Genomic DNA, 72,089 nt, shown 5'->3' with positions numbered 1-72,089 from the left:
TAAAACTTGTTAATGACCATAAACATGGATGATCAAGTGTTACATTTAAAGTGAAACTTCATGAACAAAATATGGCACTGAACTTCTACTTGTTTTATTTTTGTTTTTATTTTTATTGCAAAACTGACAGAGTGCCATTTTAGAGAGTCGTTTGTACAACTGTCAATGCTTCGATGTTAAGTATGCTTAAATAAATACTTGTTCAGAATACTGTCGTTGTTGTGACTATATTCATCTGAGAGGGGTCCCATAGCAAATTTTATCTGGCCCAGCTCCGGCCCACACAACCCGCTTTTGCTTGGCCCACATACCGCAATGAATTACGGTCCTAGTGTGGACCAGGTCTGGTTTCCAGACAAGGGCCACACATGGGCCATAACTGGCCCAAGTCTCAGCCAAGTTAATTACCAGATGATCTGGCCCAACTTAGGGCCAGTTATGGGTAATTAACTTGGCTGAGACTTGGGCCAGTTATGGCCCATGTGTGGCCCTTGTCTGGAAAACAGACCTGGTCCACACTAGGACCGTAATTCATTGCGGTATGTGGGCCAAGCAAAATCGGGTTGTGTGGGCCGGAGCTGGGCCAGATAAAATTTGCTATGGGGGAAGATGCCTGTTGTCTCATGTACATTTAAGGTTCAGATGAATTGAAGAGTAACTTTAAGAGCTTACATGCTATGATGCCTCCAATAAACATTGTTGTTTCAACTCTACATTGAAATATAATAATCTGAAAGTATTTATTGTCTTTACTTGGCCTTGCCTTTGAAGATGTCTGTAAAATATGCATTGGATATGTAATTCGATTCTTAGTGTTAGTGTAGCAACAATGCTAACCTGTGCACCACCATGCAGAGTTACCATGCACAAATTTATGAATCATATAAATCAGTCTTAATATCTTCTATAATCTCTAAATTCGATAAATGTATACAGTGACCTATGTACTATTAAAATTTAGTCAAATTTACCAGGTTTTTTTTTTTATCAATAACCATTTACAGTTTTATTGTATCTGTCTGTAACAGGGTGACAGGTAGCCCATACCAGGTTTAAAATATTGGGGGGGGGGGGGCAGCAAAAGGTACCACCTGAGATGGAAAATATTGTCTTTTACTATTGTCTTTTTTTTTCTAAAATAAAAAAGAAAGTATCAAAAAACAAAAAAATGAAAGGGAACTTGTTCCATAGAATCACCCACTGAAACTGATGTAACTGTAGAATGTTAGTAAACAAGGAGGGAAATTCCCATACACGCATACATCAGTTATGTGTATTTTTCTATGACCGGCACACACACTTAAGCCCAATTCTCAATGTAACCTTTTTCTCCCACTGCGCTTCTCGTTCATCCCAACGGTGTTTAATGGGTTTGAGGTCAGTGTTCTCTTCAGGCCACTCAAGTACTTCCACACCAAACTCACACACCCATGTCTTTAAGGATCTTGTTTTGTACACAGGGGCAGAGTCAAGCTGGAACAGAAAAGGGCCTGTCAAAAACTGTTCCAACAAATTTGGAAGCATAGAATTGCCCAAAATGTCTTGGTATGCTGGAGCAGTAAGAGTTCCTTTTACTGGAACTGAAGTCCAGTCCAACCCATGATAAACAACCACACACCATATTCCTCCTCCACCCAATTTTACACTTGGCACAACACAGTCAGGCAGGTAATATTCTCCTGGCAACTGCCAAACCCTGACTTGTCCATCAGACTGCTAGACGGAGAAGACACAGATGTTTGTGTCTACTGTACATATATTTTGTTAAATATAAAAGGTCGGGCATGATAGTGTTGTATTTTCCAATCTGGTCACATTTAAAACATGAAATGATAGTTTATAATAAAGTCTTCAGAAGTATCATATTCCACTGATTTCCAATGATTAATGCTGGTAAGCACATCTAAGCTGAGCACATGCTCTCAGACACACAGTTCAACAATAGCTGTAGCACTGATATATGTGTGTAGGGCTCTGCACTTCAGTGTACAGATAATGTGCTATTTCGTGATTTGTGTTATCGGGATGTGAGATTTACAGAGTGCGGCTTTATTGGGGCGCAAGGTAATCTCATAGTCAAACAGTTCAGATCCCAGCCAGAGAGCCAAAACGGAGGGCAAAGTCATAGTCAAGGGGCAGACGAAGGTCGGGCGATGATCGGAGACGATTGGAGGAGCAGGACGGGTATCGGGAGTCAGTGGACCGGCGATAATCAGGCGATAGTAAGCATGGGGGCAGGATGGATCTCGTGGTCTAAGGACAGAAATTAGGTCAAAATATCGGCAAGCAGGCAGACAGATACAGGAATGCTGGAACTCAAGGGTAAACCAAGAAGATCTCGCATCTGGCCAGCATGCCGAACGTGCAGAAATAGCCAAGTGAATTAGAAAGACTAAGAACCACCTGCGTGAAGAGCCTTAGACCGGACGGGTTTATGCAATCAGCCGGTTTAAGCAGACCGGGATTCCCCTGAAGGCGCGTGCAAAGTAACTGAGATCACCCGTGTGACATGTGACGTCACCGCGGATCTCCCCCGGGCTGACGCACGACAATTATCAGCACAGAGCATGTCAGGAGATGTATAAATAGCCATTTGTTTGTGTTATTGTAAGTCCTTCTTGTGCTCGCAGTTGTCGTATGTGAATCCTGTCCAATCCTCGCGTGTCTTTATACAGTGGATATAAAAAGTGTACACACCAGGGGCGTAGATTTAGGGTGGACGGAGGGGATGTGTCCCCACCAATATCCTCCGACCATTGAAATGTCCCCACCAATAATTTAATCCACTTAAAAAAAAAAAAAAAACAATCGTGCTGTCAACATTAACCTAGACGCGCAGAAAGGGATAAATCACGTTCTCTCCTTGAGTCCTCCCGCCCCCAAAACACATATGAACATTTTGATTGGCTGTGCATTTCCCTGCTATCACGTGAGAGGCTGTGGCTGCGTTCAGATACAAGCAGCGCCAAATGCAGTGGATTTTTTTCCCCGTGCAAGAAGGTGTGTTGGGTGACACATGTGAGGATGGCGGCAGCAAAAAAAAAGAAGCTGGACATAAGGAGCTTTTTTTCAAAGAAAAGTGTAAGTCACTTCAAGTTCGCTAGTGAATCCATCAAAGTCCATCAAAGTAACGACAACAGTTAACGCTAATGCTAGTGGGGTTTTGACATTACACTATTCCTTAATTTAACTTAATGAATTGCATTTCGAGTGGATTAATATCAATCGAAGCATTGCTAGTATTAATGTAAAGTGATTTTGCATTTTGCAGCATATTAAAAAAACATGCATTCCGTGGACGGAGTTGGGGTGGCGGGGTTGGTGGGTGGGGCAGGAGTCATAGGTCCCCACCAATGTCCAGAGCAAATCTACGCCCTTGGTACACACCCCTTAAAACTGCTGGTTATCAGGTTTATTAAAAAATGACATCATGATAAATCATTTCAAAACTTTCACACCTTTAATGTAACCTGATAACCTGAACAATTCAACTGAAAAACAAACAAATCTGTTTTGGGGAAAAATATATGAAAAAAAAAAGATACAATAAGCTGGTTGCATAAGTGTGCACATCCTTAAACTGATACTTTTTTGAAGCACCTTTTGATTTAAATACTTATTGGGCAGGAGTCTATCAGCATGACACATCTTCACTTGCCAATATTTGCCCTCTCTTCCTTGCAAAAGTGCTTCAAATCTGTCATATTGTGAGGGCACCTCTTGTGCACAGCCCTCTTCAGGTCACCCCACCGATTTTCTATTGGATTTAAGTTGCTAGTGGGACAACAACCACCTGTAAACACAAAGGAAGGAGTTCAGGCCCAGGAGTGGAGGGCTGGACTTTAGGTCACACTGTAGCATACACTGAAATATGTTTATCTCATTTATTTAGAACTCATTTAGAATTGGGTTCTCATCATCTAATTTGAGGACTTGTGTGAAAATCTGATGAAATTTCAGGTCACATTTATGCAGAAATGAAAACAATTCTATGGAGTTCACAAACTTTCAAGCACCATTTTATTTAGGTGCAGCAGCGTCCTCCAGGCCAAAGTCACTGGATCATCTCAGTTTGTGTTGGGGGCTCCAAGATGATCAAAAATATCACTGGCAGTAGGATTTGTTTTTTTATTGGTGATGGACAGGCAGCCCTCCAGGGTATACCCCAGCCACGTGACGGACAGGCAGCCCTCCAGGGTGTACCCCAGCCAGGTGACGGACAGGCAGCACTCCAGGGTATACCCCAGCCACGTGACGGACAGGCAGCCCTCCAGGGTGTACCCCAGCCAGGTGACGGACAGGTAGCCCTCCAGGGTGTACCCCAGCCAGGTGATGGACAAGCAGCCCTCCAGGGTGTACCCCAGCCACGTGACGGACAGGCAGCCCTCCAGGGTGTACCCCAGCCAGGTGATGGACAGGCAGCCCTCCAGGGTGTACCCCAGCCACGTGACGGACAGGCAGCCCTCCAGGGTGTACCCCAGCCACGTGACGGACAGGCAGCCCTCCAGGGTGTACCCCAGCCAGGTGATGGACAGGCAGCCCTCCAGGGTGTACCCCAGCCACGTGATGGACAGGCACCCCTCCAGGGTGTACCCCAGTCACGTGATGGACAGGCAGCCCTCCAGGGTGTACCCCAGCCAGGTGATGGACAGGCAGCCCTCCAGGGTGTACCCCAGCCAGGTGATGGACAGGCAGCTCTCCAGGGTGTACCCCAGTCACGTGATGGACAGGCAGCCCTCCAGGGTGTACCCCAGCCACGTGACGGACAGGCATCCCTCCAGGGTGTACCCCAGCCACGTGACAGACAGGCATCCCTCCAGGGTGTACCCCAGCCACGTTCCCTATGCCACCCTGTGACCCTGACTGGGACAAGCATGTAGAGGTTTATATAATCAGTTTTTCTTTGGTACATGGAGGAATCTGATAAGTCACTGAAAGGCAGATTAGGGTATGACTGGATGGGTTGAACCAGAATGAAGTGCAGATTTACTAAGGCTCAGTTTGGCTTCAACACAGGCTATGGTAGAATCTGCCAAGTATAGCTTAGTTAGAAGGTTAGTTACCCCTGATTCAGTCAGGTGGCTTCATGTGGTTTGAAAAACAGCCAATAGCAAACATGCAATGCGGCCAATGTTAATATCTGCTGTTCTGTATAGGAAACACCCAGAATGCATGTGATGTCAGTCCCAGAAAATTCTGCCCCATCGTCTTGTTTGTAGTCAGTCTATTTTTGGTGCTTTAAATGCTAAATGTTTCTTCTTTAATCTTCCATCCACCCAGTCACACAACCCCTATAAAAGGTCGTGGTTCAACTCTGCTGGCCTCAGTTTAGCTGCAGAAGCGACGCTGATCTTGACAAACGTCCAGTGGAATCATGAAGTCCCATCAGATCTCTGCCTTCTTCCTCCTGGTGACAGTGCTGCTGTCCTCCACTCTGGCTCACAGTAAGTCTGCAGCATCTCACAGCTTTTATCAGGACTTAAGATTCATTAAATTTCTTTTATATAAGAACCAGGTTACAGACCAAATTGTGAGTTTTTTTGGTGTGCATAATTTTTTATGTATATATTCAGAGCGGCTGTATATATTTTGTATGTAGCCTGTTATACATTTTCTGTTCTTCATATCTCTCCAGCTGGCAGTGGACTAGAGAAGTGCTGTTTTACATACTTTCCTGGAAGACTGAGGATGGAGCTGATAGCTGGATATGAGGAGACCAGAGGAGACTGTCCTAAACCTGGAATTATGTAAATATTTGCTTTATTCATGTATTGTTTTGAACTATTACTGCTTTGGAATTTAATGTTTGTTGTGGACAAAATGTCTTTAATAGAACTGACTTGCATTTCGGGATCAGATGTATATGGAGAAGGATTCTAACAAGTGACAAACAGACTCATGTTATTTTATTTTTCATTTTCAGACTTTACACCAAAAAGGGCAAAGAAGTGTGTGTCGATCCCGGAGCTCACTGGGTTCAGGAGGTGAAGAAAAGGCTGGACCAGCGCCTCTTTCAGTAATGCCTCCTTCCTGCCTGGCAAAATATGAAGAACAATTTTATGAAATTACATTTCAGCCACTTTTTTATTCTCCTATAATATTTTTTCCTGTCATCTCTTGCTGCATAATATATGTCAGTATCTTTAATTTGTTATTTTTTTTAAACAGTAGCTTAAAATATTCTCCTGAAACTTTATTTCCTATCTTCCAAATCGTATACATTTTAACTGCATATTATTGTTTAATATCTAAAGTTTTATTTAGCCAGTAGTTAAATTTGAGTTGCACATATACTGCTTTGCAAGCATGTTACTAAATAAAGACTATTGAAAGGTTATGGTTCAGGTTTTTCATTTAAATTGTTTAATTTGCAAAAAATAACATTCTTCTGGTTGGGAAACATATGGAAAATACAGTAAGAGATATATACAATGTAAGAATGAATAATGTAAATGTATGCATGGAAAACAGACACATAAACCAGTGTCCATGCTAACCTCATTCAGAGGGTCCATGCTAACCCCATTCAGAGGGTCCATGCTAACCCCATTCAGAGGGTCCATGCTAACCCCATTCAGAGCTCCATGCTAACCCCATTCAGAGGGTCCATGCTAACCCCATTCAGAGCTCCATGCTAACCCCATTCAGAGGGTCCATGCTAACACCATTCAGAGGGTCCATGCTAACCCCATTCAGAGGGTCCATGCTAACCCCATTCAGAGCTCCATGCTAACCCCATTCAGAGGGTCCATGCTAACCCCATTCAGAGCTCCATGCTAACCCCATTCAGAGCTCCATGCTAACCCCATTCAGAGGGTCCATGCTAACCCCATTCAGAGGGTCCATGCTAACCCCATTCAGAGCTCCATGCTAACCCCATTCAGAGGGTCCATGCTAACCCCATTCAGAGGGTTCATGCTAACCCCATTCAGAGGGTCCATGCTAACCCCATTCAGAGGGTCCATTCTAACCCCATTCAGAGGGTCCATGCTAACCCCAGTCCACTGTCGACAGAGCCTACAATGGCCATACAAATGGATAATAATAAATACTTTATTGATCCCTGTGGGGAAATTGTCTTTATGTTACCCTCAACTTGCACTTTGTAAATTAAGTTGTCCACAAAGGGCAGCCACCCATAGCAGTACCTCAGGAGCTGAGGTTTAAGGGCCTTGAGGTTAAGGGTTTGAACCAGCAACCTTGTGATGCAAGACATACAGGCTTAGCCCACTGAGCCACACACAGCTCCAGTTATGCTTTGAGGAATGACTTCTACTCACTTGTAACACAACATAATGACAGTATGATGAGCTGCTTAGCAGCCAGTGGTTTGATCACAGGCTCAGTCTGCTGTTTATCACACCTGAATCAGGCACCTGAGACAGGAACCAGGGTAGCCACGTGTGACTCAGCATGGAAAGATTAAGCACTCAGAGCCATTTCTGTTAGCTGCATATTTACAGGGTTTTATTTAATAAAACAGTATTTACACATCTACCGGCATATTTCCCTTTGGAAATAGTATAATTACACACAGACCCAAAGGGAATGCAGAGCACACAGAAGTACGACACAAAAACAGACACTCAGACAATACCAGTGTTATAGGTTGGCACCTCATCCTGGGTTATTCCCTGCCTTCTTTCCTTGTGCATTTTTAATTATATATATGAGGGAGTTAATTAGTAAAGTGATGGATGGGTTAAACCCTGCTGAAAATAGCAGGAATGAACAACAGATGACGGCAGAAGAAGGTCCAGAAGAGACACAAATTGCAGAGAAGTTTGATGATAAATCACCAGGCAGCAGTGGCAGTGATGACAGAATAGAAAGTGCACTTGGCTACTGTAAGGAACCTTCCTTACAACAGGCAGCTGACAAGTGACTGTCCTGTCCTGACTGTCCCCCTGAACACTCTGCGGACCGGGTTGAGTAACTGTAGCTCCATCTGCTATTTCTGACACCAATGATTCTATGAGGATCCGCAGAGAGTCTGTTACTCCTTGTATTAATCCATTCATACTCGTCATTTTATTGTTATATTTTACACACAGGCTCCCCAGTGTGTTGTATCTGAACTATCGGGGACAGTATTATTCAGGGGAAAGTGGCTTAGCCTACAACAGGAGGGAATCAATGAGATCTATCAGAGTTATTTCTATTTTTAACCCATTAATATGCAAGTTAAATTTAAATACATGGTGTCTGTAAAATCAAAGCCGGTGTTCTGTCGAAAAATACTACCTATCGAGATGTGCTATCGAGCCTTTCTGCGCATGTGCAGTTCCACCGTTTTGGGATTAGGGTTAGGTTTTAGGGGTTAGGGTTAAGGTAAGGGTTTTAGGGGTTTTTGGGGGTTAGGGTTAGGGTAAGAGTTAGGGTTAGGGCTATCTATTAGCACTACGGTAGCATTTTTCGACAAGGCAGTATATATCGACAGAACACCAGCACTCCACCTTCTAGTCATTGGAAGGTCCTGCTCCCCCCACAGCTGTGCGCCTTTTACATATGTCTCGTGACTCAGCAAAAGAGGAAAGGCATTTTGTGGTATCTTTCGTGATTAAGCAAAAGACGAAATGCATTTCATGATTCCACAGAATCAGTTTCATCCATGAAATGTAGGCATGTAAAAATGAATCGCGAATTGGTTGAAAATCGAGGTAAATGTATGATTTAAACCGGCTGATATGGAAATTGAATCGCTTCTTTAGGAGTACTTCACGGTAGTTTACTTTACAGGAAAAACTGGTGTAATATTACATTTGATTTCGTGATGTCAGTTCGATATCAGATGTCACTGCGTATTCACGTTGACGTCGTACGTTAGTTTGTGGTTTCGACCGAACGCGAGATGGCGAGTGAATTTGAAACTGAGGACATCCGCCCCATCTTAAATCGGCTGTGTGGCAGCATTTTAGCTTTCCAGTAATCACAAACGAAAACGGTGAGAAAAGCACAGACAAGATAAAAACTGTGTGCAAATATTGTAAAAGATTGATAACATACACAAACAGCACAGCGAACATGCCAGTGTTCTGTCGATTTACGCTGCCTTGTCGAAAAATGCTACCGTAGTGCTAATCGATAGCCCTAACCCTAACTCTTACCCTAATCCTAACCCCCTCCCCCAAAACCACTAAAACCCTTACCTTAACCCTAACCCTAACTCTTACCCTAACCCTAACCCCCAAAAACCCCTAAAACCCTTACCTTAACCCTAACCCCTAAAACCTAACCCTAATCCCAAGACGGTGGAACTGCATATGCGCGGAAAGGCTCGATAGCACGTCTCGATAGGTAGGATTTTATGACAGAACACCGGCACCACAGTGAGCTCAATTCACCACCGCAAGAGCGAAGGTTATTAAAAGGGCAAACTATGCTAAAAAGCTGCACATGCAAGCCTTAGTTTACTTGGTAACGCTTTATATTAAGTGCTCCTTCATAATGCATTCATAGAACATTCAGGGCACCTTCATAATGCATTCATAGAACATTCAGGGCACCTTCATAATATATTCATAGAACATTAAGTGCACCTTCATAATGCATTCATGGAACATTAAGTGCACCTTCATAATGCATTCATGGAACATTAAGTGCACCTTCATAATGCATTCATGGAACATTCATAAGCAGCATGCAAGTACACTTCAACATCCTAACATCCCTTAACAGCTATAATATACATAAATAACAAACATTATATAATAATAACAAACATTATAATTGTATAATCATGTAATGTTTGTTATTAATGTATATTAAAGCTGTTAAGGGATGTTAGGATGTAAAGCATGTATACATGCATGATGTTTATGAATGATTTCTGAATACTTAATGAATACATTATGAAGGTGTACTGAACGTTCTATGAATGTAATATAAAATAATTATGAAGGTGCAATTAATGTAAAGCGTTACTGTTTATTTATTTGAAGATTTTCTTATTATTATTATTTTGATTTTTTTTAAAGTATTTTATTCAATTTCAGTTGCACTGTTAAGAAGAGGACACGTTTTGCACAGTTTAGAAAGAAAAATAAAGGAATATTTTTAAATAAATTTGTCTGCAGCTAATTTTGTTAAAAAATCGGGTGAAAATCGTATCGTATCATGGCTATCAGTCTCAAACTCACAGAGGGCCATGTCGTCTGGTCAGGGGGGGGGGGTGGATGCTGGGGGAGGACAGAGAGCCATGGCTCCCAGCACACCTAGATCCACATTAGAGGAACGGTCTCATTGTGACGGGGCGCTGCAGCATCCATACTAAAACTTTAAGCTTTTAAGATTTAAACCCAACACATTAGCAAGATAAAAAGTAAGTCAGACTCCAACAGTAAATACTCTTTCTGTATTTGGTTGTTATTGATTGGGGGCGGGGGGTTACGATGTGAGAACGTCGAGACCATAACTTCATGGGACATCGTGGAAAAACTATCATGCAATGCACTTCCTGTACAGCGTAAATGGACAAAAAGAGGGAAAACAAGCCAAAAGTGATGTGGAGTGTTACTGTGCTGGCAGGCTGATTTCCTTACATTACCCAATCAGAATGGGGGTGTATAAAACGTCTGTAACTGGAGGGGCAGTGAAAGCCCGTCGGGAAGGATCAGCCCCCACAGGTTAGGAGGCCACTTCCTAATATAATCTGGAGCTGCTAATAATTCCTGTTTCCTGGCTCTCACTTTCCACTGCTCTCACTGGGGGATGCAGTCGGGACTCTAGGGGTTTAGTGCACAGATTTTTCTAATACCCCAACCCCCCAGTACGTATCATATTTTCCATACTTGGCCAGATGTCCCAACTAATCATTTAATAAAAGTTCATCTATTCATCACACATGGCCAACAGCCAAGCAAACGTTTTTCATTTTGTCATTATGGGGTATTGTGTGTAGAATTTTGAGGTAAAAATTTAATCTAACCCATTTTGGGAAAAGGCTATAACAAAATGTGGAAATAGTGAAACCCTGTGAGTACTATCTGGATGAACTGAAAACTGTGAAAAGCAATGGAAATGATGCGATAAGCTTAAGGCATGTATCTGATCTTTCAAAATCTATGAACCAGCAACCATGTGGTTACCATGTCCAAGAGAGGGACCGAAGTCTCTTCACTTCTGGGGTTGTGTAGTTCAGCAGTGAAGTAGGTGGGGGTCGCTGCTCATGCTTCAGGGAAGGTCTCGGAAACCACAGGGGCACCATGGCTGTAGACTTGGTGTGCAGAGAGGCGTGGGCTGCTCAGAAGGACAAGGACTGGGCTGCTGACCATTCACACGGGGTCTGCTCCTCAGGGTTTGCACCTGTGGTGTTTTCCTAGCAAAGTGTATTTAGGTGATGATGCCCTCTTGATGGTAATACTTTTCTCAAAGACCTCATATGTTTCAGCATGTTTATAGATCTGTGTCAAGATTGCAAAACCCTGAGGACCAGGCCTGCCTCAACACCTGATTTGATGTTTGCTAAGGCATGAGATTTTTTTGAAGGTGCCAAACTGGCATTTAGCTGGCCGTTCTGTCTTGGATTCACTCAAGCCCCTTTCAGTCATTGTACTTTTGTGCTTCTGGATCAAGACACAACATTGGGTTCTTTCACAGATATGAAGATGCTTCTGGTCTCGTGCTGGAGCAGTGCTGTGATAATTATGATCAACTTAATGTCTTGATGGCTCCACTTGGGTCATGTGACCCATGTTTCAGAAGTGAGGTTTGAAACCATTGGACCCCATGGTGATGATGACGAGGTTCTGTTTAACTTCCTGCCCAAATTAATATGCTGAATCCACCTGTGAGGGCTGTGGTACTCTCATGCGAGTCCATGGGCTGAGAACCACTGGGGCGCCATGATCTTCTCTGGCAGTAACAGAAATGAGTTTCTCCTGACTGATTGGACTGTGGATGTCTTTCTGCGGCATGGATTAAATTCAAGATCTGACCAGACTGCGTGTTTTTGCCATGGTCTGCCTGTCCCCTCTCGATCTGTGGCCTGCGTGTTTTCCCCCTGATTGCCAAACCCCAAACACCCCCCGCCCAATATGTGGCCTGCATGTTTTTGTCTCGGTTTGACTCTGCCTGCCCCCCCGATCAGTCGCCTGCGTGTTTTTGCTCCGTCTGACTTCCTCCCCCTCGCAGGTAAAAGCCACCACCTGCAGCAATGGTGGTACCTGCTACAAGCATGAAAACGCTTCCTGCTGCGCCTGCCACCTGCAGGGTTAAAGGTCATGTCCACCAGGGGGCCAGATATTTCGTCATAGTAATTTGTAATTCGGCTGCATGACACTTGAAAATATCAATTTCTGCAATAAGAATTGCAGTATTTATAATGAAAAAAGTTGAAAATAAAGCAATTTTCAAACATGTCTATTCATGAGTGATTTAACAAGCAAGGATGAAAATGATGAGGAATGGCCTGAAGAGCCATGCAGAGCTCATGCAAAAGTCGTGGCGGTGAACTTAAAATGCTAAACATGCCAGATAATCCCAAAAAGGAGCGTCATTAAAGTTGCACGGCTTGCTAAGTTTTGTTTCTTATAACAATAAAAATGTTCTAGCGAAACGTAAACCCCACGCTCTAGGTGAATTTTGTAACCAAGATTTATAAATAGCGGAACTGTTTTGAAAAATAACATTGCTTATGAAAGCAGGCAAGTCAGAATTTCAAGTTAGAATTTCATTGTACCTCATACACATAATGCCGCTTTCTTACAATCTTAACCTGCCATTAAATTTTGAAGACGCTGTACACAGAGGGACACAATAGTGCTCTCAATTTTCTCTTGGCTCTGAAAATATACAGCTCTACCGGCCATTCATTCTTAAACAATCAGATGTTACTTTAATACTAACTGCCGTATATAAACAGATAATCCCATGACAAAAGGTGACCGTAATGCCACCCCAGTTTTTGGTGGGATTGCATCTCGTGTACATGCATCTATGACGTGTGGAATGAACACAGAAAACATGTGGCAGCCATGATGCATAGGCGTATGTGTTGTGAGAGTAAAGTATAAATCAGCCCTTATGCTCCCTTCCAGACCCTACTGCAGGATTCCAGCCAATCAGCTGCAGTGGCATGTAGTGAGATTGGGGGGTTGGGGGTCACAAGACATGAGCTGCAGAGGTGACATTACTTCTTGTCCAGAAGATGGTTCCCTGGTAGATGCAGAGTAGATGCAGAGGGCCCTCCCATCTGCTGTATGTGTCCATGTTTTGGGGCTACTGAGAGACATCACTGTCCCCTTTTAGCCTGAATCTGCACTTTATTAACATCTGAAAGCCCCGTGTGTGTCTGACTCTAGTCTGGAGTTGTATCACTGAAGCGCTTGAACCGGCGATTTCCAAAAACAGCAAAGCAGAAATCCAGGCTACGCTGATGATGTCAGCATAGCCCACACTAGCAGAGCTGTAATGGACTGACTGCCGTCAGTGTATTCCGGCATCCTGACCCACAGCTCCGATGTCCTGCCACCTGCTTGTGTTTCCTGTGTACGGGGAAGGGTGTAGTAACATCTTGTTTTCCATTTCCCCCCACAAACACAAACCCTCATTCCTGGTAAGTAAAGCTCTCATCAGTGGCGTCTCTGACCACCCTGCCCATAGTAGCCTTTCCTTTTGGTGGGATGGTGACCACAAGCTGCCTGATATTTCTGAATATTTCTCTCTTTGATATTTCAAAGTAAACTTTAATCACTTGGGGGGGGGGGGGGGGGGTAGTGCCTGAGTTAATAGGAGTCTGTCAGGCTTTAATGGGGTCTGTTTATGAGTGGGGGTATTTTTGAAAAAGTCTGGATGTTGGGGCAGGTATGAGCATGTGAAAGGTGCTTAATCATTATCCATGTCTAAGTGTACTAGCAGGATTGAGTCTGTGGAGGGCACTATGAAGAAAGGTCTTTGTTTTGTCCCACAGTTACAACAGCGGCATCCGTGTGGACGGGGTGAACTGGTTCCACTGTAAATGCACCCTGGGATTTGCTAACCCAGACTGTCATATCAGTGAGTACTACACTTTTGACCTTTGACCCCTGCACCCCAGCAATTGCTGGCCTTAGGAACCTGCAGATGACGTGGATGAGTTACTACCTGTTTAAGCGATAAGCATAGTCAGATCCAGCAGTCTTTGTCCTCGACAGACATGCATGGTCATGTGAGGCTTGCAGATGGGTCATATGACGACTTTGGCTTGGCTGTCAAACTCACCCATGAGAATGGAGTACGGCTTTCACTGTCAGTATAACAGTAGTCTGAGCCTCTCAGCCTCAGGATAGCCCCATTCCGTCACCTTACGATTCAACTATCTTGAGAGTAGGAATAATCATTGACCTTTTTGGCTGGGAAGGTGCCACCTGCACGGTGAGTAAGGCGGCCTTCCAGACCCTACTGCAGGATTCCAGCCAATCAGCTGCAGCGACATGTAATGAGATTGGGGGGGGGGGAGGGGGTCACGAGATGCAGAGACTCCATCTATAATTTTTCAGCAGCAGATACCAGGTGGCCGTATTTCTTGTCCAGAAGATGGTTCCCTGGTAGATGCAGAGTAGATGCAGGGGGCCCTCCCATCTGCTGAATGTGTCCAGGTTTTGGGGCTCCTGAGAGACATTACTTTGTCCCCTTTTAGCCTGAATCTGCACTTTATTAACATCTGAAAGCCCCGTGTGTGTCTGACTCTAGTGTGGAGTTGTATCACTGAAGGGCTTGAACCGGCGACTTCCAAAAACAGCAAAGCAGAAATCCAGGCTACGCTGATGATGTCAGCATAGCCCACACTAGCAGAGCTGTAATGGACTGACTGCCGTCAGTGTATTCCGGCATCCTGACCCACAGCTCCGATGTCCTGCCACCTGCTTGTGTTTCCTGTGTGTGGGGGGAGGCTGTAATAACATTTTGATTTCTATTTCCCCCCACAGACATGACCAATTGTAACCTTCACCCCTGGCAAGTAAATCTCTTGGTCAGTGGCTTCCCTGAACACCCTCCAAGCTGCCTGATGTTTCTGAATCAAATTTAAGTCGTCTGGTTTGGGAAGTAAACTTTAATCACCTAGGGGGGGTAGTGTCTGAGTTAATAGGAGTCTGTCAGGCTTAAATGGGGTCTGTTTATGTGTGGGGGGTATATTTGAAAAAGCCTGGATGTTGGGGCGGGTATGAGCATGTGAAAGGTCATTAATCATTATCCATGTCTAAGTGTACTAGCAGGATTGAGTCTGTAGAGGGCACTATGAAGAGCTTTGTCCTCGGCGGGCATGCATGTTAATGTGAGGCTTGCAGATGAGTCCCACAGCAGACTGTGGCTTGGCTGTCAAACTCGCCCGTGATAATGGAGCACGGCTTTCACTGCCACCATAACTGGTCTGAGCCTCCCTGCCTCAGGATAGCTCCATTCCATCACCTTAGGTTTCAGCAGGTGGGATGTGGTCTCATGCTGAGGGGCCTCACAGTCAGGATAGCCCCATCTGCTGTCCAAACATCACAACAGCAGCCTCATGCTGGCCGTTATCGAGGTCAACGTTGAGACATAAACTCATGTCCTCCTCTAACAGGGCTTCCAAGGGGAGGAGGAAGAGGAAAAGGGTGATGGACCAGACACCACAGAGGTGGACAAGAACTCCAGGCAGCACACGTACCCCTGGTGTGCACCATGCGCAGCTTTGCCCGTAAGCAGGCCTACGGGACACTCAGCCCCAAAGACAACCACAGGAAGAACATCAACCGCATCAGCGAGAACCTCAAAGAATAGAGTGACACTGCCCGGCCAAAAAAAAAAGTTGCCATTTGAATTTTTCATTGGACCTCCTTTAGCTGTGATTCTGGTGCACATTTATCATGGCATTGTTTCCACAGGCTTATGCAACATCTCACCTTTTATTTTCATCCAGATTTGCATTCATTTCTCACCGATAGCCTGTATACACCATCGGGGGAGGTGTGGTGGTGCGGGTCCAGGGTTTGAGCCTCTTCCTCAGCTCCACTTGTGTGGAGGTCCTGTGTTCTTCCTGTGTCATCATGGTGTTTCTTCTGGTCTCCCCCCCAGTCAAAACACATACCAAAGTGAACTAAAGCCAAAATATCCAAGTATGGGTGCCCATGCCCATGGCCTCTGGGATAGGCTCCGTCGCCCCCCCCCCCCCCCCCCCACACACACACACACACACACAATAGGACCTTTTGTGAGATACCAAAACTTTTTGTAATGAAAAGTAAAAAGGGAAACCTTGTTCTGGGGGCCAAATAAGTTTCTAGATGGGCTGGATCTGGCCATTTGCTGACCTTTAATAGAGGGCATGCAGGTTTAGAAGATGGATGGAAAGGCATACAGCTACAGTTTAACCTTTTCCTAAAGCAGAGTATAAATTCCAAAAACAAGAAGGAAGAGGTGGTTCCACTATTTTGTGGAAAGAACACCATACAACACTGGTAATGCATATAATCAGAGATCCCCAGTCAGATGCTTTCCAGTATTTCCGTTCTTTTACTGAACATCGGACTCCTGTTAACTCTACTGGAGGTTGGACCATACATAGTTAGGTTTTATACACAAATGTAACTGAAAAATGCGTTATGATTGGCTCTTTAAGTGTTTTCATAAACCACGTTACTGTACACACAAACACACACACACACACACACACACCAGACAAACAATAATAAATAGACAATAATAAATATTAAAATCCCTCTGGGTTAAGAATAAAAAGCCAATAGACAATAGCCACAGTAAAATCACACTGATTTATTTGAGACACATATGAACATTTAAATTTGCTTGTCCAGCATAGACTGAAGAAGTGTCCATGTGAAAAATTTGCCCAGAAAGACATTCTTGACTTTGCTTATGATGCGATGCTCGGCTGCCTGTTGTCAACCTGGGCAACCACATGTAAGCTGGCATTTGGTTCCACAAACTGAGCTTCACTATAGACCAGGGGTGTCCAAACTACGGCCCGCTGCCTATTTCTCATTGGCCCACTTCAAATTCCAAAAACATATTGGAATATGGCCCACGCGTGAAAATTGACTGATATACTTCTATATTTTAACACTAGATGGTGCTGTTTTAATCAAGACAGCTTATACACCGGGGGTCTCAAACTGCAGTCCTGGGGGGCCTGGAGCCCTACACATTTTTGAATTACCCCTCATTTAACACACCGGATTCAACTCCTTGTGCTAATTACCACACAGCTCTTGATCTGAATCATTTGTGGTGGAAGGAGGAAAGATCTAAGCTACATGGTGCTCGGGCCCCCCAGATCCAGAGTTTGAGATGCCTATTGTACACCAAACGAGCGAAGAAAAATTTGGACAATCCCACATTACCTGATTCCACGGTTCCCTGCGCGTTGCGTGACAGAATGGGGAAACAAGAGCAGGGAGCCGTGCAGTCTGTAATGTGGGATTTATTCGGGTTGAACACACTCAGAGACATGAAACGACGCCACACAACGTTAATGACCGGACTGGGGAAAACATACCTAAAGCAGAATTAAACACATTGGACTAATTAACCACGGTGAGAAATAGCTGGTAATCATGGGGATTAATCACGAGGGGGCGTGGCACACGGGAGGAGCGGACGAGCGGGGCATGATATAAACACATTAAATTATTAAGCATAATTATGATTTTTTGACCAGATTTGATTGATTGAACTTAAATACAAAAGACATGAGCCCATATACCTGACATCTAGCAAGTTTGCCCAGCCCTCGGAATATTTTTCGGTATGTGGCCCTCACTAAAAAAAGTTAGGACACCCCTGCTATAGACGAAAGGGCCGCTGTTCACTCTGCTGGTTTTCATTTTCAATTCACAGCGGGGCATATCTGCAAGAACACATGGGAAAATCAGGTATCTGAGCCTGATGAACTGAGAGATACTGGACTAGCAAGGTTTGTGTTGAAGGAGCTTACTTACCTTTGGGTCTCCTTTGTCCAAATATGCGGCGGAACAGCCTGATGAAGAAGTGCTTTACGCGTTTTACTGCTGTGAATCTTGGCACCTTGTGGTAGCTGTTTGATGGAATTTCCTCCGGAGTGAAGCCCTAGGGTTGTAGTTTAAGATGTTTCGGTTGAGCAAAGCAATTCCTCAGGATGCATGAATACTATTGAACTCAGCAGACCAGCAGTTTGCATGTACCTTAGTGAAGAACTTATGATTCAGGATTTGCTCCAATGTGGGCCGATCCTGTGGATTCTTTTGTAGGATCCAAGAAATCAATTTCTTGGCTGATGAGGAGAGGGACTTTGGTAGAGTGTACTCTACTTTAGTGACACGCTGCTTGATTTCTTCAGCGTCGCCATCAAAGGGGTATGCACCAACAAGCATCGTATACCTGTATCGAGAAAGTCAGCAACGGCATTCGAGCTTCATTTGCATCTAACAACATTCTGCATTTGTGCATTTCAGATATCATTCTTGACTCTGGCTCTGACTGTGAGGACGATTGAGAAGGTATACATACATGATACACCCCAGCGCCCAGACATCTGACTCTGGCCCGTGTCCCTCCATCTTCCACACTTCAGGAGCCGCATACTCTCTCGTCCCACAAAAGCGTCTACAACACACACAAAAGGAAAACAGTATACATGTGCTTCAGCCTGCTGCATGAGCAATTTGAAAGATTTGCTGGAGAATCTAAGAAAAAGAACCCACTTCTGCCTGCTTTCCAGTGGCTCCAGCTTGGTGGCCAGTCCAAAGTCGGCCACTTTTAATCCCAAGGCCTCCGTTAATAATAAGTTCTCTGAAAGACCAATGACTCAAATATTTCACCTAATAACACCAGACATTAAACAGTTGCAGAATACAACAGCAGGCAGCAATCATATAAACCACACAGGAAATGCCATGTAAAATGCCAACACTAACATGTGAAGAATTAAACAAATCACGTGTGCAGGCACACATACCTAATTTGAGGTCCCTGTGGACAATGCCTTTGCCATGGATGTGTCGTAAGGCCCCAATGAGCTGTCTCAAGTAATATCGCACCTCTGGCTTGCTCAGGATTTCTCGTTCCTGAAGGAGGTCTAGCATTGACTAGAATGGGAAAAGAAAGGATGGCGTGAGTCGACATAGAGTCTTAACCTTAACAAACTGTCTGCAAAGGCCAGAAACAGCTGGGCTCACCCCCCTACTGCACAGCTCCATGAAGATATACAAGAATTTATCATCTTCTACATGATGGGAGAAGTTTACAACTTGCTGGTGTTGCAGCGTCTTCAGCATCACCACTTCTAGGAGACTCTGAAATGTCAGACGTGTTACCACAATGAGCATAAGGGAAATGCAATTTAACTATGGAGGGGGCTGACTTCAAGCAGGATTCAGACCACATACCTCTTTTATTCCAGCAGAGTCCTCTATCGGAATCACCTTCACTGCAAATATCTCTCCACTCAAAATGTCCACCATCTTAAAGCATTTTGCAAAACCTCCCTAAAAACACAAGTGCATTAAGAATTTAAGAATTTCTGCCATACGTAATTGATTACCCATTTTCCGTAATCTATGAAAAATAATTTTTCATCCCGCTCCCGCAGAAATGTGTAATATTTCGACCCGCTCCCGCCCGCATCTGTTATGATTTGTCCAGCTCCCACCTGCTGAATCCCGCAAGCAAGGCTGCTGAAGTATAGGGTGTGCCAAAAATACCGGACACATTTTAAATGCTATAATATCTTGGCTTATAAAAATTAAATAAGGTACCAAATTTTTTTTTTTATCTAACTAGGCTACAGACCTGAATTACAAAATATCTAAACCCAGTCTCAATAGAAACATTTCACAGTCAAAATGAGAGAAATATAGGGAAACATTGAAATTTGTGGCGCGGCTCTGTGTTTATTTCAACTAGAGGTCTGCGCAGGACTGATTTTACATCCCGCTCCGGCACAAGAAACTCTCAAATGTAGACCCGCGCCGCGTCCCGTGGGCGTCCCGCCCCGTTGCAGACCTTCTACTCCAGGCCCGGATTGGCTAATCGGGAGGACCGGGATAATTCCCGGTGGGCCGGTCCGTTTTTTGGCCCCTATAGCTGCCTGCACTCACAGCAGTCGCACTTTTTTCATTATTTATTTATTTGTTTGTTTGTTTATGTATTTATTCATTTATTTAACCATAGCCTCACTCTTTTTATTCATCATTTTACCGCAGTTCCACTCTTTTTATTTATTTTCTCGCAGCCCCATGAGCAGCTGCAGAATACAGCCTGCAGGTTAATGATGACGTAATTAGCATTCGACTTCCCCGACAGCGGCACTTTGCTCAACAGATCAAAATCAGTTGTTAAGAGATACACGAGAGATGAAAAATGGATAATAAAAAGCGAAAAGGTGGCGCTGAAAAGGCCAGAATTAAAAAAAAGAAAGCTCTAGAAACTGACGCGGCCAAATGTACTAAGCTGAGTACATTTTTCGTTAAAACCAGCGGCAGCGAGAGTACAACAACACATGAAGACGATGAAACGGCCGGTAAGTTAACGTTAAGCTAGTTAGGAGCAGTGCAAAACAACGATGTCTGCAAACCACCGTTCATGCTTATGTATCGAACTTTTTCTTGTACTGTAGCTCTTCGGCAGCAGCAGCCTCTAGTCCAGTTAGCTGCTAACAGTGAAGAGCCAGACCCCGTAACGTTACCAAGCACCAGTCATGAGCCCAACACACTAGAATGGGCAGGTAGGATTGTCATTGAGTGAATATAAGAATTTGAATAATTAATATTAATATTAATGAATATTACACCTGCTCAATGAAAAATGCCCTGAGATAATTAATGACATCAGATGATTCACTACATTAATAAATCTGACTTAACTTGATCAGAAAGCTAAAAAGGGGAAATTTGTGGTGAGAAATATTAGCATTTTTAAAATTTCATTTAGTGTCAGACGCAGAGCCAGGACCCAGTTGTACCATGAAGAGACTCTCAATGTGGAAAACACAGGCAAGCTGTTGTACCACAGGTTAAAAAAAGTATTGCAGATAATAGTGCAATACTTGTTTTATTCTTTATTTGTGTTTAAGGACTGGATATCTGTGAACAATTTTGCACAGAATATATATTCAGATATTGCAGAAAAGGACATTGTGATGTTTTATCAGATCAGAATCAGAAAAACTTTATTTATCCCGGAGGAAATTGCTCATGTTACTACAGACGGTCACACATAGACACAGGACAAGAACATAAAAGAAAAGAATATCAGATGTATAAGAACTAAAAATAAAGTTATAAGAGACTCTGCGCTATGTACACCATGATATATACAGAAGCAGAAATACAATATATATAAATAGAATAAATACTGTTAAGTTAAGTGGTAATTTACACAGGTAAATTACTGTGTGAACATTGCACATCCGAATAGCAGCAGGTTTCTTGCCCAGGCTGTGGTATGGTATGTAAGGTAGGTATGGTGTGTGGCGGGATGGAGTTTATTTATTTATTTTAGCGTCTGAGGCTGGGTGTGAGATCATTTTAACAAGTTATATAGTCTGATGGCCGTAGGTAGGAAAGATCTTCTGTAGCGTTCAGTGGAGCACTTAAAGCTAGTCAGCCTGTAGCTAAAAGTGCTTCTCTGATCAGCCACCACATTGTGGAGCGGGTGATCAGCATTGTCCATGATAGACTGAAGTCGGAACAATATCCTCCGTTCAGCCACCATTTCCAAGCTGTCAAGTTCCTCACCCACTACAGAAGCCGCTTTCCTAATAAGCTTGTTGAGCCTCTTGGCCTCTGCCACTTTCATGCTGCCACCCCAGCTTGCTACAGAGAAGAAAATGGCGCTGGCCACCACAGCCTCATAAAACATCCGCAGCATGGTGTTGCAGACTCTAAAAGACCTGAGTCTCCTTAGGAAGTACATCCTACTTTGACCCTTCTTGTAGGTAGCCAGTGAATGCTTTGACCAGTCCAGCTTATTGTCCAGGTGGACGCCGAGGTACTTGTAGTCCTGAACGATCTCCACATCCACCCCCTTAATGGACAGGGGAGTAGCAGGAGACCGTAATCTTTTTAAGTCAACCACCAGTTCCTTGGTCTTGTTGATGTTGAGTTGCAGTTGGTTCAGCTCACACCATTCCACAAACCTGTCCACCGCCTTCCTGTATTCCGAGTCGTCTCCATTCCTGATGCATCCAACTATAGCTGAGTCATCTGAGAATTTCTGCAGATGGCAGCCCTCCGTGTTGTATTTGAAGTCGGATGTATACATGGTGAAGAGAAACGGTGACAGAACTGTTCCCTGAGGAGCTCCAGTGCTACACATTACTGTGTCTGAGACACAGCCCTGCAGCCTCATGTATTGTGGCCTTCCTGTTAGATAGTCCATAATCCATGAGACTAAGGGGTAGGGCTGGGCGATAAAACGATTACGATATGTATCGCGATAGACACGTGATCGATATCAATAAAAAATGTGTTCGATAAAACGTTCGATATTTTTTATTCTTCGTCGGAAGAAAACAGAGGTTGCGAAGCTAGTTTGGATCCGAACAGGTGTTCCGGGCAATTCGGTTTCCCTATGTTTCCCCTGTCTATCGGGAAATAATGTTTCCCCTAATATTAAATCAAAGAGGTATGTGAAATGTCTGAAAATCACTCAAGTACATTATTACATGTGAATACTGTATTGTTATTAGTACCGAGGCCCAGAGTTGCTGTATACCTGTTTTAACAGGGGGGAACCAAATATCCTGGATGTCAGGAAATAATGTTTCTCCTAATATTTAGGCACATATGTATGTGGGATGTCTGAAAATCACTCAGGTACAGTATTACATGCGAATACAGTAGTTCGTCACGCATAATATAGTCTTATAAGAAATACTATACCGTTTTCATCAAGAAATATCTCTATCCAGCGAATTAAATACTTTCATTTATTATCAGTAAAAACAAAAAATATGTGATGTTTTAAAATATGTGGCTTGTTTACCTCAAGAGCTTCGTAAAAAGACATGAAAACAACAGCGAAACCGTGTACAAATCAGCGCGCGACAGGGGAAACATAGGGAAACTGAATTGCCCGGAACACCGGAAACGCAGCTGTCATAAATGGTCGTAGCAAGGCAAAACAACTGCTTTATGGAAGTTCTGCCGGTTTTTTGTGAATCACTGTGACGGTCGCCTCGCCCTTCCCTAACGCCGCTCGCCCCCCGTCTCCTGAATATTAAGTTATAGGTCTGTATCCTTTCGGTTTGTATGTGTCATGTTGTCCGGTTTTTCGCGTATCCCGTGTTTCGTTTCGAGTCTGCCGTGTCTTTTGTTTCCCCTTCTCTCTTTCCTCTCTGTGTTTACGGCGCACTTCCGGGTTCCGGCTCCCTACGTATCGCGTCTTCCTCGTTAGTGTTTGCATGTGTGTCTTTTCCTAGCACAAAACCTGGACTGAAAATATACTTGAATAGTTCAACTTCAAGTATGATTAGAGTAAGAATAACTTGAAGAGTTACTTTTTCATATTTCTGCAGGTTTTATATTTCAAACAATGTTACTGTACTGTATCAGGTTTGTTTTTTTATATTACAGATGTACTGTATCTCAGTCTACGTCAGTTTTATTTATGTTTACAAAACACTGCACATATTTTTAAAACACTTTATTTTCCATGGTTGTTGACATGTTTAAAATAAAAATGTTTAAATGTAATATATTTTTCTCCTGGTCTTTATTTTAAATGGGTCATAAAAAATGTCAATAATTATCGATATCGACCGATATGAAACACTCATATCGTGATACAGTTTTCAGTCATATCGCCCAGCCCTACTAAGGGGGAGGGAACCTGCATAGCAGACAACTTACTCCCCAGTCGGGCAGGCTGAATGGTGTTAAAGGCACTGGTGAAATCAAAGAATGTGATCCTCAGGGATCCTCCAGGTTTCTCCAGGTGGCTGTAGGCACGGTGCAGCAGGTAAATAATGGCATCATCCACTCCAACCTTTGTCCGATAAGCAAATTGAAGTGGATCGAGTGCTGGTAGAACTACTGGGTGGAGTGAGACGAGGACCAGTTTCTCAAAGACTTTCATGCAGTGAGAAGTGAGTGCAACTGGCCTGTAGTCTGATGGGGCACAGGGTCGTGCCTTTTTCGGGACAGGGACTAGACATGATGTCTTCCACAGCACCAGAACCTTCATGATATTTAGGCTTAACTTGAAGATCTTGTGCAGAACTCTGCATAGCTGGGAGGCACAGGACTTCAGAACCTGGATAATTACGTAACGCATCGGAAATTCGAACGAAGACATGAAATAACTTTTTTTCCCCTCCAAGAAATCACAGGTATTACATAAAACGTTTCTGCAAACACACCCACTGGCATTAGTTCGACCAAAAAAAAAATCAGTTTCAATAACTCACAATATACACCTCTAGTTTTCATGAGAATATTAAATCAGCCATCCGACACGCTTTTACTGTCAGGTACCCAAACCCAAGGGAAGGGAACAAACACCACGCGCAGCGGCTGTAAATGGCGCGCGGAGAGGAAGCCGGGAATTAGCCAATGTAGCTATTGCCACGATATTATTTTATAAAGGGGAATCTAAGTTGCATTTAGTTAAGTATATTTATAATTTAATTTAGTAATCGCACTCTTATTGTGCTGGCGTAATATACGATTAATAACAAAAAAAGAAAGGTGAAAATATATATATATATATATATATATATACACGATTCCTATGATAAGCAAGTCGCAAGCACGGACATCGTTGAACTCTGGAAATGAAAGTTAGTTACAAGAACGTAGACCAACAATTTCCCTTTGTGGCATGCAGCGAAGGATGTATTTAATGTTGCTTTGCAGCTTGTTTTACTAAAATGTAATTCCACAAGCTGTGCATTCTGTTGATTTGTGTTACATATTTTCCTCCTCACTTTTTTCACGATGGATTTGGAAAGGCCAATCAGACAGACCACGTGTTTCTGACCTGGTTGCTAAACTTCTGTAACCCCTGGGCACAACTAGCACATTGGGTGGACATCTTCCAGTGACATGACTTCAAGGTTCACCATCGGCCAGGCAAGCTCCAACGACACCCTCTCTCATTGCCCCTGTAGGACGGATGACTCCTGTTGCTGCCGCCACATCAAGGACAGCCAGAGGAGGCCCATGGCAGCAGCAGTGCAGGTGACCATTGGTGGCAAGGGACTGGAGACCGTTGACTGCCAATGGCTGCAGATGGAGCAGGAGAATGACCTGGCGCTGGCTGGCTGCAGGTGTGGAAGCAGCTGAAGTGGAAGGAGTCCTCTTCTCTCAACCTGGAGACCAAGGCCTTCTACTCACAGTGGGGGGGGGGGGCTCACAGAGCACAATGGGCTGCTGTACTGGTGCTAGCAGTTTCTGCACAGAGAGACACACCTGCAGGCACCCTGGAGCCTTTGTCCCACAGTCCGGATGGCAGTGAATGGTGCAACAGCAGCCAGGTACCATACCCAATGCATGAATTACATTATTCATTATTACATTGTAAATATCTCTAAATGTCTTTTTCAGATGCTCACCAACCAGGGGGAATCAGAGGAAACTTTAAGCCAATGTATAATTGTAAAAATGCTCTATTTCAAAAATTGAACTGAATGTTGCTTTCTGAATGCAATTGTTTAATCTTTATAAGGAACGCCGACTCTGGGTAAGACCTGGACTGAGCAGTGCTTGGTGGCACAATTTTCACCCACATGCCCAGTGTACTGTATGCTAATATGCATCATAAGCTATGTCATTTGCCTTTTACACGGTGCAGTGTGAACGTCAAAGGTTTTTCTTATGAAACCCCAGTCAAAAAAATAATTAATGCATTAATGCAGACATAGACTTACTGTGAGCCAGAGTGGAGGACAGCAGCACTGTCATCAGGAGGAAGAAGGCAGAGATCTGATGGGGCTTCATGAAGGGGGTGGGGTGAATCAAAAAGAAAGACAAGAGAAGAAAAAACATTTAGTACTTAAAACACCTAAAATAGACTGACCACATACTCAGCCAGGTGGCTCCATGTGGTTTGAAAAACAGCCAATTGCACACATGCATTGCAGCTAATATTAATACCTTATAGTACATGCTCAGAAGGTATATGATGTCGGTCTCAGCAAATTCTGCCCCTCTGTCTTGTCCGCGATCAGTCTATTTCAGGCACATAAAGTGGAAAAGGTGTTTTATTTGCACACCACCTCCACCTCCAGTCACACAGCCATTTTAAAAGGTCCTGGTTCAACTTTTGGCCTCAGTTTCGGTGTAGAACCGAGGCTGAACTTCATCCAGTGGAATCATGAAGCCCCATCAGATCTCTGCCCTCTTCCTCCTGAAGACAGTGCTGCTGTCCTCCACTCTGGCTCACAGTAAGTCTGCAGCATCTCACAGCTTTTATCAGGACTTTGTCAGTATTTTAGGTTTAAATATCTTTGATAGGAAATACAAGGTTACAGACCCTACTGTGAGATATGATTACAGTTCTGTCTAAACCACTTTCTCTGTGTGCATTTTTCATGGACGTATTCAGAGAGGCTGCATGTATTCTGTGAGGCGGCGGCTCTCCAGGAGCTCACCACACACCAGCAGGGGATCAGCAGCACCATGCACACCACTGCTGACCGCAGTCTCCTCACAAGCAGCCACAAGGAGGACCGACAGAGCAGGCTGGCAGCTTCACCTGCAAGGCCTGAGGCTCCTAAGAAGAAGAAGGTGGATGGATTGATTACAGAGGGACAGATGAAGAATGGGGCTGCTGTTTCCAAAGAAAGAGCTGGTATATTTCTCCCATTTTTCGTTAATAACATTACCCGCTACAGTTTTGTATGTATATGCTGTAAATATCTTGTACATAAACTGTATATACATTTTCGGTTCTTCATGTCTATCCAGAAGCCAAACCAGCAAAACAATGTTGTTTTACATACTTTCCTAAAAGCCTGAGGATGGACCTCATAGTTAAGTATGAGGAGACCAGAGGAGACTGTCCTAAACCTGGAATTATGTAAGTATTTACTCTTTTCATGCATTGTTTTGAACTATTACTGGTTCTTGGTTTAAAGTTTGTTGGATGCAAACTGTCTATAACAGAACTGACTTGTAGTTCAGAATCAGATGTATATGGAGAAGGATTTTTTTATTTTTCATTTTCAGAATTTACACCAAAAAGGGCATTAAAGTGTGTGTCGATCCCAGAGCTCGCTGGGTTCAGGAGGCCAAAAAGAATCTGGATCAGCGCTTCTTCCTGTTCACCCCATTTATTCTTCTGTAACATTATTTCCTGTCATCTTCCAAATCATGTACAATTTAACTGAATTTTATAGTTTAATATCTAAAGTTTTATTTAGCCATTAGTTAAATTTGAATTGCACACATGCTGCTTTGCAAGCATATTACTAAATAAAGACTATTGAAAGGTTATGGTTCAGGTTTTTTATTTAAATAATTTCATTTGTAAAACAATGTTTTTTTGGTTGGTTAGCATATGAAAAATACAATTAGAGAAACATACAATCACCCAACCTTGGATCAAGTGAGAGATAATGGATGGATGGATGGTTCAGGTTTTTCATTTAAATCATTTCATCTGTAAAACAATGTTTTTTTTGGTTGGTTAGCTAACTTCAGTCACAGTGTCCATGCTAACCCCAGTCAGAGTGTCTATGCTAATCCTAGTGAGGAGCATCCATGCTAACCTCAGTCAGAGTGTCCATGCTAACCCCAGTGAGGAGCATCCATGCTAACCCCCGTCAGAGTGTACATGTTAACTTCAGTCAGAGTGTCCATGCTAACCTCAGTCAGAGTGTCCATGCTAACCCCAGTGAGAGCGCCCATGCTAACCCCAGTCAGAGCGTCCATGCTAACCTCAGTCAGAGCGTCCATGCTAACCCTAGTCAGAGCACCCATGCTAACCTCAGTCAGAGTGTCCATGCTAATCCTAGTGAGGAGCATCCATGCTAACCCCCGTCAGAGTGTACATGTTAACTTCAGTCAGAGTGTCCATGCTAACCCCAGTCAGAGTGTCCATGCTAACCCCAGTTAGTGTCCATGCTAACCTCAGTCAGAGCGTCCATGCTAACCCTAGTCAGAGCACCCATGCTAACCTCAGTCAGAGTGTCCATGCTAATCCTAGTGAGGAGCATCCATGCTAACCCCCGTCAGAGTGTACATGTTAACTTCAGTCAGAATGTCCATGTTAACCCCAGTCAGTGCGCCCATGCTAACACCAGTCAGAGTGTCCATGCTAACCCCAGTCAGAGCGTCCATGCTAACCCCAGTTAGTGTCCATGCTAACCCAGGTCAGAGCGTCCATGCTAACCCCAGTCAGAGCGTCCATGCTAACCCCAGTTAGTGTCCATGCTAACCCAGGTCAGAGCGTCCATGCTAACCCCAGTCAGAGTGTCCATGCTAACCCCAGTTAGTGTCCATGCTAACCCAGGTCAGAGCGTCCATGCTAACCCCAGTCAGAGCGTCCATGCTAACCCCAGTCAGAGCGTCTATGCTAACCCCAGTTAGTGTCCATGCTAACTTCAGTCAGAATGTCCATGTTAACCCCAGTCAGTGCGCCCATGCTAACCCCAGTCAGAGCGTCTATGCTAACCCCAGTCAGAGCGTCCATGCTAACCCCAGTCAGAGCGTCCATGCTAACTTCAGTCAGAATGTCCATGTTAACCCCAGTCAGTGCGCCCATGCTAACCCCAGTCAGAGCGTCCATGCTAACCGCAGTCAGAGCGTCCATGCTAACCGCAGTCAGAGCGTCCATGCTAACCCCAGTCAGAGCGTCCATGCTAACCCCAGTCAGAGCGTCCATGCTAACCCCAGTCAGAGCGTCCATGCTAACCCCAGTCAGTGCGCCCATGCTAACTTCAGTCAGAGTGTCCATGCTAACCCCAGTCAGAGCGTCTATGCTAACCCCAGTCAGAGTGTCCATGCTAACCCCAGTCAGAGCATCCATGCTAACCCCAGTCAGAGCATCCATGCTAACCCCAGTCAGAGTGTCTATGCTAAGCCCAGTCACAGCGTCTATGCTAACCCCAGTCAGAGCGTCCATGCTAACCTCAGTCAGAGCGTCCATGCTAACCCTACTCAGAGCACCCATGCTAACCTCAGTCAGAGTGTCCATGCTAATCCTAGTGAGGAGCATCCATGCTAACCCCCATCAGCCAGCTTCAGCTTCCATTCTCATCTGTGGTGGAGGGGTTCAAGGTGGCCAAGTGCAGGGTGGCAATGGTACTCAGAGACTCTAAAGACGAGCGTGTCAGCAATGCGGGGGTCATAACAAGAACAGGCCACAAGTGGGTAGCAGACACCGCAGTTAGGCAAGCTGAAAGCTCCATAGAGTTGAGGGATATCATTGGCAATGTCTGCACTGGCCGGCAGACACTAGGAACCTCCCGTTTCATCCAGTGGGGGAAGGCAACTGTGCAGCAGAGGAGAGAGATGGTGCAACCCGAAGTGCGGCACCAGGTGGAAGAGACACGGAAGGCGAAGGCTGTCGAACTAGCAACCCAAGGACATCTGGACATGTCATCAATGAATATGCTTTCCAAGTTAAAAGTGTGTCATTTAAGTCTGAGGTAATATTTCTACCTAGTTATTGTTCTTTGTTCTGCTTCTATAAACACTGTAAGAGAGATTTGTGTTTATTAATCTCCTGACAAAGTGAGTGAAGATCATGTCTGTGGTCAGAGTTTGTTTCACGTGCATTAACTGGTGATCGTGTGGCTGCAGTGTGACTCAGTGGGTTACGGTGCTGTGTCTGTGAGCCTAAGGTTGCCTGTTTAAATCCTACGACTTCACAGTTGGGCCCTCGAGCAAAGACCTTAACTCCAATTGCTGCAGGGACTCTGCTTTTTCAAAAAGAAGTTTGTTGCTTTGGATAAAAGTGCCTGCTAATACATATTAGATAAATGTTTATTCCTTTTATCTATCATCCACCCCCACCTCAGACACACAACCCCTCTAAAAGGACGTGGTTAGACTCTGCTGGCCTCAGTTTAGCTGTAGAAGCGGCGCTGATCTTCAGAAACGTCCAGTGGAATCATGAAGTCCCATCAGATCTCTGCCTTCTTCCTCCCGACGACAGTGCTGCTGTCCTCCACTTTGGTGGGGTAAGTCTGCAGCATCTCACAGCTTTCATCAGGACGTTGTCAGTATCTTGGATTTTAATAAAGATCATGGACCCAATTGTGAAACATGAACACAGTTTCTCTGGGCGTATTTCTCATGTATGTATGTATGTATGTATGTATACATGGCTGTATATACTTTGTAGAGGTCGACCGATATTGAATTTTACCGATACCGATAGCTAGGTTGGTCCGTACTTGCCGATAACCGATTAATTAACCGATAGTTTTTAAAATGGATACTGGATTAAAAAAATAAATAAAACTAAATTAAAACACAACACTACATGTAAAATAGTACTAAACTTTATTACAAAAACCAAACAAAAAAACAGTACTGAATCATGAAAATGTGCTATATGAAATAAATATGAATATATTAATAAATATTGAGGTAAATTAAAGACATGCTTTCAAACTGAAACAAAAAATAAAACTCCAAATAAATAAAAAAAAAGTTACATACAAAATGAATTATAATAATAATTATATAATTATATAATATTATAATTATATATAATATTCATTATATAAATGTATATTATATGTGTAGTCTCCCACTATATTTGCTTCTATTTTGAAAACTTTTTTCTCTCTCCATAGGCAGAGGTTGACCAAACTGTTTGTGTAATCTGTTAACAACGCTCATTATACAGTATAACCGTCTTTTTAGGCAAGAACCAGATAATGAGTGTCACGTCATGAATTGGTTTTAATACGAAGGGAGCTGTATTACGTGATAAATTTAATAAAAAACATCGTAAGTTAGGCCTATAATAGTAATGATGTCATTTCAAACAACAAATATATTATATAGAGAAGGTGAGCAAAGTATCAACAGAGCTTTTTGAAACTCCGAATCAGTAAAACACTGCGTCGCAAAAAGATTCACTGTTTCGAAGCGCTCCAGTCGGATCCCCCCGGCAAATCGCACCCTGTGCCTGAAGATAAAAAGAACTGAAATCGAATGCATTCCTGATGGTAACAATCATGACATTAAACATTTGGGTCGGACTTGCGTGTATTTTTGCCACATTATTTTAACCGCTTGATGTACTGCTAATGTTAGCGTCCTCTCAGCCTTGTCGACAAACATACTGCTGTTCTTTCTCCAATGCAGAATCTAATCAACAAATGAATTACTTTATATTGAGATGAAAACATGTACTGTAGTGTACTGTATACATACCTTTTCGCTGTCTGTGATTTAAACGTGCATTTGAAGTGTCAGCGTTGTCCGTGCACCGCGCTCTCTCCAGGCAGCTTGCGCTCTCCTTGCAACTAACAGTATCACGTGTCAAAACAAAAGCATGTGCTTTACAGCGATTTTCGCCTATAGAGGCGGCTCTTGCCATAGATATATATGTTGGCTCTCTGTTAACATGTGAATGTAAATGTATGCTCTCAATTATATATGGTCTGTCATAATTTGATTGTACGGTAGGGGGCATTGAGCTGTGATGCGCATGCTCGAAGTGTATATAAGTGTATATGTATGTGTGTGCGTACGATAAAAGAAAGAGGACGGAGATTGTTCCCAGTTCATATAGTTAATAACGTGTTGTGTGAATTTATTTTCCTCCGATATTATAATTCCTTTATTGTTAGTCTTCTCCTGATTTTTCTCACCGCTGCACCGACAGTTTTGTCGATGTGCCAACAGGTTATGGGCCCAGAACTCGTGTGAGAATATTACCGCGAAAGTTCGAGAAGACAGCGTGGTAGACATGGCTGACGCACAAGCTGTTAAACCCAGGTTGAGGGAACAAACTAACCGATGGAACAGGTTAGTGTTTGACGGAGATGAAAAGAATTATGAACTATGGGAAACTAAATTTTTGGGCCATCTACGATTGCAAGGGCTAAAAGAAACGATACTTAAGGAGCCCACTGGAGAAAATGCAAGAGCAGAAGACGCCGAGAAAAATGGCGAAGCATATGCCGAGTTAATACAATTTCTAGATGATAAAAGTCTCTCCCTCGTTATGCGAGAAGCGGCAGATGACGGCAGAAAAGCGTTACAGATTTTAAGAGACTATTATGCAGGTAAGGGCAAACCACGAATAATTAGCTTATATACTGAGTTGACTTCCTTACAGAAAACGCAGGGAGAAAGCGTGACTGATTATATCATTCGTGCAGAAAATGCCATTACGGCCCTAAGAAATGCAGGGGAAACCTTAGGTGATGGACTTTTAATAGCAATGGTCTTAAAAGGACTGCCTGAAAAGTTCAAACCATTTGTTGTGCATGTAACGCAAGGTGACAACACTATAACGTTTGCCGAGTTTAAAACAAGGTTGAGGAGTTATGAAGACACGGAGAAATATAGTGCTTGTGCAACAGAGGACAACGTGATGAAATTTCAAGTACAAGAAAGGCCTGGTGCTCCGATGTACAGCAACACGGGCATCGTGTGCTATAGGTGCGGAGAAAAAGGACATAAAGCCAGAGTATGTTCAAGAAAACATCCCGGACAGTCCCAGTGGTGCAGCCATTGCAAAAGTAAGACTCACAGAGACGCAACGTGCAGAAGGAGACCGCGTGATAAAGACGACGCCAAGCAGATGGCTGAGAAGGACACCGAATATAGTTTCGTTTTCAAGACGAGTGAAAACACGACGCAGCCGAGAGTGGAACTGAAGGGTCTGATGGTCGATACAGGCGCGACGTCACACATCATTACCGACATAAAGAAGTTTCAAGCGTTTGACAATGATTTCCAACCGGATAAACACACCATGGAATTGGCGGACGGAACAAAAACCATCGGAGTGGCGCAACGGAGAGGTGACGCACTAGTAAAGCTGATGGACAGCAGCGGACGACGTTGTACAGCGACGCTGAGAGACGCGTTATACATTCCCTCGTATCCACAGGACATTTTTTCCGTGAAGGCAGCGACAGCGAATGGCGCCAGGGTGATCTTCCAGAAAGGGAAAGATAAAATTAAGCTTAGAGATGGTAATGAATTTGACATTAAGGAATATAACAGACTTTATTTCTTAAACACAATTAATGATGAAAGTGATGACAATTGTAATAGTTGTCAGAGTATGCAGAAGTGGCACGAGGTTCTTGGACACTGCAATTTCGACGACATTCTTAAGTTAAAATATGTTGTTGATGGCATGAATATTAAGGGTAAAGTTGATAAGTCTTCCCTTAACTGTGAGGTGTGCGTTAAGGGAAAATTCATTCAGAGCAGAAACAGAAACCCTGACAGTAGAGCTAGTGAAGCACTTGGACTAGTGCACACAGATTTAGCAGGTCCAATTGAGCCAGCATCAAGAGAGGGACATAAATATGCAATGACTTTTACTGATGATTTTTCCAGTACAGTATTTGTATATTTTCTGAAAAACAAAAGTGACACTACAGCAGCTTTGGAGAAGTTCATTGCAGACACGGCACCTTATGGTAAAGTTAAATGCATACGATCTGACAATGGTACAGAGTTCGTAAATAGAGAATTTAAGTCACTACTAACCAAAAGTGGGATTAGGCATGAAACATCAGCACCTTATTCACCACACCAAAATGGCACTGCAGAACGCCAGTGGAGAACACTTTTCGATATGGCTAGGTGCATGATCATTGAGAGTAACTTACCCAAAGACATGTGGGTGTATGCGGTACAGACAGCAGCAGTAGTCAGGAACCGGTGTTACTGTAGTCGTACCAAACAAACACCATACTTTATGTTGACTGGAAAGAGGCCTAACATTTCTAGGATGCAAACATTTGGAACAGTGTGTTTTGCATACAGGCAAGACAAAAAGAAATTAGATTCTAGGTGTGAGAAGGGAGTTTTTGTTGGATACGACAAATATAGCCCCGCCTACCTAGTGTACTATCCAGATACCGGTAAGGTCCTGAAGCACAGGCTTGTGAAATTTGTTGAAAGGAGTACAGCAGAGCAGGACACACAGACTGACCAGATAAATGTTGATGACTGTAGTGACGATGACATGAGGAGGAAAGCCGACACTAGACAGATCTGTAGGACCAGTGACATCCTAGAAGTCACTGAAGAGAATCAAGTACCAACTCAGGGCAGCCAAATTTGTACAGACAGTTCTGATAGACGCTACCCCAGCAGAGAGCATAGGAAGCCAGGGTACTTGAATGACTATGAAACTGATGGTAACACGGATGACCAAATACTAACCAATATCGACTATTGTTACAGGTTAATTAGTAATGTACCACAGACATTTCCAGAAGCTGTAAATTCTATTGAGTCCAATAAGTGGATGGATGCTATGAAAGAGGAGATGCACTCCTTGAGAGAAAATGACACGTTCACTTTGACCACCTTACCCGAAGGTAAAAATGCAGTGGGGGGAAGGTGGGTATATACAATTAAAGACAACCCTGATGGTTCGGAGACGTACAAAGCAAGGTACGTAGCAAAAGGGTATAGTCAGGTAGCTGGAGTTGACTACAGAGAAACCTTTTCACCAACAGCTAACATGACGAGCATTAGAGTGTTAATGCAGATTGCAGCACAAAATGACATGGTGTTACATCAAATGGATGTAAAGACTGCATATTTACATGCACCGATAGACTGTGAAGTGTACATGGAACAGCCAGAAGGATTCGAAGTTGAATCAGAGAAAAATGAAAGATTGGTATACAAATTGGAAAAGTCATTGTATGGATTAAAACAATCAGGCAGAAATTGGAACAAAATGTTACACGATCACTTGTGTGAAAATGGATTCATACAAAATCCAGCTGACCATTGTGTGTACACTAAAGAAATGAGATGTGACAAAGTAATTCTTATTATTTGGGTTGATGACTTGATACTTGCTGCAAGTGATGAGAATTCAATGCAAACTGTGAAAGAAATGTTGACACAGAAGTTTAAAATGAAAGACCTTGGAAAACTGAGACATTTCTTGGGTATAGATTTTGAATTAGGAGATGGTTTTGTAAAGATGAGCCAAAAGAGATATATTCAGAAACTCTTAGAAAAGTTTGACATGACAGAATGTAAGTCCAGACTAACACCGTGTGAGCAGAAACTGAATTGTGAACACAATGAAGATGTGTTTGTTGATTCCAGGAAATTCAGGGAGTTAGTTGGAAGTTTAATTTATGTGACAACTTGTACCAGACCCGACTTAAGTTTTATAGTCAGCAAATTATCACAGTACCTGTCTAACCCCTGTGATCAACATTGGGTGACAGCAAAACATGTGTTAAGATACCTAAAAGGCACAGTTGGTTATGAAATGTGTTACAAAAAGTGTAAGAATAACCTAAAACTGCAGGCCTATAGTGACGCAGATTGGGCAGCAGATTCAGATGACAGACGGAGCATGACTGGATATTGTTTCAGTTTGAGTGAAACTGGAGGTTTGATTTCATGGAAAACAAAGAAACAATCTACAGTTGCTCTGTCCACATGTGAGGCTGAGTATATGGCGCTTACCGCCACAGCACAGGAGAGTGTATACCTTACTCAGCTGTTACATACCATCGATGAGGAAACGTGTTATGCACCAGTGAAAATTTATGAAGATAATCAAGGTGCAATTGCCCTAGCAAAGAACCCTGTAAGCAGGCAGAGGTGTAAACACATAGATATCAAATACCACTACATAAGATCCATGTTAAACGAGGGAAAAATTACACTGGACTATTGTCCAACAGACGAGATGGTTGCTGACCTTTTGACAAAACCTGCAACAAAGGTGAAGTTAGGAAAGTTTAAAGGATTTATGTTTGGTATGTAAATCCATGTGTTGATTGTTGTGGTAGGTGGTACAGTGATAATACTGTAAGAACATGTTTAAGTTAGCAATGTGAGAGCAAGTGGGGGTGTTAACATGTGAATGTAAATGTATGCTCTCAATTATATATGGTCTGTCATAATTTGATTGTACGGTAGGGGGCATTGAGCTGTGATGCGCATGCTCGAAGTGTATATAAGTGTATATGTATGTGTGTGCGTACGATAAAAGAAAGAGGACGGAGATTGTTCCCAGTTCATATAGTTAATAACGTGTTGTGTGAATTTATTTTCCTCCGATATTATAATTCCTTTATTGTTAGTCTTCTCCTGATTTTTCTCACCGCTGCACCGACAGTTTTGTCGATGTGCCAACACTCTCGCACTGTATAAGGACAACGGACCGTTCTCAGCCGCTTCAGCTCTGACGCAACCCGGAAAAACTATCGGCGTGGATTTTTGCCGATAACCGATAGTTCCGCGAATCAACTATCGGTGCCGATTAATCGGCAAAACCGATACATCGGTCGACCTCTAATACTTTGTATATAGATTGTGTATACATTTTCCGTCCTTCATGTCTGTCCAGGTGGCTGCAGACCATTTAAATCTAGGACTTATAAGATTCTTTAAATTTCTTTGATACAAGCAAGGTTACTGACCCAATTATAAGTTTTTTATAGCGGGGTGTGCGGGTGGTCCGGGGTCCGGGCTCTATCCGTGCCTGCGTGGCCGTGGGGTTCCTGCCTCGTGCTCGCCAGTGGGGGGTGCCCGGTGCCTCCTTCCCTGCCTTCCTTGGGTGGGCGCGCAGCCGTCCGGTGGTGGGGGCCCGGGTACCTGGCCGCTGTGGGGCGGCTGGGTCCGTGACCCGTCGGGGCTCTCCCGGCCGTCTGGGGGCCCCAGGGCGGTGTTGTTGTGGCCTCGCACACACACTGGGAATCATTCCATGTTAACCTGCACACTCATACATACACTCACAACACACAAACATACACACATACACATTTGCGTACACACACACATACACGTATGCGTACACACACACATACACGTATGCGTACATACACACACATACACGTACATATGCACACGCACACACATACACACACTTTCATATCAACACACATACACATAGAATGCACACACACAGACATGCGCGCACACACACACACACACACACACACACAAGAGAGCCTAGGGCTCTCTTCCCCTATTTTATCCCTCTTTCCCCTTGTCTGGGTGTGTGTGTGTGTGTGTGTGTGTGTGTGAGAGTGTGTGTGAAAGTTGGTGTGTGGCTTCCACTCCCTCCTCTCTGATGCAGATACGGGTACGACGATATTTAGACAGTGTTCCTGGTGGTCTGCTTATGCATATATATTTATTTTCTTTCGTTGGTATTAACGTATTTAATTCCAGAAGCAGATACTGGCACAAGCACATTCCCATGTCATAATGGTACCACTGGTTTCTTTGTGTGTATACTGTTTGTGTGTGTCCCTGGATCTTATCTTTCAGATACAGCAGCTGGTGTGATGATACGGTGTAAAGCAGCAAGATGCAGAAGCTGTCCTCTTATTACTCTTTCCTTTTTGTTCTACTGTTTGTTATGTATTATTTCTCTTTCCCTGTCTCTCTCTCTCTCTGACCCCCCTCCTTATTTTATTTTTATTTTTATTATGTATTTATTAATTTTTCTACTTCCTCTGTCTCTCACCCCTTTCTCTCCTTTCTCACTTTCTCTCTCTATCTCTTTCCCACTAACCCCCCCTGTCAGCTCCGGCTTTGTGGCGCATTGACATAAAAATGATTAATAAAGAGTATACCTCAAGTAACAAGAGGAGCTTAAATCCGAAGCTCCACTTGTTAAAATAAAAGTGTTGGCACAATAAGGCACCCAGACTAACATCCTGCTTGCTAAACTGCCGGACACGACAAGGGGGAAAAAAAAAAAAGTTTTTTCGCAGTGCATTTTTCATGTATATATTCAGAGTGGCTGTATTTACTTTAATTCATTCATTTGTAAAATTATTTTCTGTCATTTTCCAAGTCATATAAAATGTTATAGCGTATTATACTTGAATATATTGAGTTTTAATTCTTTTATCAGTATTTTAATTATAAAACAACATTCTGGTACTTGGTGGGCATCTGAAAAAGACTATTAGAGAATCATGCAATTAGCATAATATAAATGTATCCATTCTCTATGTGTGTGTCACGCCCACATCAGACCCCGACCACACCCAGCCTCACCAGAACAACCCCGCCTACATACAGATCACCAGAAAACACTTAAGTAATCAAACTTTTAAAGTAAATTCTTGCCAAAAAATATGTTCAGTTCAGCACTTAAAAGATATGAATTTGTTATATTTGCACTACACTCAAATATTATGCTTTGATGTTCTTAGCTTTTCATCTACACTCAATCCTTCAATATTTCAGTTCTTATTTGGGGGATTTTCTCCCATTCGTCCTTGCAAAGGGCTTCTGATTCTGCAAGATTCTTGGGTTGTCTTGCATGCTCTGCTTTTTTGAGATGTATCCACAGATTTTCAGTGATGCTTAGGTCGGGTGACTGAGGGCCATGGAAAACCTTCACCTTGAGGTATTCCATTGTAGATTTTGAGGTGTGTTTTAGATCATTATCTTATTGTAGGACCCATCCTCTTTTTAACTTCAACTTTTTGCTGCTGGAATTTGCTGCATGATATTTATTCAAATCCATTCTTCCCTCTACCAATGACATGTTTTCTGTGCCACTGGCTGCAACACAAGCCCAAAGCATGATCGATCCACCCCCATGCTTAATAGTTGGACAGGTGTTCTTTTCCTGGAATTCGGTATGTGGCCAAAAGGTTCTATTTTGACTTCTTCAGTCCACAGGTCTTGTTTCCAAAATGCATCAGGCTTGTTTAGATGTTCCTTTGCAAACTTCAGATGCAGAATTGTGTGGCCAGGATACAGGAAAGGTTTTCTCCTGCACTCTACCACGAAGGTCACATTTGTTCAGGTACCGCTTCACAGTAGAACGGTGAACCACCACTCCAGAGTCTGCTAAATCCTCCTGGAGGTCGTTTGCGGTCAAATGGGGCTTTTTATTTGCCTTCAAAGCAATTGAATGAGCAGTTCTTTCAGAAAGTTTTCTTGACCTCCATCATTTTCAATTCATACAGTATGTTTGGAATATGTTTGTAATTCTCATGTGCTTACTTCTACATTGTAATCATACTACTTCTACATTGTAATCATACTAATAATAATAGGTTACACTTTGCACTTGTATAGATTTTGCAGGGAGGCCAGCCTAAAGGGAGTCGATACAGATGTATTTAATTACGCTTTAAAAAACGTGCTACAAAACTGTACACTTCTGGCGGCACTTTAGTCTAATTTGTGAAAATGAAATTGTTTCAGTCTTATTTAAAATGCTATTGGCTGTACTTGGAAGTGTACAATTGTAACATTGTTCTACTGCTGAATATGTATACAGTATATACCAATTCATTTTTCATTGACTTGTCAGCCTTATGTGTGAGATCCCTCCACCTAAGGAACCTTTTGATCTTGGACATACATGCTTCCATTAAAGTACTTCAACAGAGCTCCTTTAAAAGATTCAAAGGAAAAAGTTGAGGTGGTCCACAAAGGACCCCAGTTTCTCACACTTGTCACCAAATGCACATTAAGAGATGTTCGTCTTTCTGTACAACCTTTCAAACACCATAACAAATTTCTTCAGTTCTTTTTCAGCAGTACTAATGTCAACCAGTTTAACCTTTTCCTGAAGCAGAGTATAAATTCCAGAAGGAAGAGGTGGTTCCAGTATTTTGTGGGAAGAACACCATACAACACTGGTAATGCATATAATCAGAGATCCCCAGTCAGATGCTTTCCAGTATTTCCGTTCTTTTACTGAACATGGGACTCCTGTTAACTCTACTGGAGGTTGGACCACACAGTTAGGTTTTATACACATATGTAACTGAAGAATGCATTATGATTGGCTCTTTAAGTGTTTTCATAAACCACGTTACTGTACACACACACACACCAGACAAACAATAATAGACAATAATAAATATTAAAATCCCTCTGGGTTAAGAATAAAAAGCCAATAGACAATAATCACAGTAAAAAAATCACACTGATTTATTTAAGACACATATGACAGGCAGGACAAATGAACATTTAAATTTTATGATATAAAATAAACATGATATAGCATGATATAAACACATTAAATTATTAAGCATAATTATCATTTATTGACCAGATTTGATTGATTGAACTTAAATACAAAAGAGATTAGCCCATACATAGCTATTTTTTTTTTTTACAAAGAACAAGACAGAAGAGAACAAAACATATTCGACCCCCACCCCACCCCTCAATACACCCTGAGACAGCACCTCAAAGGAGACCAACAATGGTCACCGGCACACCCAGCCCCGAAGGGCGCAGCTAAAAACTGAGGAGAAAAGAGATAACATACTTAAATCAGTAAAAAAAAAAAGGAATACAGCTTCAGGACGTGACCCGCAGCCAGTCCTCTACCAGCTGCACGTCACGGAGCCAGCTCTGGATCGTAGAAGCAGACGAATTGTTAATCCGGGCCGCAGAGAGTTCCAGCAGAAGCAGATCAAGAAAGGTGGACTTCCAGACAGTGGGAATGGCACGATCAGGAGACTTCCAACGAGAGGCTAATAACAGCTTAGCCGCTAACGAGGCAGACATCAGGAGCCTCCGCTGGAAGCGAGATAGAGAGAGAGAAGAGAAGTCCAGGAGAAGAAGGACCACGGGAGACAGAGGGATGGGAGAGGAAAGAACTGAAGAGAGAGATCTGGCCACATAATCCCAAAGAGCAGCCGCTGGAGGACAGTCCCAGAACATATGAAGAAAGGTACCAGGGACCTGAAGGGGACAGAGGTGACATAAGGGGTCAGGCTCTAAGCCCATGAGATGGCGTTTCCGGGGAGTGGGGTATAATCGGTGAACAAACTTAAATTGTGTTTGCTGGTGATTGGGATTTTTAGAGCAGTTTTTAATATTATGAAAAATAACACTCCAAGATAGGACAGGGGTGTGAGAGAGCTCCCTCTGCCAGACAGAAATTATGGGGAGAGGTTTATGAGAGGATCTGCGGAGGAGGGAATAGAGACTGGACACGGGCTTAGAAACGGGGGAAAAGGACAGAGCAAATCTGCACAGCGGGTGAAGCGGAAGAGGCGAGGAAAAAGATATTACAGGCCCTAAGCATGGACCTTAGCTGGAGGTAGAAAAAAATGAGGAAGAGGGAAGATTAAATGTGACCTTAAGGGACTGGAACGATTTGAGACCAGAGCTGTCAAAAATGTCACCCAGGGTGGAGATACCCGACTGAGACCACGGCGAGGAAGAGATGGGGCGGCCTCCAATGTTCAAGACAGGATTGTGGAGCAACGGAACGCTGGGATGCCATTATGGGAAGGGGCCCAACAATTTCTCAACCCTTCTCCAGGTGCGAAGCGCCTGAGAGATAATCGGACCGGCTGAGGCAGAGATGGATTTTAATTCAGCAGGGAGGAAAGGAAGCGAGGCTAGACGATGGGGGAGAGCATATTCTGCTTCGATAGGAAGCCAGGCGGGTGGATGTTGGGGAGGACTGATCCAGCTCCAAACCGGCCTCAGGGTAAAAGCAAGGTGGTAAAATTCGAAGTCCGGGAGAGAGACACCCCCATCCAACCGGTCGCGGATTAGGGTAGAGTGTCTGACGGAGGGTCTCTTGCCATCCCAAAGAAATGTGGAAATAGCAGACTTGACAGAGGCCCAGTACCCAGGTGGAGGGGAGAGAGGAAGCATGGAACTAATAAAATTAATTCTCGGGAGCACGTTCATCTTAATAACGGCCAGCCTAGCCCGAAATGAAAGGGGAAGAGAAGACCACGAGGAGATTGAGGCTTTAATGCTCTCGAGAACGCGGCGGAAGCCAGCAGCTGTGAGCTCTGGGACTGACGGATAGATGTCCAGCCCCAGGTATCTGAAAGACCTCGCCTGGGGAATAGAAGGAGGAAGTGAAGAGGTGTGGCAGGCAGGATTCAATGGAAGGAGAGAGGATTTTGCCCAATTAATCTTATAGCCAGACAGGGATTCACATGTTTGAAATAGGTTAAGGACATGAGGAAGATCTACAGGAGCGTTGCCAAGGTAGAAGAGCAAATCATCAGCGTATAAAGAAACTGACTGAGGGACACCTTTCACTAGGATGGGGGAAATAAGGTCTGAGTGGCGGAGGGCAGCAGCCAGAGGCTCCAACGACAGATTAAAGAGCAGGGGGGAGAGGGGACAGCCCTGCCTGGCCCCCTGAAGAAGCCGAAAAGGAGGAGAGATGTTGGCATTGGTCAAAAGGACAGAAGAGGGGGAGGAGTAAAGAGTCTGGACAAGGTTGCTAAAATAAGGGCCAAAGCCCATTCTATGCAAGACTCTCCACAAAAATGACCAATTCATCCTATCAAAAGCCTTCTCTGCTTCTAGGAGGGAATAGAGACTGGACACGGGTTTAGAAACGGGGGAAAAGGACAGAGCAAATCTGCACAGCGGGTGAAGCAGAAGAGGCGAGGAAAAAGAGATATTACAGGCCCTAAGCATGGACCTTAGCTGGAGGTAGAAAAAAATGAGGAAGAGGGAAGATTAAATGTGACCATAAGAGACTGGAATGATTTGAGACCAGAGCTGTCAAAAATGTCACCCAGGGTGGAGATACCCGGCGAGGAAGAGATGGGGCGGCCTCCAATGTTCAAGACATGTATATCAAAAGCCTTCTCTGCGTCTAGAGAGAGAAGGGCAGCAGGGAAGGGAAAGGAAGGAGCAGCGTGAAGTACATGCAGCAGGCGACGGATGTTGTCGGCCGCATGACGGGATTTAATAAAGCCAGTTTGGTCCGGGTGAATCAATTTGGAAATCACCGCCTGCAGTCGACGGGCAAGCACCTTGGCAAACAGTTTGATGTCTGAATTCATCAGGGACAATGGGTGATAGCTGGAGCAATCTGAGGGGTCCTTACCCTGTTTGAGCAACAAAGTCATCAAGGACTGATTAAGAGAAGGATGGAGATGGGAGGCAGAAATAGCAGAATTCAGCATGTGGAAGAGCGGGGTAGAGAGCTGCTTCCAGAAGGCAGAAAGAAGTTCAGGAGGGAGGCCATCGGGCCCTGGAGACTTCCCAGGGCTCATGGAGTCCAGAGCCTCTTTAAGTTCTGTCATCGAAAGGGGAGCCTCGAGCATAGAGGCTTCTGGGCCTGAGAGACAAGAAAGAGGTACAGAATCAAGAAACAAATCAGGGTCAGAGGGTGGAGAGACAGTGGGAGGGGAGAATAAATGAGTAAAATTGAAAAAAGCTACTGTTAATTTCCTGTGGGTCAGTGGTGAGAGCTCCATCCTTGGTTCTAACAGAAGAGATTGTGGAGAAAGAGTCACATTGCCGGAGCCGAGAGCCAACAACTTACTGGGCCTAGCACCCGAGACATAATATCGAGACCTAGTGCGATGAACCAAAAACTCGGCACGGCGTGACAGAAGAACATTTAGCTCTGCCCTTGTGTTTAAGATGAGGGTCTCATGATCCGGATCAATCACTGCAGGACGAACACTCTCTAAGTGAGTTAGGCGCCTTTCGAGATCACAGATCTTCTGGCGACATTCACGAGCCAGGCCACTGGCAAAAGCAACCGTGGTGTCACAGAGAAAGCCCTTTATCGCCATCCAGCAGTAGACTGGGTCATCAGTTGAGCCTGAATTAATTGAAATAAATTCTTCAAGTCTAGGGATCAAATAGGCTATATATTTGGAGTTTCGAAGCAAAGAAGTATTGAGCTTCCATCGTGGGGCCCGAGGAGAAAGAGAAGGTACAGCTAAGTGGAGGAGAGCACACTTGTGGTCAGATAAAGAAGAAGAGATCAGAGAAGCCGTAGAAACAGCGGGGGCAACAGATCGAGAAACAAAGATGTAGTCTATGCGAGATTGGGAGTTGAAGCGGGGTGAGAAGAAGGAAAATTCTCTAGCGGAGGGTTAATTAGGCGGAATGAGTCGACCAAATTCAGGACCTCCACGAATTTATACAGGGAACGTGTAGAGGGGGGCAGCAAGGCTACCCACGAGAGGGGGAGATTTATCAAGGACAGGATCATGGACAGCGTTAGCATCAGTTCCAATAACAAAGTCCAAGTCTTGAAATTTAAGAAGGTGGTCAGAAAGATCCTGAAAGAATGAGGTGTGTGGGGGAGTGGGAGCGTATGCAGCAACAAAGCAGACCTTCCTGCCCCCCAGGTCGGAGAGGGCATAACAGTACCTGCCATCAGCATCACCCCCGGAATTGAGAATATGAATCTGAAGGGTCCGCCTCACCAGTATGGCCACCCCACATCTACGCGAGGAAGCTGATGAAGTGGAGACAACCCTGTAGAACCTGGAGGCCGCCCGCAGTGCATCTCGCTGGAGTAAATGGGTCTCAATTAAAAAGGCAAGGTCAGCGTGCTGCCTTTTCAGAAATTCAGTCACACTGGACAGTTGTTGTTCGGGGGTATTCAGGGCCCTAACGTTCCATGAAGCTATATTTATATTGACCATTATCAAAACAGAACAGACAGTAAGGTGTAAACAAGGAAAAAATAAAAAAATAAAAAATAAAAATAAATAAAAGTCTCAATATGCCAGGCATGCACCAGAGGCTGAATGCCCTGGTCGGTCAACCGTAACTTTAGGAAGTGTGTCTCAGGGAAAACCCCCTTCCCACCCCCCCAAACAAACACAAAAATTCCCCAAACCCATGCTCCAGACCGGCAACGCAGCAGCAACATTAAACACAATAGAAAGGTAAATGGTTCTGCTGCCAGGTCCAGAACATCTACCCTCCCGCCCCCTCCGACCGATGTCGGAAACTGCGCGCACGTGGCGCCCGAAGCCAAGCCGCAAAACACACTAACTGCGCGCACACATCCCCACCGCCTTCTGAGTAACAGCAACGGAAGTAAAATAAAACTGACCCCATGCCACTGCTTGCTGCCCCGTGTACAGAGCAGGAAAAAACGGCAAATGGGAGTAACCGTCAGCGAACCGGGCAACAGCAGTACAGCAGACGTCCAATTAATATAGTAGTAGAAGCAAAAAAAAAAAAAAAAAAAACATCACATAACAGTACATTAATAATAAAATAAAATAACTGGCTTATAGGGGCGAGAAGAGGTTTGGGACCGGCCGTACAGCCTGTGGGCACGGTCAATGGCTGGCAGGAAATTGGGAAGATGGGGGAAAATAGCCGGCCAGAGCTTATTAAGGAAAGACCGCATATCGCCCCCTTCGCGGCCTAGCTTAATCCAAACCACTTTAAGATTGAGGCGACGGCTGCGGTCCTCAATCTCCGTGATTTTGTTATCCAGGGAAAGCAGAGCCTTATTAAAATCAGCCAGCTCCCTGGAGTGCCGATCGGTCACAGCCTTCACTGAGGCGACTTCTTTTTGTATGGATTTAAAGTCTGCCCTCAGCGAGTTCAGGTCAGCGCGGAGCTCCGAATGGTCTTGCTGAAGCGTGCCTTTTAGCGAGTTCACCTGTTCGGAAACGAAGTTCTTCATTTCCGCGAGAAAGGGAGCCAGGAGAGAGGAAAGGGCCTCCTCAGTAACGCCGCCATCAGAGCGGGGTACTTTCTTCTCCGGGCTGGAAAGGGCTGGGCGAGGTCTACGCTGATTAGCAGCCATCAGGAGGAATAACAGGGCAAGCGCCGAAATCGTGCGAAATTGCGAACGGGAGAGTGACAAGGGGACAGACTAAAGGGCAAAAAGGCGGATGGGACGCGCGGTCGAGCAGAGCTAGGCAGCCATTAGCGACGAGCGTCCCCATACATAGCTTATATCTAGTAAGTTGGCCCAGCCCTCGGAATATTTTTCTGTATGTGGCCCTCACTAAAAAAAGTTAGGACAGCCCTGCTGTAGACGAAAGGGCCGCTGGTTTTCATTTTGAATTCACAGTGGGGCATATCTGCAAGAAAACATGGGAAAATCAGGTATCTGAGCCTGATGAACTGAGAGATACTAGACTAGCAAGGTTTGTGTTGAAGGAGCTTACTTACCTTTGGGTCTCCTTTGTCCAAATATGCGGCGGAACAGCCTGACGAAGAAGTGCTTTACGCGTTTCACTGCTCTGAATCTTGGCACCTTGTGGTAGCTGTTTGATGGAATTTCCTCCGGAGTGAAGCCCTAGGGTTGTAGTTTAAGATGTTTCGGTTGAGCAAAGCAATTCCTCAGGATGCATGAATACTATTGAACTCAGCAGACCAGCAGTTTGCATGTACCTTAGTGAAGAACTTATGATTCAGGATTTGCACCAATGTGGGCCGATCCTGTGGATTCTTTTGTAGGATCCAAGAAATCAATTTCTTGGCTGATGAGGAGAGGGACTTTGGTAGAGTGTACTCTACTTTAGTGACACGCTGCTTGATTTCTTCAGCGTCGCCATCAAAGGGGTATGCACCAACAAGCATCGTATACCTGTATCGAGAAAGTCAGCAACGGCATTCGAGCTTCATTTGCATCTAACAACATTCTGCATTTGTGCATTTCAGATATCATTCTTGACTCTGGCTCTGACTGTGAGGACGATTGAGAAGGTATACATACATGATACACCCCAGCGCCCAGACATCTGACTCTGGCCCGTGTCCCTCCATCTTCCACACTTCAGGAGCTGCATACTCTCTCGTCCCACAAAAGCGTCTACAACACACACAAAAGGAAAACAGTATACATGTGCTTCAGCCTGCTGCATGAGCAATTTGAAAGATTTGCTGGAGAATCTAAGAAAAAGAACCCACTTCTGCCTGCTTTCCAGTGGCTCCAGCTTGGTGGCCAGTCCAAAGTCGGCCACTTTTAATCCCAAGGCCTCCGTTAATAATAAGTTCTCTGAAAGACCAATGACTCAAATATTTCACCTAATAACACCAGACATTAAACAGTTGCAGAATACAACAGCAGGCAGCAATCATATAAACCACACAGGAAATGCCATGTAAAATGCCAACACTAACATGTGAAGAATTAAACAAATCACGTGTGCAGGCACACATACCTAATTTGAGGTCCCTGTGGACAATGCCTTTGCCATGGATGTGTCGTAAGGCCCCAATGAGCTGCCTCATGTAAAACCTCACTTCAGGCGTGCTCAGGATTTCTCGTTCCTGAAGGAGGTCTAGCATCGACTGGAATGGGAAAAGAAAGGATGGCGTGAGTCGACATAGAGTCTTAACCTTAACAAACTGTCTGCAAAGGCCAGAAACAGCTGGGCTCACCCCCCTACTGCACAGCTCCATGAAGATATACAAGAATTTGTCATCTTCTACATGATGGGAGAAGTTAACAACATGCTGGTGTTGCAGCAGCTTCAGCAGCACCACTTCTCGGAGGCTCTGAAATGTCAGACGTGTTACCACAATGAGCATAAGGGAAATGCAGTTTAACTGTGGAGGGGGCTGACTTCAAGCAGGATTCAGACCACATACCTCTTTTATTCCATCAGAGTGCTTTATCGGAATCACCTTCACTGCAAATATCTCTCCAGTGAAAATGTCCATCATCTTGAAACATTGGGCAAAACCTCCCTAAAAACACAAGTGCATTAAGAATTTCTGCCATACGTAATTGATTACCCATTTTCCGTAATCTATGAAAAATAATTTTTCATCCCGCTCCCGCAGAAATGTGTAATATTTCGACCCGCTCCCGCCCGCATCTGTTATGATTTGTCCAGCTCCCACCTGCTGAATCCCGCAAACAAGGCTGCTGAAGTATAGGGTGTGACAAAAATACCTGACACATTTTAAATGCTATAATATCTTGGCTTATAAAAATTAAATAAGGTACCAAATTTTTTTTTTATCTAACTAGGCTACAGACCTGAATTAAAAAATATCTAAACAGTCTCAATAGAAACATTTCACAGTCAAAATGAGAGAAATATAGGGAAACATTGAAATTTGTGGCGCGGCTCTGTGTTTATTTCAACTAAAGGTCTGCGCAGGACTGATATTTCATCCCGCTCTGGCACAAGAAACTGTCAAATGTAGACCCGCGCCGCGTCCCGCGAGTACCGCGGGCGTCCCGCCCCGTTGCAGACCTCTACTCTACAAAACAAATTGCAGCTGAATTATCTACGGTATCTTTATAGTACATACTTCTCCCAACAGTTCGAGTCTGCGGTAAAATCGCACATTTCTGGTATCAAAGATGATCTCAGGAACTTCGTGTCTCCGCTGAGGACAAGCCATGTTGCAGTAAGACAGAAACCGACGAAGTGGCGTCCAGTAACTTGGCAACGGAACAAGGTACGTTACATAATTACGTAACGCATCGGAAATTCGAACGAAAACATGAAAAAACTTTTTTTCCCTTCATAAAATCACAGGTATGTAAATGGCGCGCGGAGAGGAAGCCGGGAATTAGCCAATGTAGCTATTGCCATGGTATTATTTTATAAAGGGGAATCTAAGTTGCATTTAGTTAAGTATATTTATAATTTAATTTAGTAATCGCACTCTTATTGTGCTGGCGTAATATACTTAGTATACGATTAATAACAAAAAAGGAAAGGTGAAAAATATATACATATATACACGATTCTTATGATAAGCAAGTCGCAAGCACGGACACATTTTAAACGCTATAATATCTTGACTTATAAAAATTAAATAAGGTACCAAATTTTTTTTTATCTAACTAGGCTACAGACCTGAATTACAAAATATCTAAACCCAGTCTCAATAGAAACATTTCACAGTCAAAATGAGAGAAATATAGGGAAACATTGAAATTTGTGGCGCGGCTCTGCGTTTATTTCAACTAGAGGTCTGCGCAGGACTGATTTTTCATCCCGCTCTGGCACAAGAAACTGTCAAATGTAGACCCGCGCCGCGTCCCGCGAGTACCGCGGGCGTCCCACCCCGTTGCAGACCTCTACTCTACAAGACAAATTGTAACTTAATTATCTACGGTATCTTTATAGTACATACTTCTCCCAACAGTTCGAGTCTGCGGTAAAATCGCTCATTTCTGTGATCAAAGATGATCTCAGGAACTTCGTGTCTCCGCTGAGGACAAGCCATGTTGCAGTAAGACAGAAACCGACGAAGTGGCGTCCAGTAACTAGGCAACGGAACAAGGTACGTTACATAATTACGTAACGCATCGGAAATTCGAACGAAAACATGAAATAACTTTTTTTCCCCTCCAAGAAATCACAGGTATTACATAAAACGTTTCTGCAAACACACCCACTGGCATTAGTTAGACCAAAAAAAAAATCAGTTTCAATAACTCACAATATACACCTCTAGTTTTCATGAGAATATTAAATCAGCCATCCGACACGCTTTTACTGTCAGGTACCCAAACCCAAAGGAGGGAAAAACACCATGCGCAGCGGCTGTAAATGGCGCGCGGAGAGGAAGCCGGGAATTAGCCAATGTAGCTATTGCCACGATATTATTTTATAAAGGGGAATCTAAGTTGCATTTAGTTAAGTATATTTATAATTTAATTTAGTAATCGCACTCTTATTGTGCTGGCGTAATATATTTAATATACGATTAATAACAAAAAAAGAAAGGTGAATAAAATATATATATATGCGATTCCTATGATAAGCAAATCGCAAACACGGACATCGTTGATCTCTGGAAATGAAAGTTAGTTACAATAACGTAGACCGACAATTTCCCTTTGTGGCGTGCAGCGAAGGATGTATTTAATGTTTCTTTGCAGCTTGTTTTACTAAAATGTAAATCCGCAAGCTGTGCATTCTATTGATTTGTGTGTGGAGTTTGCATGTTGTCCCTGTGTCATCATGGGGCTTCTTCCAGGTTTCCCAGTTTCCCCCCACAGTCCAAAAACATGTGAAGTTATTCAGAGTTACCAAACAGCCCATAGTAGTGAGTGACTGTGTGTGCTTGGTGATAGGTTGGAGCCCCATCCTGGATTGCTCCTTCCAGGGCAGGGTGTGCCAGTGCTTTTCCTGGGTGCTGCCTCACAAAAAAGATCTTGACCTGGTTTCATTTTGAGACAAATTGGCCCAAAATTGAAACAGCAGCACTAGGTGGCAACAAAGGAAGGATGGGGCGGCTATAGACGACAATTGAGCTTATGAATTGTCGTCTTGTTTTCTGGTTGGTATAAGAATTAATAAAGCATTACAGCATGTCCCCGACCGCGTCCTGCTCGCCTGCAAGGGCCCTTGCTGTATCCTGCTAACCACAAGGTGCCCTAGCTGCATCCGACCTGCCTCCAGGTGCCCCAGCCATGCCCTGCTTGCCTGGTGCCCCCTTGGCATTCATCGCATCTGCGGAGCTGAGAGCTCCTGCCTGGTCTCCTGCCATCCCGTCGCTAATTAACAGGAAGACTATTCCATTCTCTAACTACATACTGTGTAAAGAAGTGTTTTCTGAAATCTATTTTAAAATGTTCTCCCGCTAATTTCCACTTATGGCCACAAGCTCTAATATTTAAATTAATATTGAAATAGCCATTTGGCTGAACAGCATCCAGACCCGTTAGAATCTAGACCTGGATTATGTCCCCCCTTAGTCTCTTTTCTCCAGGTTAAACAAATTCAGTTCAGCTAACCTCTCCTCATAAGACATTCCTCTAAGACCAGGAATCATTCTTGTAGCCCTTCGTTACACCCTTTCCAAGGCAGCAATGTCCTTTTTAAGGTATGGTGACCAAATCTGCACACGATATTCTAGGTGGGATCTTACCAAGGAATTGTATAATCGTAGCATCACTTCCCTTAACTTAAACTCCACAGACCTAGAGATGTAACCCAACATCCGATTGGCCTTTTTTATTGCTACCCCACACTGGCGAGAGTGGGACACGGAACCATCAATATACACACCGAGATCTTTCTCGTAATCAACAAAATCACAAAGTGGAGGGACACATGTAACATTTTTCTCCTTGTCACACACACCCCTTAAAGAGAATCACTTGAACAAAAAAGATGAGCATTGCTTAGCTAACATGTTTATAACCACAGCGATAAAACAGCTGTCTGATGAGGAGTTAAGGTGGCTACATAAATCTTTACACGATAGTATATATTTTATACAATTTTATGTACATTATACTATATACAACTTATACTATTATTTATTTGATGAATAAAATATGGAATATGGCCTTTCCCCCTTCAGAACGCTTTCATTTGAGAACAAGGTTATACAAGTGGATTTCCCTGTTTACAGAACAATTCACTATACTATATTCACTATATCTTCCATTTCTTATAGCCCAGAGCATATGTGAAATTTGAGCACTATTTTTCATATGCAAAAATAATTTGAGTAGCCACTTGTGTGTTTATATCAGGACTTACCAGGAGAGGGGGCCATTGCTTTTCTTACATATACCATACAGTATGTAGGCCTACATCCATTCATCTTCCAACACCTTAGTTAGAAGGGTAGTTACCACATACTCAGCCAGGTGGCTCTATGTGGTTTGGAAAACAGTCAATAGCAAACATGCAATGCGGCCAATGTTAATATCTGCTGTTCTGTACAGGAAATGCTCAGAATGCATGTGACATCAGTCCCAGAAAATTCAGCCCCACCTTTTCATCTGTGGTCAGTCTATTTTAGGTGCATTAAGTGGTAAATACTTTTTTCATCCACCCCATCCTCGACACACAACCCCTCTAAAAGGACGTGGTTAGACTCTGCTGGCCTCAGTTTAGCTGCAGAAGTGAGGCTGATCTTGACAAACGTCCAGTGGAATCATGAAGTCCCATCAGATCTCTGCCTTCTTCCTCCTGGTGACAGTGCTGCTGTCCTCCACTCTGGCTCACAGTAAGTCTGCAGCATCTCACAGCTTTTATCAGGACTTAGTCGGCATCTTAAATTTTAATGATTCATTAAGATTATGGACCCAATTGTGACATGAGTCCAGGTCTGACTAGTTTTCACTGCATTTCTAATCTACGTATTCAGAGTGGCTGTATATATTTTGTATATAGACTGTATATACATTTTCTGTTCTTCATGTCTGTCCAGATGAGTGCTGTCTTACATACTTTCCGGGATGGCCCTGATACCTGGATATGAAGAGGCCATTGTGAAATGCCCTATACCTGGAATTATGTAAATATTTACTCTTTTCATATATTGTTTTGACCTATTACTGTTTTGAGACTTAAAGTCTTGTGTGCATAATGTCTATAATATGTTTTTTACTTCAGGGATCGATACAAATGATTTTAACAAGTGAGAAGCAGATCCATGTGTTTTTTTCAATTTTTGGACTGTACACCAATATCGGCAGTGAAATTTGTGTCAATCCCAGCAGTTACTGCGTTTAGCAGGTCAAGAAGAAGCTGGATCAGCAGTAACGCCTCCTCTCTGCCTGGCAAATCGAAAAAAGAATCAATTTTATTGCATTTCACCTTCTGCTGTAATTCTCATATAACATTATTTTGTGTCATCATCCAAATCATTTAAGGTTCTGCTACATTTTATACTTCATTATCTTCAGCTTATATGTTTTTAAAACAGTAGTCAAATTTCAGTTGCACTTATATTGCTTTGCATGCATGTAACTGATTAAAGAGTATTGAAAGTTAATGGTGGCTGACTCGGGTTTTTCATTTAAACCGTTTAATTTACAAAACAACAATTCTTTGGTTGGTGGGCATATGAAAAAGACAGTTACAGCTAACAAATGTTGAATGAATGATACAAATACAGTCATGGCCGAAATTAACGGCATCCCTGGACTTTTTCCAGGAAATGCACCATTTCTCCCAGAAAATTGTTGCAATTAGAAATGTTTTGGTATATCAATCAATCAATTTATTTATAAAGCACATTTAAAACAACTTCCGTTGACCAAAGTGCGGTACAAGTATAGGAAACAAGTCAGTAGGTACTATACAGTGTTTATAGTTAATATACAGCGAGTATTAATACAATAAAATACCACAGGACACAAATCAATAAGATAAGATAAAAATAATACCGTGGTACCTCAGAACTGGAATTTAATCCATTCAGAACTCTAGATCGAATCCTAAGAAGTTCGAGGTGTGATCGAATTTTCCCCCATAAGAAATAATGGAAAAAACCAATTAATTGGTTCCCGGCCCCAAAAAATTACACCTAAATATGTTTTTTTTTTTAAGCATTTAAACACAAAATGAACCGGATAAAACAAGAAGAGCATATACTGTACTAAACACATTTATCAAAACAGTAGTTTGTAAAGTAAGAAAATAAATGCATCCAAACAATGTGTAAAGTTAAAAAAATAGAATGTGTCCTGCCCCAATCGCCCGCACCTTCTGTGTGCCACGCCCCCTCGTTAACCCCGTGTGGAATCCCCCTCTGATGAGCTGTTTCTGGTTGTTGTCATTAGTCCTCTGTATTTAGTCCTCGTTTCAGTTTGTTTCTTCAGTCCGGTCATTGTATTACCTGTAATTAAACCCTGTATTCCCCGATACCCTGACGTCTGCGCCTTTGTCTCCGTTCCGTCCCACTCAACACGACAATATTATTATAATTAAATGTATTAAAGGTTTATTTTTAATATTAAAATAATTAATAAGAAATCATTATTTTTAAATGTATTTTATTATATAATAATAATTACTGTTACTGTCTATCATTGTCTAAATCAGTGGTTTTCAACCTGTGGGCCGCGGCCCCCTAGTGGGCCGCGACGGTATTGCAGGGGGGCCGCCAATTATTATTAATAGAAATTGTAATATTGTTAATATAATAAAAAATGTCTAGTCAAAATCAAATAAATCATAATTTGATATATAATTAAATAATGAGAAATTAAATAATAAACTGTTACTATGCGTTCACTATTCGAGCTCGCTGATTGGTTTAATAACAACCCGCCAACTTAGACTATCTAAAATAGTTTTGATTCATACATGCTGAAGCAGATTTAAAAATGGATAAATGGTTGACAACAGGATCGCTGAAAAGAAAAAATACAGACGTTTCTTCAGCAACAAGTAAGCCTGACACTGAAAAGCCTCAAAATAAACGTAAACGAAGAAAATATAGTAGCGGCTAGAATTTAGCTAAATTTGTTTCATGGTTGTTGTTTTAAATTTATTTACATATTGCAGTTCCGTTTCCCTTTAATGTGTCTTTTTTTATAATTTTTTTTTTTTTGCCTGCTCTCGATTTGCGCTTGTCACTCGAGTCTGACTCTAGTCTTGCTTTGTCCAGTGCTCCATTTCTCTGCCGGTTTTGACTGCTCGTTTCAACCCAGCTCTGCCTGTTCCCTCTGACGGCTCTTCGGCTCGCTGACGTTCTACCCGCTGCCGACCTCTGCCTGGATTTCGTTTTCCCGTTTTCGAAATGTCAACCCGAGCCTGTGGGGGCTTGCTGATCCGTTATGTATATTTTCTGTTTATTCAATACATTACCAGTTTATTCAGTAAAGACAATTAACAGCCTTGCTTCCGAGTACTTAGTTAACCCGACACAAAAAGCGGGATCGTTTAAATTCTTTTGCAGTGGGCCGCGGAAACATATGTGTTTGGCTGTGTGGGCCGTGAGTTAAAAAAGGTTGGGAACCACTGGTCTAAATGATACAGGTTACAGTCGGGCATATGACTGAAGAATATTTTTGAAATCTTTCATATGTTCTCTCCTCTGTGTTATGTAGCGTGCCGAAACAGAAGATGTTCAACAGGATCTCGTCCACCACACAATAAAAATCTTTGTCTTTAAGAGAGCTGAGCAGGAGGACATCAGCACTGTCTTGGAGGGTTCTTAGGAATGAGTGGCCAAGGAAATGTGGATATGGCTTGTGCAATTTTTCTTGGCCTTATCTATGCACTAAATCTTACTTACCCTAAATCTCTCAGATATGCATTTGAGGCTTTTCAGAAGCTTGGAGTTGGATGCTTGTAAGTTTTCACCCAAAATGATGTCCCTTTAGAATAAATGGTAACAATTTATAATACTGTTCCGTAGTTAACAGGTAAATATGCAGGAAGTAAGCAGCAACAAAGGAGTAGTGCTTCATTAACACCTAAATTGGTACTATTAACTACTAAGGAGTTATGCTTAATTACTCAATAGGTAATAGTGAACTAATTATTATAGTAGTTCGCTATTACTTCATTAGGAACTATTGAGTATTGCTGGTCTCATTGGGAATTATGTACTAACTATGGATTATTTCTAATAACTACTACTTCATTACTCATCAAATGAACAGGGCTTTTTTTTGGACTAACAGGAACTTACAGGCTACTGTTCTCAATGGTTTTTGCCATTTTTTTCCTTTTGGAATAACAGGCTTGTTTCTTCCTACTTGTTTGTATGACATACAACTTATTCTACAAAATGTTACTGCCTAAAATATGTATACAGTACCTACATTTTAATTATTTACCTCACTTCAGTCTGTGTGCCAGTGTTCTTTGGTAAGATGGGACACTCGTGCAGTGTGAAAGGCTGCGAATATCAACTTTAGAAGACAAAAAATGCATATTCAGTAATTTTACTTAAACAAAAAACATCTTAGTTGCCTTTATGAAAATGCCGAGAGCAAACACGCATGAAGGGAGATATCGCGTTGAAAGTGATCGTCCGTCTCACCGCTGCGACCCAGGCCACGCGACGCCTCTTTGTTACAGTACCTCCATTATCTGCTGTCCCTATCCTCCTTTCCAAGTGGGAAACCGAAAAAATCTAATGTTCTGGCCCACCTTTCTGCTATTTCTACCATGTGATTTAATATGACAGCCTTTCACACTGCACGAGTGAGTATCCCATCTTAACAATGATAATACCGGACGCAAATGCTCGCTCATGCGTTGTATACAACCAAAATGGCTATTTGGCCCACAATACACTGCGGCTATAGTGAATGTGACGTCAGCGGACAAAGACCGATTGAGTGGACCTGCTGGCTGGACCAAAAACACAAGGATGGACCACTTGGACGCTTGTTCCATGCAGAAAGCAATACCCTGTGTAAATAGTTTTAATGGGATGGATGTGTAATCAATGTAAAGTCATTTGATTTTAAAAATTAAGTTGTGATGTTAATATAACATGTGCTTCAAATTAAATGTTTAAAATGAACTTATGCTATTGTGTCATGAAGTGTTACATGAATGTTTAAGTGAAACAAATAAGCTATGTTAACATTCAATGTTCTAATTAACGCCTTAAAAAGAACTCAGTAAATGTTTGTGAAATAGAAGCTTACTCAGTAACACCACATTAATTACTAATGAGTTACAGTGTGTTTCACTTTATAATACTGTTCTTGTTCTTTAGTAACTCCTACGGAAGAAGTCAGTAACGCCACATTCATTACTAATGAGTTACAACTAGTTTATGTAGGTCATTAGTAAGACTATTCCTTTTTTACCATGCATACATTAATTTCTTAATGTTTAGAAAAGATCAACAATATGTGGTGGAGCACATCATGTGGCAAAACACGAGTCTCTGATTGACCATCACTTCAGTTGGACTTCAAAGCACAGTTTGAAGAACACTGGCACACGGACTGAAGTGAGGTAAATAATTAAAATGTAGGTACTGTATACATATTTTAGGCAGTAATATTTTGTAGAATAAGTTGTATGTCATATAAACAAGTATGAAGAAACAAGCCTGTTATTCCAAAAGGAAAAAAATGGCAAAAACCATTGAGAACAGTAGCCTGTAAGTTCCTGTGTCCAAAAAAAGCACTGTTCATTTAATTAGTAATGAAGTAGTAGTTATTAGAAATAATCCATAGTTAGTACATAATTCCCAATGAGACCAGCAATACTCAATAGTTCCTAATGAAGTATTAGCGAACTACTATAATAATTAGTTCACTATTAGCTATTGAGTAATTAAGCATAACTCCTTAGTAGTTAATAGTACCAATTTAGGTGTTAATGAAGCACTACTCCTTTGTTGCTGCTTACTTCCTGCATATTTACCTGTTATCTACGGAACAGTATTATAAAGTGTTACCGAATAAATTGCTTGCTTAAGTAACCACAGGGATACTCAACTTACTGTAGGTCCGCACCATCACTGAAATCAGGTTGATTCTCTTGGGACAGAAACCTTCAGACACTGTGGTCTTTGTGCTATCAGGTTGAATACCCCAAGTGTACGAGTTAAGTTCTGTGAAATACTAACAGTAAAGAGTAAAAGTTACATCCTAAAATGCAGTTTTGTGCTGGTTCTTTAGACCACAGTTTGAGTTTTGTCATAATTTGTGCAGTTCAGGTGCAGGCCATCAGTATAGTATGGATAAATGTGGGGCAGTAATATGGCCATTTAAGTTTTTTATTTTGTAATGGTTTTACATTTTGAAAATGTGTATATTTGTTTGGTAGATTTTTATAAAGCAGATTCAGAAACAACATTTTATTTTTGTACATTGTAATAATGCATGCAATTTATTTAATGAATATAAAACCTGCTAAAATGCAACTACTACATTGTGTTAAAAAATAAACCATATGTTCCTACCAATATTGTTGTAATATTGTCTAAATTTTATTAAAGTTATTTATTGAAATGAGAGATTAAGATTTTAATATTTAAAATACCATTTTAAATACCACGTGCAATGCAATAATTAAATGTCATGACCTGCTCGTACGATCCTTCCGTGTGCCACGCCCCCCTCGTTACCTCATGTGAATTCCTGATTGTATTCAGCTGTCCCGTGATATTTCTTAGCGATCCTGTGAGTCCACGTCTGAGTGGTCTGCCATTAACGTGTATACCGTGTCGTGTGCTAACGGCTTGTGTTTTTCCCACTAAATCCCGCATTTTGGACTCCCGCTTCCCGAACTTCATTCTCCGGTTCCTGCATGCACAACCAGACGACACATTAAAAACTTATGCAAAATTAAAATACTGAAATTACTTGGTATACTTACCTTAAAATAGTAAGTAGAATGAACAGATTTTTATAGATGGTGCTGTTTTTGGACATAATTTATGGGCCTGAAGTTGGAGAGAACAGAGTGATCCACTTTTGGCTCACATCCATTTGCCAGAGCAATCACCAGTCCAGCAGTGCCATACCTTTGCCAGAAGTGGGCCACGTCCGCCTGCTATCTGGATCCTGTTATTCTCAAACTGAATAGGATGATTTCTCTTAGATTGATTTATTATTTTGCTCGTTGCTTCTCTTGGGTGGGGGGGGGGGGGGGTTAATAGAGACAGGTCAGAATTCAGTAATCTCCAAACAATAAGATGTTTTATTTCTGATGAGACAAAAGACGTTTATGAACAGCACAATTTTCCTCTGGGCCTTCAGCAGTTACTGCCCATCATGTCTGAATCCAAAGAGTCATATAGTCGGAACTCATTGGTTAATTCAATAGGCTCTCCAAATATACTGTGTCATTAAGCATTTTCAATTCATGTTCAGTTTTTCAATAGAAGTAAGATGCCTGTTGTCTCATGTACATTTAAGGTTCAGATGAATTGAAGAGTAACTTTAAGACCTTACATGCTATGATGCCTCCAATAAACATTGTTGTTTCAACTCTACATTGAAATATAATAATCTGACAGTATTTATTGTCTTTACTTGGCCTTGCCTTTGAAGATGTGTGTAAAATATGCATTGGATATGTAATTTGATTCTTAGTGTTAGTGTAGCAACAATGCAAACCTGTGCACCACCATGCAGAGTTACCATGCACAAATTTATGAATCATATAAATCAGTCTTAATATCTTCTATAATCTCTAAATTCGATAAATGTATACAGTGACCTATGTACTATTAAAATTTAGTCAAATTTACCAGGTTTTTTTTTTATCAGTAACCATTTACAGTTTTATTGTATCTGTCTGTAACAGGGTGACAGGTAGCCCATACCAAGGTCTAAAATATTGGGGGGGGCGGGGGGGACTGGGGGGGCAGTAATAGGTACCACCTGAGATGGAAAATATTGTCTTTTACTATTGTCTTTTTTTTCTAAAATAAAAAAGAAAGTATCAAAAAACAAAAAAATGAAAAAATAAGATTTTCAAAAGTGAAAGGGAACTTGTTCCATAGAATCACCCACTGAAGCTGATGTAACTGTAGAATGTTAGTAAACAAGGAGGGAAATTCCCACACATGCATACATCAGTTATGTGTATTTTTCTATGACCGGCACACAAACTTAAGCCCAATTTTCAATGTAACCTTTTTCTCCCACTGCGCTTCTCGTTCATCCCAAAGGTGTTTAATGGGTTTGAGGTCAGTCTTCTGTACAGGACACTCAAGTACTTCCACACGAAACTCACACAACCATGTCTTTAAGGATCTTGTTTGTACACAGGGGCAGAGTCAAGCTGGAACAGAAAAGTCAAAAACTGTTCCAACAAATTTGGAAGCATAGAATTGCCCAAAATGTCTTGGTATGCTGGAGCAGTAAGAGTTCCTTTCACTGGAACTGAGGTCCAGTCCAACCCATGATAAACAACCACACACCATATTCCTCCTCCACCTAATTTTACACTTGGCACAATGCAGTCAGGCAGGTAATATTCTCCTGGCAACTGAAGAACCCTGACTCGTCCATCAGACTGCCAGACGGAGAAGACACAGATGTTTGTGTCTACTGTACATATATTTTGTTAAATATAAAAGTTCGGGCATGATAATGTTGTATTTTCCAATCTGGTCACATTTAAAACATGAAATAATAGTTTATAATAAAATCTTCAAAAGTATCATATTCCACTGATTTCCAGTGATTAATGCTGATAAGCACATCTAAGCTGAGCACATGCTCTCAGCCACACGGTTCAACAATAGCTGTAGCACTGATATATGTGTGTAGGGCTCTGAACTTCAGTTTACAGATAATGTGCTATTTCGTGATTGGTGTTGTTATCGGGATGTGAGATTTACAGATTGCGACTTTATTGGGGCGCAAGGTAATCTCATAGTCAAACAGTTCAGATCCGAGCCAGAGAGCCAAAACGGAGGGCAAAGTCATAGTCAAGGGGCAGACGAAGGTCGGGCGATGATCGGAGACGATTGGAGGAGCAGGACGGGTATCGGTAGTCAGTGGACAGGCGATAATCAGGCGATAGTAAGCATGGGGGCAGGACGGATCTCGTGGTCTAAGGACAGAAATTGGGTCAAAATATCGGCAAGCAGGCAGACAGATACAGGAACACTGGAACGTGCAGAAATAGCCAAGTAAATTAGAAGAACTAAGAACCACCTGCGTGAAGAGCATTAGACCGGACGGGCTTATGCAATCAGCCGGTTTAAGCAGACCGGGATTCCCCTGAAGGCGCGTGCAAAGTAACTGAGATCACCCGTGTGACGTGTGACAATTATCAGCACAGAGCATGTCAGGAGATGTATAAATAGCCATTTGTTGTCGTATGTGCCCTTGTCTATGTGATATGTGAATCCTGTCCAATCCTCGCGTGTCTTTATACAGTGGCTATAAAAAGTGTACACACCCCTTAAAATTCCGTGTTTTTGTGATGTAAAAAATGACATCATGATAAATCATTTCAAAACTTTCCCACCTTTAATGTAACCCGATAACCTGAACAATTTAACTGAAAAACAAACAAATCTGTTTTGGGGAAAAATATATGAAAAAAAAAAGATACAATAAGCTGGGTGCATAAGTGTGCACATCCTTAAACTGATACTTTTTTGAAGCACCTTTTGATTTAAATACAGTCTTATTGGGCAGGAGTCTATCAGCATGACACATCTTCACTTGCCAATATTTGCCCTCTCTTCCTTGCAAAAGTGCTCCAAATCTGTCAGATTGTGAGGGCACCTCTTGTGCACAGTCCTCTTCAGGTCACCCCACCGATTTTCTATTGGATTTAAGTTGCTAGTGGGACAACAACCACCTGTAAACACATAAGAAGGAGTTCAGGCCAAGGAGTGGAGGGCTGGACTTTAGGTCACACTGTAGCATACACTGAAATATGTTTGTCTCATTTATTTAGAACTCATTTAGAATTGGGTTCTCATCATCTACTTTGAGGACTTGTGTGAAAATCTGATGATATTTCAGGTCACATTTATGCAGAAATGAAAACAATTATATGGGGTTCACAAACTTTCAAGCACCATTTAATTTAGGTGCAGCAGCGTCCTCCAAGCCAGATCATCTCAGTTTGTGTTGGGGGCTCCAAGATGATCAAAAATATCACTGGCAGTAGGATTTTTTTTTTATTGGTGATGGACAGGCACCCCCCAGGGTGTACCCCAGCCACGTGATGGACAGGCACCCCCCAGGGTGTACCCCAGCCACGTGATGGACAGGCAGCTCTCCAGGGTGTACCCCAGCCAGGTGACGGACAGGCACCCCCCAGGGTGTACCCCAGCCACGTGATGGACAGGCAGCCCTCCAGGGTGTACCCCAGTCACGTGATGGACAGGCACCCCCCAGGGTGTACCCCAGCCAGGTGATGGACAGGCACCCCCCAGGGTGTACCCCAGCCACGAGATGGACAGACAGCCCTCCAGGGTGTACCCCAGCCACGTTCCCTATGCCACCCTGTGACCCTGACTGGGATAAGCGTGTAGAAGTTTATATAATCAGTTTTTCTTTGGGACATGGAGGAATCTGATCAGTCACTGTAAGGCTGATTAGGATATGACTGGGTGGGCTCAATTGGAATGAAGTGCAAATTTATTAAGGCTCAGTTTGGCTTCAACACAGACTACGGTAGAATCTGCCAAGTACAGCTTAGTTAGAAGGTTAGTTACCCCTGATTCAGTCAGGTGGCTTCATGTGGTTTGAAAAACAGCCAATAGCAAACATGCAATGCGGCCAATGTTAATATCTGCTGTTCTGTATAGGAAACACCCAGAATGCATGTGATGTCAGTCCCAGAAAATTCTGCCCCATCGTCTTGTTGGTAGTCAGTCTATTTTTGGTGCTTTAAATGCTAAATGTTTCTTCTTTAATCTTCCATCCACCCCCTCTAGACACCTGCAGTCACACAACCCTTATAAAAGGTCGTGGTTCAACTCTGCTGGCCTCAGTTTAGCTGCAGAAGCGACGCTGATCTTCACAAACGTCCAGTGGAATCATGAAGCCCCATCAGATCTCTGCCTTCTTCCTCCTGGTGACAGTGCTGCTGTCCTCCACTCTGGCTCACAGTAAGTCTGCAGCATCTCACAGCTTTTATCAGGACTTAAGATTCATTAAATTTGTTTTATATAAGAACCAGGTTACAGACCAAATTGTGAGTTTTTTTGGTGTGCATTATTTTTTATGTATATATTCAGAGTGGCTGTATATATTTTGTATGTAGCCTGTAGATACATTTTCTGTTCTTCATGTCTATTCAGATGCCAAAAAACCAGATAAGTGCTGTTTTACATACTTTACTGGAAGACTGAGGATGGGGCTGATAGCTGGATATGAGGAGACCAGAGGAGACTGCAGTAAACCTGGAATTATGTAAATATTTTGTCTTTTCATGTATTGTTTTGAACTATTACTGCTTTGGAATTTAATGTTTGTTGTGTGCAAAATGTCTATAACAGAAGTGACTTGTAGTTCGGGATCAGATGTATATGGAGAAGGATTCTAACAAGTGACAAACAGACTCATGTCATTTTATTTTTCATTTTCAGATTTCGCACCAAAAAGGGCAATGAAGTGTGTGTCGATCCCGGAGCTCAGTGGGTTCAGGAGGTGAAGAAAAGGCTGGATCAGAACTTCTTTCAGTAATGCCTCCTTCCTGCCTGGCAAAATATGAAGAACAATTTTATGAAATTACATTTCAGCCACTTTTTATTCTCCTATAATATTTTTTCCTATCATCTTATGTTGCATAATATATGTCAATATCTTTAATTTGTTATTGTTTAAAACAGTAGCCTAATTCTCCTGCAACTTTATTTCCTATCTTCCAAATCATATACATTTTAACTGCATACTATTGTTTAATATCTAAAGTTTTATTTAGCCAGTAGTTAAATTTGAGTTGCACATATACTGCTTTGCAAGCATGTTACTAAATAAAGACTATTGAAAGGTTATGGTTCAGGTTTTTCATTTAAATCGTTTAATTTGCAAAAAATAACATTCTTCTGGTTGGGAAACATATGTAAAATACAGTAAGAGATATATACAATGTAAGAATGAATAATGTAAATGTATGCATGGAAAACAGACACATAAATCAGTGTCCATGCTAACCCCATTCAGAGCTACATGCTAACCCCATTCAGAGGGTCCATGCTAACCCCATTCAGAGGGTCCATTCTAACCCCATTCAGAGGGTCCATGCTAACCCCATTCAGAGGGTCCATTCTAACCCCATTCAGAGGGTCCATTCTAACCTCATTCAGAGGGTCCATTCTAACCCCATTCAGAGGGTCCATGCTAACCCCATTCAGAGGGTCCATGCTAACCCCATTCAGAGGGTCCATGCTAACCCCATTCAGAGGGTCCATTCTAACCCCAGTCCACTGTCAAAAGAGCCTACAATGGCCATGCAAATGGATAATAATAAATACTTTGTTGATCCCTGTGGGGAAATTGTGTTTATGTCCCCCTGAACTTGCACTTTGTAAATTAAGTTGTCCACAAAGGGCAGCCACCCATAGCAGTACCTCGGGAGCTGAGGTTTAAGGGCCTTGAGGTTAAGGGTTTGAACCAGCGACCTTGTGATTTAAGACACACAGGCTTAGCCCACTGAGCCACACACAGCTCCAGTTATGCTTTGAGGAATGACTTCTACTCACTTGTAACACAACATAATGACAGTATGATGAGCAGCTAAGCAGCCAGTGGTTTGATCACAGGGTCAGTCTGCTGTTTATCACACCTGAATCAGGCACCTGAGACAGGAACCAGGGCAGCCATGTGGGACTCAGCATGGAAAGATTAAGCACTCAGAGCCACTTCAGTTAGCTGCATATTTACAGGGCTTTATTTAATAAAACAGTATTTACACATCTACTGGCATATTTCCCTTTGGAAATAGTATAATTACACACAGACCCAAGGGGAATGCAGAACACACAGAAGTACGACACAAAAACAGACACTCAGACAATACCAGTGTTATACTGTAGGTTGGTGCCTCATCCTGGGTTATTCCCTGCCTTCTGTCCTTGTGCTTTTTTAACTGTATATATGAGGGAGTTAATTAGTAAAGTGATGGATGGGTTAAACCCTGCTGAAAATAGCAGGAATGAACAACAGATGAAGGCAGAAGAAGGTCCAGAAGAGACACAAACTGCAGAGAAGTTTGATGATAAATCACCAGGCAGCAGTGGCAGTGATGACAGAATAGAAAGTGCACTTGGCTACTGTAAGGAACCTTCCTTACAACAGGCAGCTGACCAGTGACTGTCCTGTCCTGACTGTCCCCCTGAACACTCTGCGGACCGGGTTGAGTAAGTGTAGCTCCATCTGCAATATCTGACACCAATGATTCTATGAGGATCCGCAGAGAGTCTGTTAGCCAATTGGAAACATGCAATGCGGCCAATTTTAATATCTGCTGTTCTGTATAGGAAACACCCAGAATGCATGTGATGTCAGTCCCAGAAAATTCTGCCCCATCGTCTTGTTTGTAGTCAGTCTATTTTTGACGTCGTATGTTAGTTTGTGGTTTTGACCGAACGCAAGATGGTGAGTGAATTTGAAACTGAGGACATCCCCCGCATCTGAAATCGGCTGTGTGGCAGCATTTTAGCTTTCCGGTAATCACAAATGAAAACGGTGAGAAAAGCACAGACAAGATAAAAACTGCGTGCAAACATTGTAAAAGATTGATAACATACACAAACAGCACAGCGAACATGCTTCAGCATGTCTACCAGTGTTCTGTCGATTTATGCTGCCTTGTCGAAAAATGCTACTGTAGTGCTAATCGATAGCCCTAACGCTAACTCTTACCCTAACCCTAACCCCCCAAAACCACTAAAACCCTTACCTTAACCCTAACCTTAATCCTAACCCCTAAAACCTAACCCTAATCCCAAGACGGTGGAACTGCATATGCGCGGAAAGGCTCGATAGCACGTCTCGATAGGTAGGATTTTATGACAGAACACCAGCACCACAGTGAGCTCAATTCACCACCGCAAGAGCGAAGGTTATTAAAAGGGCAAACTACGCTAAAAAGCTGCGCATGCAAGCCTTAGTTTACTTGGTAACGCTTTATATTAAGTGCATCTTCATAATGCATTCATAGAACATTCAGGGCACCTTCATAATGCATTCATAGAACATTCAGGGCACCTTCATAATGCATTCATAGAACATTCAGGGCACCTTCATAATGCTTTCATGGAACATTCATAAGCAGCATGCAAGTACACTTCAACATCCTAACATCCCTTAACAGCTATAATATACATTAATAACAAACATTATATAATAATAACAAACATTATAATTGTATAATCATGTAATGTTTGTTATTAATGTATATTAAAGCTGTTAAGGGATGTTAGGATGTAAAGCATGTATACATGCATGATGATTATGAATGATTTCTAAATACTTAATGAATACATTATGAAGGTGTACTGAACGTTCTATGAATGTAATATAAAATAATTATGAAGGTGCAATTAATGTAAAGCGTTACTGTTTATTTATTTGAAGATTTTTTTATTATTATTATTTTGATTTTTTTTTTTTTTAAAGTATTTTATTCAATTTCAGTTGCACTGTTAAGAAGAGGACACGTTTTGCACAGTTTAGAAAGAAAAATAAAGGAATATTTTTAAATAAATTTGTCTGCAGCTAATTTTGTTAAAAAATCGGGTGAAAATCGTATCGTATCATGGCTATCAGTCTCAAACTCACAGAGGGCCATGTCGTCTGGTCAATGGGGGGGTGGATGCTGGGGGAGGACAGAGAGCCATGGCTCCCAGCACACCTAGATCCGTGTTAGAGGAACGGTCTCATTGTGACGGGGCACTGCAGCATCCATACTAAAACTTTAAGCTTTTAAGATTTAAACCCAACACATTAGCAATATAAAAAGTAAGTCAGACTCCAACAGTAAATACTCTTTCTGTATTTGGTTGTTATTGATTGGGGGCGGGGGGTTACGATGTGAGAACGTCGAGACCATAACTTCATGGGACATCGTGGAAAAACTATCATGCAATGCACTTCCTGTACAGCGTAAATGGACAAAAGGAGGGAAAACAAGCCAAAAGTGATGTGGAGTGTCACTGTGCTGGCAGGCTGATTTCCTTACATTACCTAATCAGAATGGGGGGTGTATAAAACATCTGTATCTGGAGGGGCAGTGAAAGCCCGTCAGGAAGGATCAGCCCCCACAGGTTAGGAGGCCACTTCCTAATATAATCTGGAGCTGCTAATAATTCCTGTTTCCTGGCTCTCACTTTCCACTGCTCTCACTTTCCACTGCTCTCACTGAGGGATGCAGTCGGGACTCTAGGGGTTTAGTGCACAGATTTTTCTAATACCCCAACCCCCCATCACATATCATATTTTCCATACTTGGCCAGATGTCCAACTAATCATTTAATAAAAATTTACACTTTGTCATTATGGGGTATTGTGTGTAGAATTTTGAGGTAAAAATTGAATCTAACCCATTTTGGGAAAAGGCTATAACATAATGTGGAAATAGTGAAGCCCTGTGAGTACTATCTGGATGCACTGAAAACTGTGAAAAGCAATGGAAATGATGCGATATGCTTAAGGCATGTACTGTATCTGATCTTTCAAAATCTATGAACCAGCAACCATGTGGTTACCATGTCCAAGAGAGGGACCGAAGTCTCTTCACTTCTGGGGTTGTGTAGTTCAGCAGTGAAGTAGGTGGGGGTCGCTGCTCATGCTTCAGTGAAGGTCTCGGAAACCCCAGGGGCACCATGGCTGTAGACCTGGTGTGCAGAGAGGCGTGGGCTGCTCAGAAGGACATGGACTGGGGTGCTGACCATTCACACGGGGTCTGCTCCTCAGGGTTTGCACCTGTGGTGTTTTCCTAGCAAAGTGTATTTAGATGATGATGCCCTCTTGATGCTAATACTTTTCTCAAAGACCTCATATGTTTCAGCATGTTTATAGATCTGTGTCAAGATTGCAAAACCCTGAGGACCAGGCCTGCCTCAACACCTGATTTGATGTTTGCTAAGGCATGAGCTTTTTTTGAAAGTGCCAAAATGGCATTTAGCTGGCCGTTCTGTCTTGGATTCACTCAAGCCCCTTTCAGTCATCGTACTTTTGTGCTTCTGGATTCAGAGCCAACATTGGGTTCTTTCACAGATATGAAGATGCTTCTGGTCTCGTGCTGGAGCAGTGCTGTGATAATTATGATCAACTTAATGTCTTGATGGCTCCACATGGGTCATGTGACCCATGTTTCAGAAGTGAGGTTTGAAACCATTGGACCCCATGGTGATGATGACGAGCTTCTGTTTAACTTCCTGCCCAAATTAATATGCTGAATCCACCTGTGAGGGCTGTGGTACTCTCATGCGAGTCCATGGGCTGAGAACCACTGGGGCGCCATGATCTTCTCTGGTAGTAACAGAAATGAGTTTCTCCTGACTGATTGGACTGTGGATGTCTTTCTGTGGCATGGATTAAATTCAAGATCTGACCAGACTGCGTGTTTTTGCCATGGTCTGCCTGCCCCCTCCCGATCTGTGGCCTGCGTGTTTTCCCCCTGATTGCCAACCCCCAAACACCCCCCGCCCAATATGTGGCCTGCATGTTTTTGTCTCGGTTTGACTCTGCCTGCACCCCCGATCAGTCGCCTGCGTGTTTTTGCTCCGTCTGACTTCCTCCCCCTCGCAGGTAAAAGCCACCACCTGCAGCAATGGTGGTACCTGCTACAAGCATGAAAACGCTTCCTGCTGCGCCTGCCACCTGCAGGGTTAAAGGTCATGTCCACCAGGGGGCCAGATATTTCATCATAGTATTTTGTAATTCGGCTGCATGACACTTGAAAATATCAATTTCTGCAATAAGAATTGCAGTATTTATAATGAAAAAAGTTGTAAATAAAGCAATTTCCCACAAACATGTCTATTCATGAGTGATTTAACAAGCAAGGATGAAAATGATGAGGAATGGCCTGAAGAGCCATGCAGAGCTCATGCAAAAGTAGCGGCGGTGTACTTTACACTAATGTTAAACATGTAGTAGATAATCCCGAAAAGGAGCGTCATTAAAGTTGCACGGCTTGCTAAGTTTTGTTTCTTATAACAATAAAAATGTTCTAGCGAAACGTAAACCCCACGCTCTAGGTGAATTTTGTAACCAAGATTTATAAATACCGGACCTGTTTTGAAAAATAACATTGCTTATGAAAGCAGGCAAGTCAGAATTTCAAGTTAGAATTTCATTGTACTTCATACACATAATGCCGCTTTCTTACAATCTTAACCTGCCATTAAATTTTGAAGACGCTGTACACAGAGGGACACAATAGTGCTCTCAATTTTCTCTTGCCTCTGAAACTATACAGCTCTACCGGCCATTCATTCTTAAACAATCAGATGTTACTTTAATACTAACTGCCGCATATAAACAGATAATCCCGTGACAAAAGGTGACCGTAATGCCACCCCAGTTTTTGGTGGGATTGCATCTCATGTACATGCATCTATGACGTGTGGAATGAACACAGAAAACATGTGGCAGCCATGATGCACAGGCGTATGTGTTGTGAGAGTAAAGTATAAATCAGCCCTTATGCTCCCTTCCAGACCCTACTGCAGGATTCCAGCCAATCAGCTGCAGTGGCATGTAGTGAGATTGGGGGGTTGGGGGTCACAAGACAAGAGCTGCAGAGGTGACATTACTTCTTGTCCAGAAGATGCTTCCCTGGTAGATGCAGAGTAGATGCAGAGGGCCCTCCCATCTGCTGTATGTGTCCAGGTTTTGGGGCTCCTGAGAGACATCACTGTCCCCTTTTAACCTGAATCTGCACTTTATTAACATCTGAAAGCCCCGTGTCTGTCTGACTCTAGTCTGGAGTTGTATCACTGAAGCGCTTGAACCGGCGACTTCCAAAAACAGCAAAGCAGAAATCCAGGCTACGCTGATGATGTCAGCATAGCCCACACTAGCAGAGCTGTAATGGACTGACTGCCGTCAGTGTATTCCGGCATCCTGACCCACAGCTCGGATGTCCTGCCACCTGCTTGTGTTTCCTGTGTACGGGGGAGGGTGTAGTAACATCTTGTTTTCCATTTCCCCCCACAAACACAAACCCTCATCCCTGGTGAGTAAAGCTCTCATCAGTGGCGTCTCTGGCCACCCTGCCCATAGTAGCCTTTCCTTTTGGTGGGATGGTGACCACAAGCTGCCTGATATTTCTGAATATTTCTCTCTTTGATATTTCAAAGTAAACTTTAATCACTTGGGGGGGGGGGGGGTAGTGCCTGAGTTAATAGGAGACTGTCAGGCTTTAATGGGGTCTGTTTATGAGTGGGGGTATTTTTGAAAAAGTCTGGATGTTGGGGCAGGTATGAGCATGTGAATGGTCATTAATCATTATCCATGTCTAAGTGTACTAGCAGGATTGAGTCTGTGGAGGGCACTATGAAGAAAGGTCTTTGTTTTGTCCCACAGTTACAACAGCGGCATCCGTGTGGACGGGGTGAACTGGTTCCACTGTAAATGCACCCTGAGACTGGCTAACCCAGACTGTCATATCAGTGAGTACTACACTTTTGACCTTTGACCCCTGCACCCCAGCAGTGGCTGGCCTTAGGAACCTGCAGATGACGTGGATGAGTTACTACCTGTTTAAGCGATAAGCATAATCAGATCCAGCAGTCCTCATGCTGGCCATTATCGAGGTCAAAGTTGAGACGCAGGTGTTCCCCAAATTAGCAGGTGAACTGGATCTGTGGGAGGCACAGTGTCAGCTAGTTGTGACTTCATGCTCAATTCAGCCTTCTCCTTTGGCAGAATCATGGTCTGTAGCTGCCTTTGTTAAATAAGTGATCCAATATTTTGATATGTATGTAGTTGACCAGGGCTCACCAACTCTGGTCCTGGAGGGCTACTATCCAGTAGGTTTTCTATCCTACCCGGCTTCTGATGAGCCACACTTGTTCTCAGGTAAATACCAGGAGCAGGTGTGGCTCATCAGAAGCCAAGTGGGACAGAAAACCTACTGGATAGTAGCTCTCCAGGACCAGAGTTGGAGACCCCTGTAGTAGACTGACACACTGGGAGAACAAATGTGTGATCATTGTTTATGTCTGTGTACTGTAGGTCCAGTAGTATTGTTTACCTTTGTAAACAAGTCGAGCAGTTCTGTCTGTAGCCATCTTACATTGAGAATTCCGTTTCCAAATACTCTTATTCGTCTGCCTATATGAGTGTGAGCCTGCTTCCCTGTAGACTGTAACTGGAATTCTTGTGAGCCACTTCAGCCAATGGGCTGTGCAGCACGGGCTATAGTGTGTTCTGATTGGCTATCCTCCTGGGAAGACTACCTGGTACCGGCCCTGAGCACATTCTTTTACATGCTGTCGTTCTCCTGCCTGGTGATCTGCGTCTGGTGGAGTGTGATGGCCAAACACCAGGTCACACTTAAGTAAAGTGGGTAAACACACACACATCTTCATTCATCCTTTTATTTTAACACTTTGCAATAACTTTATTCATTGGTTTAAATACATTTGTTCTATTTGTAAGCGCGCACATTTAGTTTACTGAAGTATTTGTATCAATTCATTTTTATCTTTTGTTGTGATTAGTGTGACTAACTCTTGTTTCTTTTACCAGTTTATTTACCTGCTGTGATCCCCGGGAGTGGCCTGGCAAAAGATGGTGGCCAGGGCTCAGAGCACTTAAATGCCTGAAGTTAATTGGACTGTACCACCAGTTCCTGTTGGAGAGGGGGAAATTTGTGTTTAGTTTAAACTAGTGTTTATTTCGCTAGATATTTGTAATTAAAGCTTAGTTATTTTGATTTCTTCTTTAATGTTTAGTTTATCAACAAACTGGACTGCGGTGTTGTGTCTTATAGTTAGTGTTGTGTTGTGTTTAGGTACCCCTATTGTTTCTATTGGTCTGATCAGCCATTATATATATATATGCCCTTGTGTCATGTCCAGAGAAGTTAGTTATGTTTGTTGTGCAGCCAGGTGGTTTATTCACATTCCTGAGTTTAGTTTTGTTACTTTGATTTTTTTCCCGGGCTCAACATGTAATATTTGTTAAATTAAGTTTGGGTCAGAATAAAAAAAAAAAAAAAAAACATATTTTTTCTAATTATTCCTGTGACTCCTCCTGCTTTTAGCGCTTGGTCCCTCACATGGAGGAACAAATGGATAAAAGAGTGGGATTGGCAGCAGCCAGCAGGGCTAGACAAGAACATCAGCAACCAGTGGGAGGCGCTGTGGCCCATAGTGCAGCAGCAGGCCAAGCTCAACAAGGAGGTGCCGCAGGAGTGCAAGAAGCTCATGTTCTCCCCTTATAGGATATGCAACAGGGAGGAGGAAGAGGAAAAGGGCGATGGACCAGTCACTGTAGAGGTGAACAAGTACTCCGAGTTAGGGATGTCCCGATACAACGTTTTAACTTCCGATACGATACCGATATTGCAGCCTTCAGTACTAACCGATACCGATACAAATTCGATACAATAATCAGCACAAATCATGAATACAGTACTTTTACCCATTTCATTGTGTGGAATGTATGAACGGCTAGATCAAACTGAGAACAAAAGTCAACAACAGTAAGTATGGAAAAAAACGACCAATTTATATTGGTTGCATAAATGTGAACCTTTTACATAAGAATATATAAAAAAGAATTAAAGAATAAATATTAAGACCCTAAAAAATATCTTAATTAAATAAACAAAAATATATTTTTTAAAGTGCAAATCATGTGCAAAATGCTGCTTCAAATGCGCGATGAGGTTGGACGTATTAAACTTTCCCGGTTCTGTTCCACCACAGGAAACTTGTGCATGACAAGTGTTGCACTGAGCCACACTGTCTTTTTCGGACTTTAATGAAAAATACTGCCACACGGCCGACATCGGTCTTTTTCTTTGCTACTTCGCTAGCAAGCAGTGTTGTGATCACGTGGGCTTTGCACGCTGGGTCTGGACGCTGCTGGATAGAATAGCTGTAACGGAGTTTAGAGCGGAACGGACTGCTTATATCGGAGATTATTAACGCAGTCCGATATAATCCGATAGAGTTTTTTTGGGCTGATATCGGACCTATTTCCGATATCAATATCGGATCGGGACATCCCTACTCCGAGTAGCA

General features: G+C 42.8%; 2 protein-coding genes and 2 long non-coding RNA genes across 4 annotated transcripts; 2 read left to right on the top strand and 2 right to left on the bottom strand.

The window, feature by feature from the left end:
* Positions 1-17,219: 17,219 nt before the first annotated feature.
* LOC140586303 (serine/threonine-protein kinase PLK3-like) lies at positions 17,220-19,412 on the bottom strand. Its single transcript, XM_072708115.1, has 8 exons — positions 19,338-19,412; positions 19,128-19,244; positions 18,908-19,037; positions 18,654-18,741; positions 18,460-18,555; positions 18,135-18,330; positions 17,913-18,039; positions 17,220-17,266 (listed from the first exon to the last, which is right to left on the bottom strand). Exons 1-8 carry the CDS (start codon positions 19,410-19,412, stop codon positions 17,220-17,222), a joined length of 876 nt encoding a protein of 291 aa, XP_072564216.1.
* Positions 19,413-26,707: 7,295 nt separating this feature from the next.
* LOC140586305 (uncharacterized) lies at positions 26,708-27,331 on the top strand. The gene is made up of 3 exons (XR_011988159.1): positions 26,708-26,742; positions 26,859-26,970; positions 27,120-27,331. It is a non-coding gene; the product is annotated as an uncharacterized lncRNA (long non-coding RNA).
* Positions 27,332-46,109: 18,778 nt separating this feature from the next.
* Positions 46,110-50,231, bottom strand: LOC140586302 (serine/threonine-protein kinase PLK3-like). Its single transcript, XM_072708114.1, has 8 exons — positions 50,134-50,231; positions 48,870-49,002; positions 47,364-47,462; positions 47,154-47,270; positions 46,934-47,063; positions 46,680-46,767; positions 46,486-46,581; positions 46,110-46,356 (listed from the first exon to the last, which is right to left on the bottom strand). Exons 1-8 carry the CDS (start codon positions 50,229-50,231, stop codon positions 46,110-46,112), a joined length of 1,008 nt encoding a protein of 335 aa, XP_072564215.1.
* Positions 50,232-51,545: 1,314 nt separating this feature from the next.
* LOC140586293 (uncharacterized) lies at positions 51,546-52,475 on the top strand. Its single transcript, XR_011988156.1, has 2 exons — positions 51,546-51,704; positions 51,909-52,475. It is a non-coding gene; the product is annotated as an uncharacterized lncRNA (long non-coding RNA).
* Positions 52,476-72,089: the final 19,614 nt, after the last annotated feature.

This window comes from Paramormyrops kingsleyae, unplaced genomic scaffold, assembly GCF_048594095.1.
Source record: "Paramormyrops kingsleyae isolate MSU_618 unplaced genomic scaffold, PKINGS_0.4 ups38, whole genome shotgun sequence".
Classification (NCBI taxonomy): domain Eukaryota; kingdom Metazoa; phylum Chordata; class Actinopteri; order Osteoglossiformes; family Mormyridae; genus Paramormyrops; species Paramormyrops kingsleyae.
Note: the sequence above shows the minus strand (reverse complement) of the source record. Positions and strands in the feature narration are given on the sequence as shown.

Excerpts from the sequence above, each read along its gene's own strand:
- LOC140586303 (XM_072708115.1), bottom strand. The coding sequence starts at position 19,412 with ATGGTGGACATTTTGAGTGGAGAGATATTTGCAGTGAAGGTGATTCCG. Across the intron at positions 18,742-18,907 it reads CCACAGGGACCTCAAATTAG|AGAACTTATTATTAACGGAG; the intron begins GTATGTGTGCCT and ends TTGGTCTTTCAG. Across the intron at positions 17,267-17,912 it reads TGGACAAAGGAGACCCAAAG|GCATCTCAAACTCTGGATCT; the intron begins GTAAGTAAGCTC and ends GGTGTACAATAG.
- LOC140586302 (XM_072708114.1), bottom strand. The coding sequence starts at position 50,231 with ATGGCAGGAGACCAGGCAGGAGCTCTCAGCTCCGCAGATGCGATGAAT. Across the intron at positions 47,064-47,153 it reads TGGAGCTGTGCAGTAGGGGG|TCGATGCTAGACCTCCTTCA; the intron begins GTGAGCCCAGCT and ends TTCCCATTCCAG. Across the intron at positions 46,582-46,679 it reads CCACTGGAAAGCAGGCAGAA|ACGCTTTTGTGGGACGAGAG; the intron begins GTGGGTTCTTTT and ends TGTGTGTTGTAG.